We start from the raw sequence: 72,089 nt of genomic DNA, 5'->3' as shown, positions 1-72,089 counted from the left end.
TAAGAGGAGAAGCTAGTGATTTTAGTTTCTTTCCTTTTCCTGGCCTGTCCTCTAGGGGAAGCTTAGTAAGAAACAACATTCCATTATCAGGCAATGTGAGAGGCAAGGCCTGGATGACCACAAAATAGATAATCAGCCACAAAAACCAACAAAGAGAAATGAGGGGGAAAAAAAGAAAAATCAGCATTGAGGCATGATTTACAAAGGATTTTATTTCTAATTCTGTGATTTGGGGATGAGGCTCCAGTTGCTCAAATAACATTCATTTGATCAAACTGCTTACAAAATGTCAGTTAAAATGATGTCTAACTGAACATACTTTTTATTGCATATACTCCTATCAAAGGCCGGTAAAGCTAATCCTTGCCTTTAATTAAGAAAAACTAATCTAACCATTTAAATGACTCTAGTGAATATGAACTGATAGAATCTGATTTTAAGATTCTGCTTAAAACTAAATTTGTTCTGAAAAGCACTGACTTGCCAGAAAAATATCTATTTTTGTAGCTTTCTTTTCACTCTATGGATAATTTAATGAGTTGCCTATTTTAATTTTACAACTGCTACCTCAGAAGTATCTCAAATTATCTTTCTTTGGCTGGTGTCTTTCTCTGCTGATCTGCTCCTGCTCTGTGTGTGTGTGTGTGTGTGTGTGTGTGTGTGTATGTGTGTATAGGCATGTTTGTCTCTGTGTGTTCCTAGTGAATTTAACAAGCGGTGAGTCTCTTTAATTTACATGCCATAATCCATGTAAAGAACAGTGTGTGGCATTTAATAAATAAAATAAATATTAACATTTAGTGAGAGCTTACCATTATTGAATCCTACGGAAATGGGGAGGGAGGGTGTTGCCTTTAAGGGGAGAAAGATTAAATTCTTAAACAATAAAACAAAAAATTTCTCTCCTCTTTGGCCAGTGAGTGACTATAATTTCAAAAATATTAAAATCTTCTTTTACTTTGGAAGTTAAAGCTACTGCTTTAACCAGTGTATCTTGAGAAAGATACACATGGTCCCTAAAGACTAATACGCCGAAACACCAGGGTGCAGAGATCAAAATGTCAAATTTGTATCCCTGCCTCCATTGTCATTTGGCAACCTTTGGCGTGTTCGTTCTGAGTTTTTTTAAAGTTCAGATGGGCTTTTCCCCTTTTTCCTAACATTCTAAAGGAGTCCTATGAAGAATTCTGTATAATGCAGACTTTATTTGTATTTCCTAGTAATAATACTTTATATACACATAGTGCTCTGAAAGTTCTTCACAGATTTCCTTATCTGATCTCCTCAGCCAGGAGGGTAGGGTAGGAATTATCAACCACCTTTCGCAGATGAGGAAACTCAGGTTCAGAGTTTCCCAAGACCACATTGCTAGTAAGAGGTGAAGACTGACTCAGAATCTTTCTTCAAATTTCAAGGAGAATATTTTCAGCTCTCCAGATCATGCTGCCTCAAACCCTACTCAGGCATCTGAGGGGACTGTAGGCATTATTTCTTCCTGTTTTGATTTCTTTAATTTAAAAGAAAAAAAAGTTATCTACAAATAGTTCCCACAAGTCTGTAGTCCTAATGAAAAGTTTTTACCAGTCTATGACCTTCTCTTCCTAAGCCATTCTTTCACTCTCCCATAATCGGAGGCTCAAAGAAGGCAGGGATCTTCCTAGGGTTGACATACCATCTAAGGTATAGTCACTAATTCCCCAAAAAACCAACACAGAGAATAGGAAGAGCCAAAGGCAAGAAGAATTTTTACTTGCGAGCTGTAGAATCTGGGGCCTGGGAAATTTCTCAGGGGTCACTTAGCCCAGCCCCTATCTGATGCATGAATTCATGTTGGTTTGTTTTCTTCTAACCCTCTGGAATTTCATCCCAGTCTTTTTTTTTTTTTTCCAATATCTTTATTGGAGTGTATTTGCTTTACACTGCTGTGTCAGTTTCTGCTATACAACAAAGTGCATCAGCTATATTCATCCCAGTCTTAGATGCCTGGGATCTTGCTTATCTTGGTAGATATTCTGATACTTATGGGGATCATGAGCTTGACAGGCCATTTTCCATTTGCCCAAGAGGTATACTTTCTATAGAGACTCTAATATTCATAATTTTATTCTGTAAGCATTAATTGACAATCTACTATGTGCCAGGAACTGTGCTGAAGTCTGGAGATTCAGCAATGTTTAAGACTAGAAGGTACTTATCTTGGTGGAACTTACAGCTTAGAGACCTGACTTGTCCTTTAATTTGCTCTGTTCCCTAGAAGAAGATAGACTTCTGGATTCTTACCTTTTCCAAGAGAACTCAGTGAAACAGATTAAATGTCTGAGTTCAAGCTTTGCTGCCAACTAATTGTCAGTAGCTGGAAAAATCAATTAGTCCCCTTTGATCCATATTTCCTCACACATAAAACAAGGAGGATAGTCTTAGGATCAACTCTAAATTCCATTTTAGCTCCAAGTTTGAGTGATATGATAGATAACTTATTTCTTGGGCTTAAGTCACCCTAACCTTTGATGATTTACAATTTGGGGTGCCACCAATTTTTAACTTGTTTGTTAAGAAGTACATTATGAAAAATCAAAGCAACTTATTTGAACCCAGCACAGAAAGGATCCAGATATTGAACCAATCATTTTCTGAGAAAAGATGACTTGGAAAGTTTTAATTTGAACAATGATCTCAAACTTCTACAGATTACTTTTTAAAGGGATTGGATGATGAGAGACTCACTATCAAATTAAATGCTTATTTTCTTTGTACAAGCAGAAGTTCTCATTTTTCAGGTCATTTCCTTTTAAAATCAAAGATATTACACCCTGAAATTGTCTGGGCCTCATGACATGCATTATATACACATGATAATAGATAATTAGATGGACCAACCAGGAGAAACATGAAAGGGAGCTGGTAGCCCAAAGATTGCAGAAGGTGTGTGGGCATCTTGACATCCAGGAAATGCTATAGATTTGTCTTTAGCTAACTCAGCCTGGTGGAGATAATTAAGAAAAATGTGGATGTAGAAAGGCTACACTCCTTGGGATTGGCTAGACTGCTGCAGTAGTTCAAAAACAATTGGCACAGCTGCCCACACTGGACATGATTGCCCTTTGAGGAGGCAGCTATTGACTTTTATAAAGATGCCATATTTAAAATAACTTCAGATGCACTCGGGATGACATACATCATTCTTGAATTCTATTTTAGACAAATGGCAAAATATATTTCAAAGTATTAATTTAAAAATAAAAAACTTTAAAGTCGAGTTTCTAAAAATCAGCAGTTTAGCAGTGTGTGACCTCCGAATTTAACAGTTCAGTCTGAAGCTAGAAGAAACCTGTGGTCTGTGTGAGGCATTTTGACCATTTATGAACATTTTCTGGATCACCCCAGGAGGTAGAAAGTACTTTGCCAATGTTTTCAACCTCTGAGTGAATGTTAAATGCACTCAAAAACCTTCTCACACTGGGAAAGGGAAACCCAATCAATTGCCCGAAACAGCAGAAGGAAATGCTCTGAGATCTTTGTGCCCAGAGTGCGTGCTATGATGTAATGGAATCCAGGATTCCTTCAGAATACGCTAAATCCCATACCCATCAGCACCAGAAAGAGTTGGAACTGATTTGTCTTACCTCCATCTTCAAGGAAAATAGCAACGACCTACTATCTCTAGGTAATAAGGTGACTGTGGGGAAAAAATAGCTAAATTGGGTGATTGTAAAAAGGCTCCATAAATATCTAAAGCCTTTGGGATAGGACATTACAGGGCAAGTGAATAGAAAAAAGAGAGGGAATGTGAAAAAAATTGAGCAGAGAAATAAAAAGGGAAACCAAAATAGGGTTAGTATCATATGGGGGGTCTTGAATAGACGTGTCCACTCTGAGAGTATTCTTCAAGGCCGTTTGTCTACTGAGTCTGATCTCTACCATCCGTGCTCATTATTGTTCTGGTTATGTTGGTAGGAAACAATGATTTCTTCTGCTTTTACCTTCCTCCTCCAGTAAGGGCTTCTGTCTCCCCCAGCAACTTCCACAACCAATGTTTAAGAATGGCCTTGTTATTGTCTCTCCTTGACATACGTTGGATTAACATGGGCTTGGTAACCACTTCTGTGCTGTGGACTCCACTCTTTTGGCAGTCTGGTCAAGCCTATAAACCCTTCTCAGAATAATGTTTCTACATGAATAAGACTTAAAAGCATATGATTACAAAGGAAGCCAATTACCTTGAAATATAGTTTTAAAAATATTTAAAAAGTAGATTGTGTGATACAGTAATATATGTGCTTTCTTAAGGCACTAAATAAGATCTAACAGCAAGGCGAATACTATAATTTTGCAGTAGTGATAAGCATCAATGTATTTCAAGATATCTGTAGCAACGGACATGTGATATGAATGTGACTGTGATTTCTATCGGTGACCAAGTCTGCAAATACTACTGTGTAGCATTTCCCAAACATATTTGACAAAAGAACACTTGGAGAAGGGGACACTGATTAACATGGCATAGATTCAGAAATGTTAGTTTAGTCTCTCTCTGCCTTTCAGTATGAGCCATTGAGTTTTCCATCCTGGCATTTGGAGAAAACTTTTAAAATTCACTTTTGCCATTTGACAAGTTGCCAAGTGGATAAAGAACCAACTGATGAGATGGCTAAGGTGTAGTAGACATGTTTCTATTGGCTGAGCTTGCTACTAATCCGAAGTTTATCCTCAGTACCACACGGGCTACCCCACTACCCTAGAATCCATCGCTCCACTGAAAAGGAGAAAAAGTCCAGACTCTGTTCATTAACCCAGTGAGCATTACCTCAGATACCTGGTGTGACTTCATTAACCTCAACAAGTTATAAAGACTTCATTTCTGTCATTACTATACTATGGGAAAGTATATGCAAATTATGATGGGATGGGATAACATTCATTTTGCATTTATCCAGGGCTAAGTTGTTTGCTTTGCATTTGACATTTATTATTTCACCCTCAAAGCAATTCTCTGAGATAGATTATATTCTAATTGTATAAATAAGGAAACTGGAGCTCAGAGAGTTTATTTACCCCAAATTATACAGCGAATCTTAAATGGAAAAGCTAAAATTCAAACCTAATTTTCTCTGGTTCCAAAGTCCATTATAAAACCACACTTCCCTATCTAATAGCTACCACCCAGATTTGATTTGGGTTCCCCATTATCAGGTTTGCACATACAGTTTGTTAAGAGATCTTCAACACAACCCTTTGAGATGGCTGAGAATTTCAAAATCAGTGGCCACAAATGCTGATTTAGAATTATACTGAATCTTTTCTAACTAATGAAAAACTTTCAAACCACTAATTGTCACCTATCAATTTTGAAGCGCCATGTTCACAATCATAATGTGGAAAGAGTGATATTACTTAAAGTGTTTGGGGAAGACCAGATAAATTAATAATCAAATCAAACTTTACTGAGTTCACTGTGGTGAGCATTCTACATTTCCATAGTTAACTGAATCCCCACAACGATCTTTCTAGGCAGAGATTATTAGTATTCCTATTTTAAAGATAAGGAAACTGAGGCATCAGTTAATTCATTAACTATCCTAAATTAGCAGAACCAGTAAGTGGCAAAGCTTGACTAAACCCAGGTCCAAGCCCTTTCTTTTAATCAGTAAACTAATCTGTAAGTCCCTACGCAATCTTAGCTGTTCTTATTATAATTGTTGTCATGTTTAAAACACTAGCAAGAGAGAGAATTGTCCAGAAATAAGTATACAGTCACTGAAGAGAAAGATTACTATCTGGAACTCTTCACCTGCACATTCTTCCTTCCACTGACTTTAGTTTATTAACCCCATGGATGATGTCTGACTCCTTTCTTAACTTGTTTAGGGCAGTTCCAAGTTGGTTGACTTCTGAGAGTTATTGAGTAAGAAACGTTATAAATTGTTTAGATTAGGAGTTAGTGTGTTTAGAAGCCTTTTCATAAATTTGCCTTTTCAAACTGTTACTGGCTATAGCACTGCAGATGCTGTGATGAGGAACGCCCTCTCCAAAAACACAGTGGATGACAAACCTCCAAAGCTAACATGTTGTTTACAGAGATGGAAAAGAAGAGGATGGGCAAGCACAATCCTAAACGTAATTACAAGGCTTACAGTCCCTGCTGGGGACTAAAATGTTTATTGGCTTTCCTTGTGCAATTTAATGTTCTTCCTCCCAAAGCCCTACTCCAAACTTGGAACTTCTCTGGAAATAGCATCTCATTTGGGAGAATGCCAAGTATTTGTGTCTGGGTCCTTTGCATCTTTGCACCGACTCAGAACTCAGAATAGCAACTCTAGAAACTAAGGCGGGGGATAGTCTGGGTAAGGGAGTTATACATCTACTTGCGCATCTTCCTAATAAATTTCTTCCATCTTCCTCCTGGAAAACAACTCTTAGAAAGATGTGGTTTTAAATGAGAGATTGGCTGCATACTGGTAGTCCAAGATAGTACAAGTCAGTGGTCTCTGCAGAGCTGCTAAAGTCATATAAGGAATCAAGGATGTGGAGGTCAATGGGAAGATCTCATCCCGCCGCCATCCTGATCTATGCAAGGAAGGATGGCCTGAACTCACAATGCAGTTGATATGTCCCAGAGCTCAGAAACCAGCCCAGGGGGAAAGGATGATCTTAAAGGACATTTTGGTGTATGAAAAAGTCTACCTAAAACCTCATCAGAGATAACTATGTAATATATAGAAGAGTATGAATCCTTACCTTGGCTCAAGGCTCTTAACTTTAGGGGAAATAATTTCATGAGTTCCAAGTTTAGTTTACCAAATGATATACAGTTCCTGCAAGCAGTCCAAATTTAGATAGAAAAAAAGCTTTAAAGACGATCTAGTTCACAGGTTTCCCTAGGACACTGAAATCACCTGAATCATTCGTTCCTTTGAGCTAAGGTCTGAATGTGCTGCTAGGCTTGACAACCACAGCTTATAGCACACTGCCCTGGTTTCATTGATCAGGCAACTGAGGTGTACAGTAGTTAAGATTGCTCCACTTATTCAACAAATATTTCTGTGAAACTGATAGTATTGATGTGAACAATCTTGGGCTAGTGAAGTGATTTGCACAGGTCACATGGCCAGAGTGATAGTTTAAACTAGAACCCCAATTCTCTTGACTACTGAGGGCCTTACAATCATATCATGTGACAATGACATTTCTTCTATTTCCCAATAATCAAAACATAAGAAAACAATGGGGCTTCCCTGGTGGTGCAGTGGTTAAGAATCCGCCTGCCAGTGCAGGGGACATGGGTTCGAGCCCTGGTCTGGGAAGATCCCACATACCGCGGAGCAACTAAGCCCGTGCGCCACAACTACTGAGCCTGTGCTCTAGAGCCCAGGAGTCACAACTACTGAGCCCACGTGCTGCATCTACTGAAGCCCGTGCACTCTAGAACCCATGCTCCGCAACAAGAGAAGCCACCATAATGAGAAGCCTGCGCACTGCAAGGAAGAGTAGCCCCTGCTCGCTGCAACTAGAGAAAGCCCGCACGCAGAAACAAAGACCCAACACAGCCAAAAAAATAATAAATAAAAATTTTTAAAAAAGAAAACAATGAATAGTCTGTGCAAGATTTTAATTATCTTGATTTTCAAAGTAAAGCTTTTTTGTATATAACTCAGATTAATTTCTTAAATATAAACATACTAAACAAAATGTTAATAGCATTCCAATATGACATTATTAATTTCAAATTGGTAGCACAAAACTAATTATAGTATTTTAAATTTCTTCAACACTCCACAGTTAATTTACAATTATTGAGACGCTAAGACAAGATGAATTGAAACCTCAAGTTTTCATTCATTCCTATGTTATTCCCAGTGTTTCCAGTTGGTTCTAGATTTTTATCTGAGATTTCACAACAGCTTTATTTATTATTCTTGTAGCTTCCTCCCCTCTCACCCTAGGAAAACAAAAAATTGATTTATTTTTCTTAAAACAATCAAGAAATAAGGAAGAAATTCTAAAATTTCTTAAAATCCCTTGTCTTAAAACTGTCAGGAAATGTTTACTAATTTAAACTTTAGATTTTTTAACTCATGTCATTTTCCAAAGAAACTCTTTAAGACTGTTCCTTTGTTCTTCATATGACATCTATACATATAATTCTGCTTTTGAGATTAATTTCTATTATTAAATACTATTCTGAAGTTGTACTCTTATCAATTCATTGAAGGGTAAATTAGACATTTTATAAACTCTTCCTAGGAATGGAGGGCAAAATCATATCAATAAATAACAATCTGACTTATCAAAAACACAGTAACAAAAAGTAAAATTAGAAAAAATGTTAGTCAAGCAAATAGTCAAGAATATGTCAAACTTTGACATATTTTTTTGAGATAAATTGGCATCATTTAGGTTAGCATGATCCTTTTTTATGGAATTCAACTTATTTTTACTCACTTTAATTAGTTTTTGTGTACAGATAAAATGGAAGGAAATGGAAATTTGGCTTGCAAAGTAGTTCTAAGATGATCTACATCCACAATCTGGTTGTAATACCATAAAAATATGTTTATTATGTGAGAATGGTAATTCAAGTTAGCATTCAGTATAGACATAAAGCAATGAGCAATGCAAGTTAACTTCAGTTATTTATCCTGGGAATTTTTTTTTTTTTTTTTTTGCTAAAAAGACCAGAATATATGATAGCATTGGCTCATTCTTCCCAAATCCTCCTGGAAAACATGTCTATGAAATATAAGCTCCTCAATGCTAAACATTTTACTGCATTTGGGAGAAGCATAAAATTTGGTAAGAAAGGAAGTGTTGGGTCTTCATTTTTCTAAATTAGTATGGAGCCTGTCTTAAGGAAAGCTGACCATGGGCTGAATTTGCATCCCAGAAATATATTTAATTTGTATTACGGACTCAAAATCTGACTTCCAAAATTGGATATCTAGCCCTATTTTCCCCCACCTCACACACATCAGCCTCTCTCCCAGGTCATGACTACTGTCCAAGCAGAGAAAAATGAATTTCCCTGAGTACATATGTAACAATAACTAAAATGAAAATTAATTAATTAATGGGTCTTGGGATTTAAATGTGTGGCTCTGCTTTCCCCCATTCATTTCCCATTCTACCATATCTCTCTGCCCTCACGTTTTACGAACTATTATATTTGTCCTATCCATCTGTATCAACATCACCCTTCCTTAGGTTCAACTAGATTTTGCACTTCTTGTTACCCTTCTTGGTAGACTAGGGTTTCAGAAGTTCCTACTTAACAACAAACACTCTTAGTAATCTTTTGATCACAGAGTCCCTTGACAGTTTCTCAAAATGATATTATGAAGGGGAAGTAAATGTTCCCTTTTTCTACTCAGTTTCTTTTTAGAGTGTTGATTTCATTCCATGTCTGGTTTAATTTCTTCTTGGGATTGCTGGATTGATTTTGCAGTTACCATTGAATTCCTTCAACATGCCCTAAACAGAGAACTGTGAGTAGTAGGAATGATATTTCTGTTGATCCAATGCTCTTCAGCCGGGCTATCAAGAATTAGAAGGCCCAAAATATTTGGTCACATTGGATTGTGAAATCATAATTGAGATATTCCTGACAAGTGAAATCATCAGTTAAACTTGATTCTAGGAATCACGTAGGTTAACATGATTCTCTTTTATGGACTTCAGCATAGTTATACTGTATTCTAATTAGGTTTTGAATGCAGACAAAATGAAAAGAAATGGTTCAATTTAGGAGAAAGTTCAAACTTCAAAAGTCATGTAGTGTTGTGTAGACCTTACCTTCTGAGAGAAATTACTTGAGAAGATGAAAGCACTTCCTAATTTATCAGGTAAAGGTGCACAACCGGGACATTAAGTGGAGAACAGAAAAATTACTTGTTCTTAAACAATTTTGTTGAGAAGTAAAAACAAAATGTCTTATTAAAGATCTGTTTCTTTTGAAAAATGCTTCATCTGAAAACTAAGGATAGAATATATAGCTTTGACATAAGGGCTCATCTTTTATGAAACAATCACTTCTGTCTCCAAGTTGCAAGGGAAGGATTTGTCATTCTGATTGAATCTTCCCTTTAGTTTTTCCCAACAGCTGTGTTCAGATAATTCATGACTCCAGTGTTTCCTGAGCCCTGGATAATTTCACAGACATGTCTAATACAGGCCTCCATATTTTCAGAAGAATATGGAGATCTTGGAGGAGATCCAGGGTGGACCAAGGGACATGATTAATGGATTGGAAGTTGGAGTTTATGAAGAAAGTTTGTGAGATCTGATTTCTCGCTACGAGAAAAGGCTGAGGGGTGACTTAATAGCACAAGAAAGTTAGGAAGCAGCTGTTCTCCATCTTCACTAAGGTTGGATGAAATGAAATAAAATATAAATTGCAACAAGAACAAAAATGTGTTACAAGTGGGAACTTCCAAGCTCGAGAATGGCTGGATTCTTAGGTCCTCAGAAGAAGGATGTGTAGTCTATTTCCCTGGTCTGCGGTGATAGGCCTATGTGTAGTGAGGAAGATGAGATAATCTCATAAGATCCCTTCTGGATCCATCTTTTTATAAGTCTACCTAATCATATTTAGAAAAATTATTTTCCTGAACTATGTCTCATTTTCTCCCTACCGCTACCTCCACCCCTGATCCCTTATCCTTTGTCTGCCTTCTGTAAAACACTGCTAACCAAAGATGGCTAGGGCACTGATCAACCAATGGGGGCCCTCCCCAGCTGCTAGCTGCCCCTCCAGCTTTTTTTTTTTAATTAGTTAATTATTTATTTATTTTATTTTTGGCTGCGTTGGGTCTTAATTGAGGCACACGGGATCTTTCATTGTGGCGTGCCGGCTTCTCTCTAGTTGTGGCATGCAGGTTTTCTCTCTCTAGTTGTGACACGCGAGCTTCAGGGTGCATGGGCTCTGTAGTTGTGACGTGCGGGTTCCAGAGCTCATGGGCTCTGTAGTTTGCGGCACGTGGGCTCTCTAGCTGAGGTGCGCGAGCTCAGTAGTTGTGGCACGGGGCCTTAGTTGCCCCACGTCATGTGGGATCTTAGTTCCCTGACCAGGGATCGAACCCATGTCCCCTGCATTGGAAGGCAGATTCTTTACCACTGGACCACTAGGGAAGTCCCTGTCCCTCCAGCTTTGGGAACAAGTTTCTTGTCCATCACTGCTACCCCTTGGCCACTAGGGTCATGCTGATGGTCATCCTTCTATACACTAAACCCATGACAAGGGAAAACAAAACCAAACAAAGCATAATTTCCTACTTTTAACTAACTCACAAGTGGCCCAATGGATTAAAAGGCAAACATTATGTCTAGAATTTGAGCAGCTAAAGGGCTGAAATGTGTTTTACTCATCTGCCTGGATTCTGGTCCATAGAGCACTGGTTGGCAGTAGGTGCTCAGCAAGTTTTTATCAACCGAATGAACGGAACTAAGAAGTGAAGGTAGTTAACTGAAGTTGAGAAAGGTCAAGAGTGTTAGAGGTGTCCAAATGATTCCACATGTGAGACAAATCTAAAGCCTAATCCTTGCTGCCACATGTGTGCCATTGAGGACTTTATTCCCACCAGGCCTGGGCTATCCAGAGGACTCGGACAAGGCATCACAAGCTGCTTGGGTCCTTCCTCCAAAAAAAATTCACCATAAGCACTGTGTAGATTCAGAATCATGGAAAAATAGGCCAAATTCTTAGTGTGATTTTTAAAACATGACTTTAGGAAGTTCAGTAATTATTTTTTTCTAAATTATCTTTTTGCGTATGTTGCTAACTTTCTCCATGAAGAATACAAAATATAGCAGTAGGAAATCTCTCACCCCAATCATCACACAGCCTAAATAGTTGGTTCTCAAAAATATAATCTGCTCCTTACAATCTGATTCAATGTCCTGAAACCCTTTGGTTTAAACTTGCTAAATCTCCTGGCTCTTCTCCCAGCAAAACCAGCAAAGAGTCAGCTACCATTGTCAGTTCTAACTTTTGTCCTAAGCCCTCAATCACATCCCTTCTGACTATGCTTACAGAAACATTATAACAAGTAAACCAATTTATTCCTCACTATTATTTTTTAAATGTTCTCAGGGAAAATCTGGTAACTCGGAGGGCTACAAGTTGATGACTCTCATATGTCTGGGAGTTAGTTGTTTCATAATGGTTTTTATGCTGTTTTGTTTTTTTTTTTGATCCAACTAAATATTATTCCCAGATGGGATCAGTTTTTGACCTTCTTGTGCTACTCTCCTAATCTTGGCCCTTCTAACATTTTCTTACTATGGTTCCTTTCTTTGGTTTGCCACTAATGGCCATGCCTGGTTACATAATTCCTGTAACAGGTGTTAACCAATTTGGACACATTTGAGTATGGCACACAGCTATTCTTATGGTTTATGAAAAGCTTACAGACAAGAAGTACACCTCATATTAAGGTACCATCTAATGAATTGGGATTTTATTCCTCCCTTAAGATTTTTCTCAGGACGGGCCTTACTCAATAATTTGGAGGATTGTGAGTGACAGTTTGGCATTAGATTGGGGCTTTGAAATCATGAATTTGCCGTCTTTGCCACTCTGCTCAGCAGGAGAGTTTTCTGTTTACTTATTATTTTCCCTATGCTAATTACTCCAATTTTCAGCAGTTTTTGAGGTCCATTCATTTGATTCTGAACACCTTTTTTTTTTTTTTTGCAAGGAAGACTGAAGGCAGGAGTAACTAGGAAACTTAAGTAAACATAAACATAAAATGCTTATAGTGATAGTAGAATTGACCTCAGCCAATTAAAATTATTAATAGAAAAAATATGTCAATGTCAAATCTGAGCTTACTGCCTCTGTTCCCACTTGGGTAATGAGGATTAGTTCACATTTCCTGACAAGAATAGATGGGAATTTCTCCCTGACGTTTGTCCTTCTAGAACATTGTGTTAGGATAGTATTAGACCATAACCAAAAATAAATAGGGATTTTGACTAATTCAAAATTAATTTTGTAAGTGAAATAGGGAGCATTTTCTTTTTTCTTTTTTTTAATTTTATTTATGGCTGTTTTGGGTCTTCGTTTCTGTGCGAGGGCTTTCTCTAGTTGCGGCAAGCGGGGGCCACTCTTCATTGCGGTGCGCGTGCGTCTCAGTATCGCGGCCTCTCTCGTTGCGGAGCACAGGCTCCAGACGGGCAGGTTCAGTAATTGTGGCTCACGGGCCCAGTTGCTCCGCGGCATGTGGGATCTTCCCAGACCAGGGCTCGAACCCGTGTCCCCTGCATTGGCAGGCAGATTCTCAACCACTGCGCCACCAGTGAAGCCCCAGGGAGCATTTTCTTTTCAAGCAGTGAAGTTTTTCCTCCTTTTGGTGATTGAGGAAATATTCAGATCACAAACTTGGAATCTTTGCTCCTAACACAGCAATCATGTCAGAGACCAATCTTTAAGGAGAGTCAGGAATACGTGCTCTATATTTTCAGCATCACCTGTGATCACAATAGGAAAATGATTTTGTAAAAAGTTTGATCTTAGACCTCTAACACTATCTCTATATGCTACCTGAATTAAACAAATAAAAAAATTATTCAGAATTCCATTCAAGACACTGGTACAACTTTAGTTTACCTTGGTGTCATTTTTAAATGTAAGATGTATTTTTAAGGCAAATAGGCAAGGGTTTAAGTATGGGCTTTTATTGTTTTGGTAACACCATAATCACAAATCAGAAAGTTTGGAAATGCTCAGAAGTGTCCAGAGGTCTGATTCATTAGAGGGTTTATCTGAATTGGCATTTGATCTTTTATTTCTAAATATTCCTTACATTTCTGATTTGTCTGTCTTTTCCTCAGTAAAACTGCACCACACACTGGAAAGTAAAGATATATCCATCTGTATAACATCAAGGGAGAGTAGGAGTAAGAAGACTGGCCATAGATACAATCAGAGTCTCAGAAATAAGGACACTCCTTCCTTCAGCAGAAATGCTGACGTGGCGTCGTGAATTTAGCATATAGATTTGCTATAACTTCTCACTCAGCAGCACTGAGAATCCTAAGATTCTTGATACGCTAAGATTCTTGGTATTTTTCAGGAAGGAACTAAATACCTAAGATTCTTGGTATTTTTCAGGAAGGAACTAAATTACAAATGAGCTTAAAAACCTGGGGAAATAATTCATTTTCAAGCAAATTTAAAGTTGGAAAGTAAGCACTGGTTTGAAGTTAGCATAAAATTATTAAAAAAAAAAAATCTTAGGGTAGGGCTCCTCCAGTACTTTATAAATCAGTACAAGTTTTGTTTTTTTAAATTTATAATCTAGCCTCTCAAATTGTTTTGCCATATTAAAAGAAATTGTGTCTGCATTCAGCCTACACCCCTGGGAATCAATTCAGAGGTTCTTTGAGGTGGCCAGGCTGGCTTCTTGGCCTCTGTCCTTCATTGCTTCCAACTAGCCAGTCTATTTCATTTACATTAAATATTCCACAATATACTTCACCATCTGTGCTGTAGGGTAGTTTGTATTGGTCATGTATACCCTCAAGTTGATAGAGGTGCAAAGCTAAATGTGAGACACTCTAAGAATTTGCATGTATTTGAATAATTTGACTATTCAGTCCAACAGTTTGCAAAGAGGCTCTGAAAGATCACACATCCTGATAACACTTCTAAGAAACAGACAGCTTCCCTTTATTGGGGGTGGAGAGAGGCAGGGATATTTCTAGCTAGAGTTCCTGATTTATTAAAGTCTTATCTCTGGCATTTAACTGTGTGAACTTGGGCAAATTATTTTGTGGCACTGAGCCTCAGGTTTTCATTTATAAAATAGGAATAATAATTTCTGTGACTGGTCTTTAGGAGCTCTAAAACAGCTAATGTAAGTAAGTGCACTCATTTTTTAAACTGTAAACCCTTAGGTAAACTGAACTGAGTGTATAATGATATTATATACTCAGTTCAACAGCACATTCTTGATAACCACAGGAGGGTCCAGGAAAGGAAACTGTTTATAAATCTTTCCCTTTCCCCAAATTAATGTTGAACTGTTTAGAGAAATTTTTAAAGCAGTGAGTCTTAGCAATTATTAGGTCAAACCCTTTGAGATTACAGAAAAAAATGCACATACACATAAAACTGCCTACCAAATTTGGGGGGAATGGGAGATTGCTATGACACTCATTTATGCATCTCTTAAGAAAGAGTGTTTCTCAAAGTGTAACCTCAGATTTTCTGCTTCCCAGTCGCTAGAGGTGCTTGTTAAAATGCTAATTTCTGGACGCTGCCCCGCCCTTACTAAATCACAATTTCAGGAGGAGAAATCTGCATTTTAATAGGCAACCCAGGTGTTTTTTATGCTCGGAGGAGGTCCAAGGACTCCAAGTTAAATGCTGGGGTCTTGTTCCGTTCCTTATTCTAAATTTCAAGGTCTGTCCTAGTGCTTATGAATCGGTCGAACTAATGGGAAGAAAATTCAGCTTTAAAGCAGGAACCTAGGTAGACGGTTGAAAACGTTCGTCCAATGGCAAAATGAAAATGGTCCTCTGGACCCTAGCCACTTAAATTCTCTCCAGGGGTCTCGGCTACCTGCAACTAAGAATCCTAAAGACTGCTCTTCTGCTGCGGGGGGAGGGGCGCGAGGTGAGGATTAACTGAGCCAACTGCCCACCCCCTAGACACACACACACACACACACACACACACACACACAGACACACACACGCACACACACGTTAAAGCAGAGGCTTTTTATTTATCTTTGCTGCCCAGGTTCTTTATTTAAAGGGTTGTTTTATGTGTGTAAGTTTGCTAGGGAGGGAAGTGAAAACATCTGCAGAACCATGCAACGCCCTTTAACGGAACCCTTCTAATAAAAGATGTATCATTTTAAATGCGCTGAATTTTGATTCTGGTAATTCGTGCACTAGAGTGTCTATTTCGAGGCAGCGGAGGTATCATATGACAGCGCACGTCAAGGCACCGTGGAGCCCTCTCGTGGACTCCCACCCACTTTCCCATTCACCCGGAGAGTGCTGCTCGCGCAGCCGCTCCCCCAGGCGAGCTAGCATGAAATCTCCCTGCCTCTGCCGAGATCAAATGGAGCTCTTCGCTCAGGGGGTGCGAGTATTACCTCCGCCATGCAATTTCCACTATCAATAATTTAACTTCTTTGCTGCAGAACAGAAGGAGTACATACCGGGCACCAAAGACTCCCCCCTACCACTTCTTTTTAACCAAAGGGAACGTGAAAAAAGAATAGAGCCTGGGAGTTTCGGGGCCGAAGTCTTCCCCAGAGCAGCTGCCTTGATGTTTACTTTGACAAGTAGTGACTAATAAGGTGGGTTTCTTTTCTTCCTCTTGCCGTTTTTCTCTGGTCGGCTAGAAAGCGTGTGGCTTGAGTGAGGTCTGTCATTGCCTCGGCTTCCTGGCTGGAGCAAGTAACTTGGTGTAACGTTATCTGAGGGCGTTCATTAATAAAAAATGCCGTTATTATCTTGATTGAATTCCTATTAGGCAAACTCCGGAGAGGTCAGTGCACGAACTCTGTTTAAGCCGCGGCGTGTTTAAGGTAGCGGAGTAAACCAGTAGCCCCCATGCTCCATGCGATTTCATTGTGTGCTAGCGTTTTCAAGCTCCGTCGTGCGGGAAGGTGCGGGAAGGTGCGGGAAGGTGTGTCCATGGGCCGGGAAACGCACGCCCTCTCCCACAGAAGTTGGGTGCCGGGATGGGGCGGAGGGAGTTGCCGAGGAAGGGCGCAAGACCCTGGGGGCTCCGGATTCGCGCTCGCTAGCTCCCGCCCCGGCGCGCACAGCCTGGGTTTACGCGGAGGGCGCGGGACGCGGAGTTCCCCGGGGCGGGGGCTAGGTCGCCTCTTAGAGCCGCGGGCGTGGCGCGCGCGTCCTGTTGAGTCGCCCCAGGGACGGACGCGGGGCTTGCGGGGCCACGTCGCGGGCCCCCAGCGACTGGAGGAACGGGGCGCGCGGGCCCGGGGAGCTCCGGAAGCTCGGGGAGTCCCGGGGGCCGAGCGGGGGCGAGGGAAAGGCGCGGCGTCTCCTTTAAGCGGCCGCCCCGCACGGGTCTCGGTGGCGCGGGCGAGCTTGGAGGGGGGAGGGCGGGGGGCGGCGCCGTTTGACCAATCGAAGCTCAACCGAAGAGCTAAATAATGTCTGACCCGAGCTCGAGGCGCAGGCTGGAGCTCTGGGTCCCCGTCGCCGCCGCGCCGGGGCGCACCCGCCCGCTCGCCGTCCCGCGCACCCCGTTGCGCCGCGGGCTCCGGGGCGGGGCCGAGGAACCGGCCCGGCGCGCCCCCCACCTCCTCGTTGCGAAGCTTTGATGAGACGCTTGAACTGCAGCTGCCACCCGCTGCTGTGGGGCCGGCGGCGAGCGTCTCCGCGACGGGGACCGGGGCTGGGCGCAGGGGCCAGGAGCGGGCCAACGATGTGACTCCGCCGCCGGGGACCCGTGAGCTTTGTGTGAACCCCGAGGTAGGCGAGCATCGGGCGTGGGTCTTGGCGCGGGAGCCGCCGGTCCGCCGGCGAAAGTTGGCTTGGGGGCGGGGGGGGGGGCGAAGTTATTGGAAGAGGCCAGAACTCCTCCTTTCCTCCCTTGCACGAGTCCCGAGAAGGGGGGACTTTGAGTTGCTCCTGCGTAGCTTTCTCCTCCCACCCCACGATCCAGAGGGGCAGCCCGGCCCCCCGAGGGAGAGGGACGCCGGGAAGCCCTGAAGTGGGGAAGAGAAAGCCAAGAGGAGACGCAGAGCTGCGCCATTGGAGAAGACGGCGCACCGGGGTCCCCCGAAACCCTTCCCCAGCAGAGGAGAGGTCGTGAGAGCGATTTAGGGCGCCAGCTGTCGGGGGCCCCGACTGAGGTGACGGGCTTGGGGCTGAGATAGGAATCTTTCCCATGGGCTGGGCGGTCCCCGCGCAGATTTCGGGGGGCCCCTTGCTCCCTCAGCCCGCATCCCCGTCCGGGGCTCCAGCCGGGCTGCACATTGTCACCTGCTCCCCAGGAGTTGAGATCAAAGCGGACTTATCCAGGTCCAGTACCAGTTTATCTCGGGAAACTTGATACACTGCTGCAGCTCGGACGTGAAAGGGGCTGCGGGACTCCGGGGCTAGTTGTGCCCACACCTCTCTCCATCCCGTGCCCCTCCCTTGAGGCACCTTCCAGGAAAGTAAAAAGTTTTGACTTTCGGGGGCTGGGAGGGATGTGTGTGTGTATTGGGGGGGACAGGTTGTGACTCAGGTAGGTCTCTGGGGATGCAAAGCCGGGAAGAGGAAATGGGTGAGTGAGCTGTGCCTAGAAAGAAATAGCTGAGGGTTGGAGGCGTTTTGCTCGACGGGCAGAGAAGGGGAATTGCAGACCGGTGGCACCCCTAGGGAAGGGAAGCCTTGGGGCTGCTGGGGTGAGCTAGAGTCACTGTCGGAGGATGCTGTGTTTGTGTGTTGCGGGTGGAGCGGGGCGGAGGGACTCGGTTGGAGGGGCCCGAAGGAGGTGGGAGGGGTGGGGAGAAAGGCGCTAGGGAAGGTAGAGGGTGCCCTCTGCCGGCCAAGCTGCCCCGAGCAGCTGCTGGGGGTGGGGAAGTGGTAAGAGACGGCTTTGCGGAATCCCTTCAGTAGCTGGTAGGAGGGACTTGTTGAATGACGCTGCTGACTCCCGACTCGGATGAATTTCGACTCGTCGCGCCTCTTTGGCTCCAATGCAAAAAGTTTTCCTTGAGCTGGGGGAGCTTTGACAGGCTACGGTTAGTGGTGTGTTAGGGATTCCTGGATCTCATTTTAGTGTCCTTCAGGGATCTTAATGCTTACATCTCTACGTCAGCAGTAAACAGCGAACGTTTTCTGACAAGAATGCAGGAATGTTCTTGGCCAGAAGCAAAGAAAAGCATATTTCTGAGTGTTTATTAATTCTAGTACAGTTATCTTTTAAAACAAAGCCATATGTAATTGGGAACGTTGATTTTTCACTGCATATAAGACTGCATATTGATTTTTAATAGGATATAATGTTATTAAATGAGACCTTCAAATTGGCTTGACTTTTGGGAAAATACCCCTTCTCCTTTAATTTTATCCAAAAAAAAATCTATATTATATATGTTCGTTATAAAGTCAGAGGCTTAAAAGTATATTTAAAAGTATATTTGTATATACTTATATTTTTTGCATTTTAATTTATTGAGGTATAATTACAGATTTAATTCATCTAAACATGGGACCCCTCGATGTTTACATTATTTTTAGGTTGAAGGTTTCTGAGATTATGGCATGTAGCACTTAAAATTATTATTATTATAAGTAATAGATCACAAAGTTTAGACCCTGGGAACCACACCCCTTTAAAACAGTCTCTAACTCCTGTTCCTTGATTTTGCAACTACCTTGCTTAAGATTCTTCTTCTATAAGTTTACTGCTGGACTTACAGCGGAGGTAAGAGAAAGGAAAGAGACACTTGTTGAAATGTAACCATACCTTTACTGGAATTTAAAACACATTGGTCACCCTTACTGGAATTCCAGGGCCATAAAGTCGTTGTCTTTTTTATTTTTTCCACTTTATTTTGCAAAATGTGATAAATGTTGGTAAATATAGACCGGTACTAAGTATTATGACAGGAGAAGCACTATGTAGAGCTATTTTAAGTCATTACAGAACGTTTTCTATTTATGAATGATATAAGCAGAAAGAAATGATTTCCAGATAAACAAGACTTACGTACATGTTTTGAAGCATTAGAACATTGCAGACACACTTAGACATCACATTTTTTTAAAAGGAAAATAACAGAGTAATTTTTCACATACCTTTGGAGCCTTTCATTGCCTATTCAGAGCTGAATTAGTAACTGGAAATCTTGTTTATTTTAAGATGATATTTAAGGTCTTTTGAGATTTATAGCAGGTCAACATTTGAATATCCAGAAAATAAAGCATTGAGGAAGTCTGTTTTAGGATGTCTTTTCAATAAGTGTAACTTTTACTTGCAAACAGAAGGAACTAAGAAAGTGATCATTTGCCTAAAATGCAATGATCTCCTCAAATGATTCATTTATACTATGTAAGTTAATTGCCTAAATCTCAAAATGGCCACAGAGGGGTGGGAAGGTGCTGGAATATTGCTGGTTCATTTTGATTCACCAGGAGAGACGGAAGTCCTGTAAATAATGCAAATTTCTAAAATCCTGGCTCAAAATCCTTGAGTTTCCTGTTTAATAGGGGCACCATTAGAATGTAAGTTATTCTCTTCTTCCTGGAATGGTTACGAGTCCCAGCTTTTCAGTAGTCAAAAGGCAGATGATTGATAATCTCATTTCTTTTCAACATAAATAGCTCTGGTTTGTAACTTAAACACACACAGCAAGCTGAGCACACCCACCTGATAGTACAGCAAAGAGCTTGTTTATGTTTTTGTACATTTGTCTTTAGAACCTTCTGTAAATATCCAACACCTCCGCCACCCCCCAACCCGGGTCACACACATCCATCCACAGCCCCTACATGCCGGTAGTGAATTTGGGGAATGTAACAGCCAGTAGCTTTGGGTCTCAACCATAGACTTAATCTTCTACTGAGCTTAAAGAATATTGAAGATGTACACAATGGAAAGGTCATATACTAGTAGTTGATTAACATTTTAGGTTTTGGAGGTTAGTCTCAGAGTAGACAGAAGAACGGTTTTAGACTGCTTGAATGAAAACAGCGTGGAGAAGTATTGAATATATGAAAGCTCAACTCTGAGTACCTTTTAAAATGAGAAGCACTGCTGTTTCAGATGTCCATAATACTGAATTTATTTTAATGGTTGAAACATAATTTTCAACTTTCATCTCCCTGTGTAGAAGATTTGTGTGAGGCGGCTAACCTAGCCTAGCCCAAAGCATGTGACTATATCCCTTTAATAGGGTAATTGCTAACTTGTCTCAACTTGTTGTCAAACAATTGTTACGGAGCACTCAGTTTTCACTAATTGCAAAATTGCTGCTTAATTGAAGGACTCTCAACCGTCTAGTGCAGCCTTTCAGCCACTGGCAGCCTCTGTAATCTCAAGCTGTGAATTGCATTTTAATAGAGGAACGGAGGAGAGAATTCTGGGGAATTCTAGGTTTAAAACAGCTGGCTGTTGTTCAATGGAGGAGGAAGTCATTTGAACGTTAAGTTGCATTGTGATAAATTTTCTTTGTTAGGGTGAATAACGTGCCCAGATGGGCATTCAAAAAGTGAATGAGTGAACTTCGTGGTTACACTCTGCATCCGTTTACTCTGTTTAGGATGGAGTAATGTCAAACAATAATTGATGTTGGCAAATGAAATCCGTATGTCATTTGTATGTGGGGTTTAACCCTAGGAAACAGAGGAAGGCATTGGTATATATATATTTTTAATTTATTTATTTATTTATTGGCTGTGTTGGGTCTTCGTTTCTGTGCGAGGGCTTTCTCTAGTTGTGGCAAGCGGGGACCACTCTTCATCGCGGTGTGCGGGCCTCTCACTATCGCGGCCTCTCTTGTTGCAGAGCACAGGCTCCAGACGTGCAGGCTCAGTAGTTGTGGCTCACAGGCCTAGTTGCTCCGCGGCATGTGGGATCTTCCCAGACTACGGCTTGAACCCGTGTTCCCTGCATTGGCAGGCAGATTCTCAACCACTGCGCCACCAGGGAAGCCCGGCATTGGTATTTTTAAGCTTAGACAAGTGTCCTCAAAGTCTCCTTAAACTTCCACTTAAGGCATAGAATTACTTAATCCTAAATCATTTTATACTTTAAATGCATCTCTGACTTTCCAGAATACTTATACTAAAGCCTTAGAAAAGTCATGGACCCATTTATTAAATTTATGGAATCATTATTGATGATAGACACGAAACAATGAAGCTCACTAATATATGGACTTTGGAAAACTTTTTGTGGTGAGGGAGTGGTAAATGGGCATGTTTTCTAAGTGAACTGGAAGGTATTCTTATTTCTGTAAGAAAAACATGAATAAGAAATGTTTAAATGAAAGTACTCAAATTCATGTACAAACTCTGGGACACTTACACTCTTTTTTTTTTAAATTAATTAATTTATTTTTGGCTGTGTTGGGTCTTCTTTTCTGTGCGAGGGCTTTCTCTAGTTGCGGCAAGCGGGGGCCACTCTTCATTGCGGTGCGCGTGCGTCTCAGTATCGCGGCCTCTCTTGTTGCGGAGCACGGGCTCCAGACGCGCAGGCTCAGTAGTTGTGGCTCACGGGCCCAGTTGCTCCGCGGCATGTGGGATCTTCCCAGAGCAGGGCTCGAACCCGTGTCCCCTGCATTGGCAGGCAGATTCTCAACCACTGCGCCACCAGGGAAGCCCGACACTTATACTCTTGGTGAAACAAATCTGACCCAGTAATACTGGATGCTAAGAAGTGACTCATTGCCTTGATATCTCACCTATACGTTACCTAAAGTTTGAGCATGGTTCCATTAGATGAATTGGGGGCTGGGTGTAGGTCAGGAGAGTGACGGGGGGTAAGCAAAGTCAATTCACAAGCTTCAGTGACAGCCATAATAAAATAAAAGTTTATTTCCAAAGAGCCCAGAGAATAACGAATGTTATGCAGTTTTCCCCAGAGGTTCACTTGAAAGAACTTTTCATTGGTTGTCGCGGTAGTAATGTCTTGATTTTGAAAGCTCACAGAACCTAGTAGCTCTTAAATGTGCTTTCATCTTGGTTCCTTTGGTCTGACTGAAGCTTTATGACGACCCTCTGTGTTTTTGACATGCCCCTTTATTTTAAAGGGATGAGGCAGGCAAAAGAAGATTCTTTAAATCTGAGACAGCATAACTAGGAAATGTGTAAAAGCATATGGTAGAAAAATCACTTAACTTCAAGTGGCTTATTAAAATCAAACTAGACGGCAATCTTTCATTTAATTACAACTAGTATGTATAAAATTAAGATTTATGTGATGGAAATGGAAAAAATAAACGGACAGTTTCAAGGAATTTAAGCAACTCATCAAAAGTTGAAGTAATAGCGCCACCTAGAGAACAAAATCACCAGCTTTACCAGCCAAACAGCTTATTTGCCATATGAGCCATTTTCTAAGGCTACAAGTTACTAGGATTGCCTTGCCACCCTATTCGGATTTGGTGAGTGTATGTGCGGGGGGGCAGGGAGGGGATGGCTTAGGATGCACTTGGGATTGTAGATGAGATTTTAAAACAGGCAGATCCATACCCATACCTCAATACCTACACTAAGTCCTTTTAACATTTTAATATTAGCCAAATGTAGAATAACCTGCCGGGAATAAGGGCTGGCCTCCTTTTTAACATTTATTATTTTCAAGGATATATGCTGAAGCATTGAGTACAAAGGTTCTGATTTTATTTACTTGCTACAGGCAATCCATTGCCCTTTCTGAGATATAATAACACCAAATAAATAAAGTAGAGAGACCTTAAGAATGTCTTTGATCTGTGCTCTCATTTTAACTTTAATGATTTGAGAAGAATTAAGAGTAAAATAAAGGGTCATGTATGTGGCAAGACTTTAAACACCAAAAAAGTAAGGGGTGGGGAAAGGACAAGGAGAAGGCAATTTTAAGAGTTGCCTCAACCTTAGAATAAATAAAGATGTACATCTGAGCCAGCATCAAAACCGGTAATGGAGCCAGGAGCCAATAATTACAAATTAGCTTAAAATTCTTTGATGACAAAATCTGCATTTCATTCATTTTTGCATGCTTCCACAATAGTATCCAAAATGATTCTGGTAGCAGAAGAGACACTTAGGCAAATATTGTTGAATGAACAAATAGATTGATTAATAGTTGCCTCAGATTCTGACTAGCAATGTGGGCAATGAAGAAACTTTATAGAAAAATGTGTATTTGTTTTGCTGGCAGAGAGGCAGAAATTGGAAGAAATAAATGTAATAATATTTTTGTTTTTCTAGTATGTATTATAACTGTCCTTTGGTTGGCTTAATTCTAAAATTTCTTATGTACAGTTTGGCTCACTCGTAAAGTTGCCACGTTTGGAACATATGAAATGTTAAAGCTAATTTAGACAGTAGCAACTATAAAGCTACTGGTGGATTTTCGTTTAAATGTTTTCAGTTTTGGGGTACTGGTGGCCATGCCAGTCATTGTGCTTCAGGGAATGGAAAACGGTGTATGTTAAGTTTGTTCCAATTTCTGGTAAGCAGTCAACCAAAGAAAGTCATTATATTGTCTGTGTCATGCATAGAAGCAATCAGGTGCAGAAAACTTTACTTTTCAGGAAAAAAATTACTAAAAAAACAAGTTATATATCTATAGCTTATGCATATATAGAGAGAGATGGGGGTGGGGTGGGAGAGGGAGAGAGAGAGATAGAAGGAAACTCCTTGAATAAAAGTTTTGCCACATGGGAAAAAAAGAAGCTTCTTTGGAATATGATCAGTTTCCTGTTACAGATGTTTAAGCAGAGGCTGAAACCCATTCAGAAAGGACAGCTATTAACATGGGAGGTCAGAGTTAGGTATATTCTGAAGTACCTTTGTACTCCTAAGTTTTTCAAATACATTGATCATATCATAAGTGTATACTCCTTATTTTGAGTTCATATACAGTCCTAATGACGATCATGTATTTCTGTCTTTGGATCCTCTACCTGAGATAGGGGCCGTATCATGAATTGAGCATCAGAAATCCTTCCCATTTCTTTGCAAAGTGCTGGGCTTTTACTTTTTTCATGCTTACAAAAGTAATTATTTTTCCTTTGGATCAGACAGAATGGAATGTTTAAAAAAAGAGTTCTGATCAGATTCACATGCCCAAATTGCTTAAGAAATTAGCTTTGACATTAGATTTTTTAGAGAGTTCAGCAACTGAACTGAAAAAAACCCTCAACATTCACCTTCCCCTTTTGGGAACTGCAGAATCCTCAGCTTTCCAAAGAGTTTCTTTTTTTAAATGTAAACTGTCAAAGCAGTGGACCCCTCCCCTTCAGGCTTCAACATGGATGGAGTTAACTTTTTTTTTTATAACTTATTTTGCTCTTCTGTAGATCAGTTGGAGATTAACCAACATGGAGATGACATTAAAATGCAAGTTTAGACCCTAGGTTGCATGGCCCACTCCTAGTACTCATGAATATTTATTCTTCATGGTCTCTCATACTGCTTTCAAATATTCATATTGTCAGTCATCAACGCAAGCAGTTTACTGTTTACATCCCCTTTAGAGCATCACATATTTTATATATAGTTCATGTGGCTGCATGTATGTTTTCTCCTGTTTCAAAGCTTTTCTTTAAAAAAAAGTAAAAGTATTACACGCAGGGAATGATTCTTTTATTTATTAATTCATCAAGTGTTAATTGAGTGCCCAGTGGGTGCCAGGCACTGGGCTAGATGGATCCATCGATCTTCAGGTTCCCCTTGATAAGGAACTCCATTGATTCTGCCAGGTAAGTCTTCCATTACCTCTTCATATACTCACTTCAGAAGAGTATTTTAAAAATCTATTGAACAAATTCTCTGAGTCATTTCAGAACTTCCTGCCCATCCTGTATTTTCAGTTATGGATTGTAATATTTTGGAAGAATTTATGTCACTTTTAAGAGATTGATCTTTTTTATATATATATAACAATCAGGTATCATTTCATGTTCAAATTAAGGCAACAAAAATGCTTGTTAGTGTCTTAAACATTTTGCTATTATTTGAGGATATTTCAAGAGGAACTCTTTTTTAAAATTAATTAATTTAATTAATTAATTTAATTAATTAATTAATTTTTGGCTGCGTTGGGTCTTCGTTGCTGCGTGCGGGCTTTCTCTAGTTGTGGCGAGTGGGGGCTACTCTTTGTCGCGGTGCGCGGGCTTCTCATTGCGGTGGCTTCTCTTGTTGCAGAGCACGGGCTCTAGGCGCGTGGGCTTCAGTAGTTGTGGCTTGCGGGCTCTAGAGTGCAGGCTCAGTAGTTGTGGCACACGGGCTTAGTTGCTCCGTGGCATGTGGGATCTTCCCGGACCAGGGCTTGAACCCATGTCCCCTGCATTGGCAGGTGGATTCTTAACCACTGCGCCACCAGAGAAGCCCTCAAGAGGAACTCTTGTAATGATACTGGTAGAAGCCACAGTAGAAGGAGAACTTCTGGACTAAAGATGCTGTTCATTTCCACTGATGCTATGATGGGTTTTTTCCGTACTTACAAGGACATGTTTGGGCCTTTTAGTATTCAGGAATGTGTCTTTTCTTTGGCAGTGTTTATAAACCCTGTGTGTTTCCCCCCTAAAGAAACTAAAAATGTGAAAATGCTTCCATTTACTAGAAGCTGGTTTCATGATTATGCTGAGTAAGAAAAAGAAGGAAAAATCAGTGTAGTAAATACTATATTGCCTTTAAACGTTAGTCAATAACATGCTTAAATGGTAATTTTTTTAAGAGTTTCCTAAAACCACTTTTCAATCCATTGGGTGGTCTCCTTTCACTGTGAAGTCAGGAGGTGTTTTTGCTCAAATACATGGAATAAATAAGAATCTGTATGTAGTGTTTGTGGATCATGTAAATATGTCAATGGAACTAGAGCACAGTTTGGCACCATCAACTCAGAAATGTTTAGCTTCTTGATATACTGAACAAGGAAGCAAATTTTCACATATTCTCCTGTGAATCTCAAAAAAAAAAAAATCACAGGATCAGAAAGTGGTAATAGATCCCATTTTCCTTCTAATACCAAACCTATAGCCACGTTTCTAACCTTCTCCTTCACTCCTGAGCAGGGCAATCAGAATAAACCATAAATCCATAAATTAAAAAAGAATAAGCCATAAATAAATAGTGCCAGGACTATTCCATTCATTCTTTGTTCTTTGAGACAAAATCAGAGGGTTAGACACAGGTCCTCTAACCTCCAAATTAGTGGTATAAATGTAAATAAGTACATTGCAGGACTTTTTTTTTTTTTTTTCCTGTAATACAATCTTACTTAAAACCCCAATGTGTAAAACAAAAATAAGCAGGGCTGAGTTAGCTGAACTGCAGGTGGGAACATCAGCGTCCTGTCTCCTTGACCTCGATTTAGCCCCTTGCAAGAAGCCTCTTGACACTCTTGTCTGCAAAACCCAGTTGGAAAACTGTTGTTCTAGAGAAAAATCAATAAGTAGAAATCCCAAAGTCTTAAATCTTCCTTCCTTCTTCATGAAAATGATTGTCCTCCTGCCCATTCCTGTGGCCATTCTCTTGCATCTAGAGTTGTGTTCATCCCCTTGTTTAAATTATTCACGGATGGTAACTTGGTAACATAGATATGGGTATGTGAAATTTTCCCCACTGCATAATTTTTAGAAATACTCGTAGACATGTAATGGCTGAGAAGCAACGCAAGGTGACCTTACCGTCAAGATTTTATTAATCATTGAAATTTATCACCATTAATAAAATTTATTTTAAAATGTTCTTCCTAAAATACCAGTATATTTTTCTGGTTTTCACATCCCTGGCAATGATTTTCTTAAAACTTTGAAGTGTCTGTTATTCCAGAGCATCTGATTGTTCTTCAGAGTTAGTCTCATCTAAGAATTTAGGGGAACGCTCGCCATCACTGTTCCAAGCAGTATCGGAGATTTTATATATATAAATTTATATATTTGTTTTTATTTTTGGCTGTGTTGGGTCGTCATTGCTGTGCACGGGCTTTCTCTAGTTGCGGTGATCGGGAGCTACTCTTCATTGCGGTGCGTGGGCTTCTCATTGTGGTGGCTTCTCTTGTTGCGGAGCACGGGCTCTAGGCACGCAGGCTTCAGTAGTTGTGGCTTGCGGGCTCTTGAGTGCAGGCTCAGTAGTTGTGGCGCACGGGCTTAGTTGCTCCGCGGCATGTGGGATCTTCCCGGGCCAGGGCTTGAACCCGTGTCCCCTGCATTGGCAGGCGGATTCTTAACCACTGCGCCACCAGGGAAGCCCCAATATCAGAGGTTTTGACGACTTGCCCTAGTGCAGTGCCCCAGTAGACAATTGGTACTGGGACCAAAAATCAGTTGGTTTGTCATCACTAACATTCCTACATGATTTTATTGTCATATGTAGGTAAGATTGCATACCTCGGTAATAACCTTGTCCAAAGGTATAGTGCTCCGTACATTAAGAAAATGCATACACGTCTCATTCCACTTGATCCTATAAATAACCCTTTGAAAAAATTGGGCAGACATTATTCCTATATAACAGTTGAGGAAACTGAAGCTTAGAGTAGTTAAATAACTTGATCCAAGATGTACGGCTATAGAACCAGAGCAAGGATTACAGCTCCATGACTTCTCCTAATCCAGCCCTCTGACCATCATGCTGGCTGTCTACACCATGAACTGCAGAATTCAGGTTAGAAACCGTATTTCACCCTTGATGCATTAATGTGGGTGCCCGGCACAGATGGAGACCAGTGTCGTCACCCTGGCCTAGTGTCCACTCTCTAGAGAAGAGGTTGGCAACCTTCTGTGTGCCAAGGAAGAAGATGATGATGGGAAGATAAAAAATGTTTACTCTAAGGAGTTTTTAAATTTAGTTTCCTTTTTTTAAAGAAAAAAAAAAAACCTCTTAAAAAAAGAGAAAAAGGATATGTCTTGTTCCTTGAGCTTCTTAGTTATAATTTTGCTTAAAGCCGAGGGTCCTGTAAGCGAACTGTTGGAAAGCATACCATGGAGCAGCGGTTCTTAAAGATGGTGATCATCAGAATTACCTTCGAAACTTAAAAAAAAAAATACAGCTATCAGGTCCTAATCCCTGAGATTCGTGGGTTTGGGCCAGAGCCTGGCCATATGTTATGTTTAGAAACTTCCACAGGTGGTTCAGATGTACAGGAGGTTTAAGAGTTGCTGAACTAGAAACCAAATAAAATTTTTTTTTTTTTTACTTTATTTATTTATTTTTGGCTGTGTTGGGTCTTCATTTCTGTGCGAGGGCTTTCTCTATTTGCGGCGAGCGGGGGCCACTCTTCATCGTGGCGCATGGGCCTCTCTCCGTCGCGGCCTCTCTTGTTGCGGAGCACAGGCTCCAGACGCGCAGGCTCAGTAGTTGTGGCTCACGGGCCCAGTTGCTCCGCGGCATGTGGGATCTTCCCAGACCAGGGCTCGAACCCGTGTCCCCTGCATTGGCAGGCAGATTGTCAACCACTGCGCCACCAGGGAAGCCCAAGAAACCAAATAAATTTAAAAAGACATCATTTATTTCATCATCCAAATACTTGGAGTTGAGCATGGTTAGAAGGGGTTTGCAGCCTTGTAAATAATCAGAAATTCAGAAGCTTTGAGGTGGGAGGCCTGTTGAAGATATTCTTCTGACTTGAAGGATATTTCCTAACTGCAGGCTTCCGTGTGACAGCAGAAGGCCTGGGACAGCATTCCCGGGCCCACGCATCGAATTGGACTCCAAGGCCTCCACTTACTTACAGGGTCTAGGCCCTTGTACAAACTGCTTCCAGTCTCTGTGCCTCAACCTCCTAACAGCGTCGTGGTAGGCATTAAGTGTGTTAATACATGTAAAGTCCTCAGAACAGTGCTTGGCATAGTAAATGCTTAATGAGTTTCAGCCACTGTTGTTATTACTGGCGCTTTCCAGACCTAAAAGAGTACCTTTTATGACTTATTGTCAAGACAATTAAAAACTATCAGCATGCTCCACGCCTAAATCTGCTTCACTTTGTACCAACGGTGACAAGACCAGAACTCTTTTGTTGTAATCTTTGGAGGCTAATTTGTTTACTCATTGACTTTCTCTTCCTTTCATCCATCTAAGTCCTACTCATTCTTTAAGACCCAGCTCGAATTCGACTTCCTCTAGAAAGACTCCTGCCCAAGAGAAACCTGCCCTATCTGGATTTCTGGGTCATCCATGGTCTCTATCTAACAATTTAATAGTTAATTATATAAGCAATAATTGCACAACTATTAAAACATTATTGGGTGTCTTCTCTGTATCAGGTTCTCTGCTAGGAGCTGTGGATGTGATGTCTTAGTCTAGAAAAACATTCTAGAGTATCCTGCTTAGGATGCTTACAGCGTGTTCTACATTGAACTGTAATTGTTTGCTCACGTGTCTAAACTGTTCTACATCCCCCGCCCCCTTTAACAGTGAAGTTCCAAAGGCAGGGATTCTGTCATTCATTTTGGTGTCCCCAGTATCTGTGCTCAGAGTATGTCTATTAAGTGAACAAAAAGTTAAAAAGTCAATTTTAGGAGAACACTAAGTCATAGTCATTCTAAGCAATAAGTTTGACAAGTTGATATCCAAACAAGGCCTTCACAGATAACCCAGCCACAGAAAGATGGGCAACCTTTGCAGCTCTGGTGGGAGAAGAGGCCAAAACGTAGCTTTAAAAACATTTGTGCGGTTTTTTTTCCTCGTGGAATAAACATGGGCTATAACTTACTTTTCTTCACATGAGGAAATGACAGAAACATAGCCGGTTATGACCTTCAACTTCAATCCAGTGACCAGAGCTCTGCTGATGAAACATGAGCTTGTATCCTTGACACTGACATACACCTTGGAGGTGTTAACTCATTGTCCCTGTGTTCCTGTAAACATTTTTTTAAGAATTGTTTTTGATCTGTGAATCTCCAACTAAATGATTAACCATGTGATATTGACCATTTGGAGCCACATTGAAACACTTCCCTTGAAAGCTATTGACAGCTGGGAGTGTGCCCACCTCCATAATTGATTTTCTTGTTGTATTTGAAAATCAGTGAGGATTTAAACTCAGGATTCAGCCACTTGAAGAATCTATTAAGATTTACCAGGTTAATTATTCCTGCTTTACATGAAGCTTCCTTGAAAATGATTTTCCTAAAGCAAAGCACATCTAAACTTGGTAAGTTCTTAATAACCTGTGCTGAATGAATAAATGAATCCTTAACTAAAATAGAGCACATTCTGATTCTTAATCAGAGTTAGTTTAAGCCTCTTGTGCAAGAGGAGACTCTGACTAGAAATAATATAGGATAGTAAGCCTCCTAGGGAAATTTCTGTAAGGAAGCATGGTCAACTGAAACATGAAGCTGAAAGTGAGAGGACATTGCATTTGACCCAAAGTGGCCTGGGAAATTCTTAGCAAGGTCCATCAAAGTCATTAAGTGGTGGTCTCAGAATGCATTGTACGGTTTAGACCACTTAGACCCAATTGGAACCAGGCACCTTTCACAAGGACCTTCCTTAACCAAAGTAGAAAGGAGTTCTTCGCTTTCTTCTGAGTTCCAAAGAGACTTCTGGTTTCCAGACCAGGTGCCTAGATAGCAGTACCAAGTTAGGGCACCAACAGTGAACTTCCTCCTGTGGTTATTTCCTACCTCTTGGAATGTTTCACTTCAAGAAGGTGAGAGAAGCAACCTTTGGGTTTTCATGATGAGTTTAACATTGTGGTCCAGCTTTGACCATCCGTTTAAAGGGAGATCTGCTTTCCAGATGATCATACATATGGAGAAGAGAAGGTTTTCTTCTTTCTTTTTTTTGCTTTTTGAGAAGGTTTTTTTCTTTTTTTTTTTGCCATTTTAGAGAGTGTTTTTCATACCATTTCTAAATTTGGGGTAAAAGGTGGTCCCCTAGGGAGCATTTTCAAAAGTGTTTGAAGTTTGCATTTTATTTTGGTGGAAGGTTGGAAGCCTACCTATATATGACAGGCACACGGCTCCAACAACTGCACTGATCGCAAGGATAAGGGCCATCCTTTTGGATCATTCATTTGACATTGATCTTGCATCTGTATTCAGGTCTGTACCCTTTAAGTTTGCTCCACATATGTTTCCCTAATTTCCCTGTTAAGCCTTCTAGAATTTGCAGTATATTCAATTGCAGATGACCACATATGGAGTCATTTAACCACATGTCTTAATCTTCAGAGTCTTTCTTTGTCATCCTGCTCTTGTGTTCTGTTTACATTTAGATGCCATCTTTTGGAAGTTTTCTTTCCTCCCCACCATCTAAGTGTCTCAGAGACTTTTGGGAATGGGTCTCGTTCTCCTTCTGTGTTTGGTCATGGTCACCCCTCAGCTTGGTGTTGTGCTTTACAAAGGTTGTTTATAGGGTTGCCCTTGAGAGTTTATAGAGCCCTTTTCTGTGTGTTGGTGACCCTTGGCATGACGCGTGACAGGCAGGGTGAGAACTCTAATCCTCCTTCTGTCACAGAGCCGAGGCAGCGGAGTCCTTGAATTGGCTCACCCATGAAGGTTCACCCAGGGATTTGCCCAATTTGTTGGTAAAAAATGGCCAGTTATCAGCCATTTTATAGGGTCAACTAAATAGCAGGTGGGAAAGGAGGACCGGAACTCAGGTCTTCAGTCCCCAGCCCCAGAGACAGTCCTTTATATCCAACTGTCCCACATTAGATTGGTTTCCAGAGAAATGTCCCAGAAATTGAGATGGTTCTCCCCAAGACTTCTGGTTTTAGTCACCACCAGGACCTAGAACTGGTTAAATCTCTTGAGTGTCTGTTGCATCAGAGCAGTGTGGGAGATTCTTTGGTGCCAAAAGCAAAGCCACTAGGTTAAACATTTTTTTGATTGGTTATTTTTAATTTAAGTTTTTGATAATTTATTTATATGATTCAAAAATCAAAATAGTATTAGAAAGTCTCCATTGAGCTCAACACCACTAATCATTAGAGAAATGCAAATCAAAACTACAATGAGATATCATCTCACACCGGTCAGAATGGCCATCATCAAAAAATCTACAAACAATAAATGCTGGAGAGGGTGTGGAGAAAAGGGAACCCTCTTGCACTGTTGGTGGGAATGTAATTTGATACAGCCACTATGGAGAGCAGTATGGAGGTTCCTTAAAAAACTAAAAATAGAACTACCATATGACCCAGCAATCCCACTACTGGGCATATACCCTGAGAAAACCATAATTCAAAAAGAGTCATGTACCAAAATGTTCGTTGCAGCTCTATTTACAATAGCCAGGACATGGAAGCAACCTAAGTGTCCATCATCGGATGAATGGATAAAGAAGATGTGGCACATATATACAATGGAATATTACTCAGCCATAAAAAGGAACAAAATTGAGTTATTTGTAATGAGGTGGATGGACCTAAGGTCTGTCATACAGAGTGAAGTAAGTCAGAAAGAGAATAATACCATATGCTAATGCATATATATGGAATCTAAAAAAAACGGTACTGATGAACCTAGTGGTAGGGCAGGAATAAAGATGCAGACATAGAGAACAGACTTGAGGACACAGAGGGGGAAGGGAAAGCTGGGACGAAGTGAGAGAGTAGCATTGACATATATACACTAGCAAATGTAAAATAGCTAGCTAGTGGGAAGCAGCGGCATAGCACAGGGAGATCAGCTCTGTGCTTTGTGACCACCTAGAGGGGTGGGATAGGGAGGGTGGGAGGGAGGCTTAAGAGGGAGGAGATATAGTGATACATGTATACATATAGCCGATTCACTTTGTTGTACAGCAGAAACTAACACACCATTGTAAAGCAATTATACTCCAATAAAGATGTATATTAAAAAAAAATCTACATTGAGAATTCCTGCCCCACTTGTGCCATGCCCACCTGTACCCCCACCCGACACATACCATCTGTGGGTGGTCGTTTGTATTCGTCTTATGTGAATACAGTGTGTTTTATGGAAATACAGGTAAATATGAATATTATTATATTCCCCCAGTTTTAAAACAAAAGATAGTGTGTATATGTATACATCTGCTGATTTGTATCTTGCTTTTATCACTTACCAGTATATTTCAGGGAGCTTTCCATTTCAGTATATGGGAGCTAACTTGTTTACAGTTGCACGAATTCATTGTAAATATGCACTATCGTTTATATACTTTCCTTTAGCTAGAAATGGGACTCCTTCTAGTATTTTTGCTATTCTATGCCTTGTTGCAATTAATAACCTTGTGTATGCATCATTTTGTATGTATGCACCTACCTATTACTGTACATTTATTCTCAGAAGCAGAATTGCTGGATTAGCAGGAAAATTCATTTAAAATTTTGATAGGTATTGCCTTATTGTCCTGCAAAAAGGTCTTGAACTGTTTGTACACCCACCATCAGTAAATGAGAATGCCTGTTTCACTACAGCCTCACCAACAGAGTGCATGTCAGTCTGAAAGATGAGAAACGGGAGGCGACCTTCTAAGTGAGGTCTCAGTCTCTTCCGTGTCCCCTGGTTTGCAGTGGGAATACTGCCCAGTTCCGAGAGCTGGTGCAGGCATCAGTTCCAATGGAAATAATGCCTCACCATGGCCGTGGGCTTACGCCAGCTCTAGTGACACACATGGAATGGACCCACATTGCCACTTGCAGAATTTCCTGCAGTGGAAAGTTGAGCACGCATTCATTATTCACCCAACTAGCAATACTGGGTCTAAAGTACACAACAGTGTTTACTGGAATAGAAAAGGAAATTGTTCCACTGCAGCGCCCTGCGTACCAGGCTTTCAATGCTTGTTTCCCAGCTGCTAACCTTATTTCTAGGGACTGAATTCAAGAGAGAGATCCCAAATCACAGAGGAAGTCTTGCTGCATTTGGAGCTTTCATACCCAAGGGGATGCTCTTTTGAGAAATAATTTTGCACTTCCCCCAAGATTTGTAATTAAATAATTAGTGCTTTATAAGGTAAAGTAAAACTATGGGATACAATGTTGCAATATTGCTAGACTTCTCCATTAAAGTTGTCAGGTAGTTTCCTGCGTGTTACAAATAGGGCATTCTGTGAATACATAAGATTTATAGCCTAGATAACATCTCCACATGTTGAAGGCCATATATTCCACACCATCCTCACACGACTCTGCCATTCCCACTGGTAAGATGGATTCTCCATCGTATTTTCCTCTGAGGACAGTGTGCCCCGTTCAGAAAGAACTCACTTGAATCCCATTGCCCAGAGAAGTGTGCTGAATGAGCCTGGCAGAATGGTCCTTCAATCCAAACGAACATGCTTCTCTTTCACAGAATTTTTGACGGGGCCGCTTTAAAGGAGAAAGCCACTCCTCTCTCCTATGTGGAGTAGTTGCACTTGGGGAGTTAATTGAGGTCTGTATCTGCCCTACACGAGAAACACAAAATAATTCCTGGGCATAAGGGTGGACTGCCAGAAGCTAGCTGACACACCACTGACAAATGCAGATACACATTTTCTTTTGTTAATACCTGTCAAGGCTTCACAACAGGCATTTCCAGTTTTGTTCTCAGGCTCCTTGCAGCTGCTTCTTGAAGGCTGCTCTCTGCTGAGGGCTGACTATGGCCAGAAGCGTGGTGTTCTTTTATGCTATCATCTAACCCACCACACACATTCAGGATGTCATCCCAGGGTTATGTCCTGCATCAACTCCGTGTAGCTGTGGGGTCCATTTTGCCTTAGTCGTTCACGCGGAAGGCCTCTGGGTATCAGTTTGGCGGCAGAGAACATGCATGAGATCTGCGCTCCATCACCCTTGTTCCTTTGGCTTTTTTGACTCGATGGCTTCTATTTGCACAGTCTGAGTCTGCTGCTCTGTCCGTGCTGGGCCATCTGTTCTCCTGTCTTTGTGGTCCGAACTAGGTGTCTGAACTGCTCTCCAAGAATATATCTGACACTGTCTTGCCATACTTTTCTTTGCACTCCCGTCTCAGCCCCTCAGCTCTATTCTTGAGTAACAGGACAAACCTCATGGGTCAGAAGTGGAGTAACCTAGGCTACCAGGCTCCAGACTTGGAGGGGATTAGGTTGAGATACTGAAAAGAAAGGTTTTTATGTCAGAAGTTTTTTTTTTTTTTTTTAAGACACATGGGCACTTGGGTCTTGATTGAAATTACAGTAAGTCCCCTACATACTCAAGAGTTCTGTTCTGAGAGTGCGTTCATATGTCCAATTTGTTCGTAAGTCTAACACAGTTAGCCTAGGTACCCAACTAACACAATCAGCTATATAGTACTGTACTGTAATAGGTTTTAATACTTTTTACACAAATAATACATAGAAAACAAACACAAAAAATAAAACATTTTTAATCTTACAGTACTGTACCTTGAAAAGTACAGTAGTACAGTACAACAGCTGGCATACAGGGGCTGGCATCGAGCGAACAGGCAAGAAGAATTACTGACTGGAGGACGGAGAAGAGGTGGGAGATGGTAGAGCTGAGGGATCGTCAGCAATAGGAGACGGAGGGCAAGCTGCAGTTTCACTCACGCCTGACGTTGATGGCACAGGTTCTGGTTCCTTGCTGGATTCAATTCTATCTACCCTCTTGAAAAAACAATCCAGTGATGTCTGGGTAGTAGCTCTTTTTTCCTCATCATAGACGACACGGTAGCACTGGATTGCATTCTGAACAGCTGCTGCAACCTTCGTGTACTGTTCTACGTTCGGGCCCTGTGCCTCAAAAACTAACAGTGCCTCCTCAGATAAAGAAAATCCCCTTGCCATTTCCTGCATTGTGAATCTCTTCGGTTCTTCAGTTACTTCTTCCTCTTGTCTTTCTTCGTCCTTTCTCTGGGCCTCCAGTTCCATCAGGTCTTCATTAGTAAGCTCCTCGTGTTGCACAGCAACAGTGCTGTAAAGTGCACAAAAGGACAACCACTTGTAGAGGATGCATGCACGTGACAATGTACGCCAGACACATCAACTAACTTACGTGATTGGACATGCGAATGGACGTTTGCATCTTTGAAAGTTTGCAACTTGAAGGTTCATATGTAGGGGACTTACTCTATTCTTACTCAAGTGGAGTTGACACGTATATTTGGCAGTTGTAGTTCCTGGTCTGAAAAGCATGTGGTTCTGTTCCAGTACCCGAAGAAATCTTCTCAGGGGAAAATGTCCTGCCATTTCAAACAAATAACCTTCCTGCGAAGTTTTGACACTCTGCCCTATTAAGTATGCATGTATGGTTGGTACCTTGAGGGAATAATTCAGTATTGGGAAGAGGGTAGTGGAGAAAAAACATTAAGATTATGTTCAACCTCTGTGGAATTAGCCTGTAAACAAACTACTTATCAGGAATGATCACATGGGGCTTTGCTTAAATAAATAAGAAGTGGGTGCAATAGACCTCCCTCAAAATATGACACCACATTCACATCTGACCCCATATGGAAAGAAGCATGCAAGCTAGCCCAGGTTCAAATTCCATTTCCACCACATGCCAGGCATATGGTCTTAGGCGGTTTACAAAATCTCTCTGAGCCTCAGTTTTCCCAGCTGTAAACTGTCAATAATTAGATTGTTTACCTCATAGCTAATAAATGTTAGCTGTTATTTTAAATCACTTTTTAATGTGAAGAGAAGTTTGATATTACTTATTTAACCAGCTCCCTAGAGCATCTTCCAAAACTCCCCCCCCACCACCATATACACCACTACCAATACTGTATTTGCTTATGGTACTACGTAGAAACACAGCCCGCATCCCCTTGCTTAGATTAAATGTATTGATGTTCGAGTTTGCATGTCTTCTGTAGGAATCAATGTTGAGTGAAAAGGGTTGGAGACAGACATTCTCACAGTCCTGATACTCACGCAACCACAGAATTGAATGTTTCCATATAGGTACATTCTATGATGCAGATATTTTCTGACCAGCCATATGGATCTTTTGTCATCTGAGATGTTAATATTTTCCTTGTATTTTATAGTAGCTCTGGAGCACAGCCAGTTTCTGGAATAGGGTCCACCTGGCTCATTATGTACAGGGCCCAGAAACCGGCTTCCTTGTGCTGTTCAGATGAACGGTGACACCCAGAAGAGTTGGGGGCTGGGGTAGGGCAGTGGGCGGGGGAACGCAATTATTTTTGCTCCTGCATTAAGCTACAAATAATGAGCACTTTCCTGTGTTTTACAATAAGCAATTAAAAGAAATTATAGAGTTGGATGCAAAAATAACCTGAAGGACAACTCGATGTGTGGAACCACCAGTTTTCTCCATGTGTGGAGAAGGTTAATCCTAGAGAACGCGCAGAACACTGTGTTGCTACAGAAAGGGTTGCGTGTCCACACATGTTTGGCCTCTACCCACACGCTTCTGTATGGTATGACTGTGCATCCCAGAAGAAGGGCTGTGGCGTGTGCATTTGTGCTTCAGTGGAATTTAACAAACCGATTCCTGAAAATGGTCTCATAAAGGTGAGCAACAGAGCTGCTAGGCTTCTCTTGCTAATTTTATCTTTCCCCTAGGATTTCTTGGTAGTAGCTTTTAAAGGAATGTTATTCTTTTGATTCTAGAGGCAACTTATCCTCCGTTCAGGTTCTTCCCCCACTGTTTTCACCTCTCTTGCTTTTTTAAAGATTAAAGTTCTGTGTTAACTTCCGAGGATAGGGTCTAATCTAGAGAGAGGTCTCTTCATCAGGTGAGAATTATCCATCCCATTCTCTTTTTCCCCCTTCTGACTTAATGACATTGAAGGCTTCCAGTTTGGACCTAAGATGGGTGTAATTATGTACAGATATTCTTTCTTTATGGAAATTGCTCAGATAACTAATTAACCACAGGCATACATTGGCTATGGAAATTTTCAGGAGCACCATCTGTGGAAACACTGAGAAAGGTATGCCTCTACCGCAGCTCTGGGGTCCATTAAGAGTGTGTTTGTATGGGGACGGTGTCTGGTGGGTGTTGGCTCAACAGCTGTCAGAATCCCCACGGCACCTCCTGGCAGGAACTCAAGAGTGTCCAGCAACACTCTGAAAGCAACCTGTCGATTTGACATTGCCGGTTCTGAAAAAAGAGACTGAAATAGGACAGACGGGTCTTAACTTTCTTCCTTTGCCTTTTTTTTTTTTTCCGATTGTAATTGTTCTGGCATATTCCCAGTCTCCACATTGTGGCAGACTTCTTAAAGGTGGATTTTCTTTATCCTCTGGTTTGAATTAGTGCATGTTCTCCCCTTAGGGACAAAGAATGCAGTTGTGTCACCCTTGCATTTTTTTTTTAGACAGAGCATGCTCCTTCCTGGATCCAGGAACTTGGAAGACCGTGTGCTTTCACAACAGCCCCTGTTAGTAGGTGCACCTTGTTTGTGATGTGGAGAGGCAGTCCCTTAGCTTTGTTGACATCTGTACTGTGTGGGGCTCAAGGTGGATACTGCCTGGGAAAATAGGGTTTTGTGGCATCTCAGCCCCATCTCACCCACCCATTTGCCAATGATGTAACAGCCACGATATCAGGGTTCCCAGTGTGAGTCACTTGCATTTGTATTGGTGAACTTGGTGACTTCTTGGGGTTTGGAAACTAGCCATCTTTTTAAGTCCTTCGTAAAAAGCCTAAAGAGTGGACCGGTCTCTAGCAGTTCTGTTTATGTAATTACCCTACCCCATTGACTCCCTGATAATGTTGTTCAACTCAAAGTTTTTACTTTTCTTTGGAAATCTAACATTTTTTAAAAACCATTTTGGGTGCTTCAGTCTTGAAGCAAATGATCCCAGGTGTTGGAACTCAACTGAGAAATCGGGTTGCTGCTGGGTACCTTATTGAAATAGAGACAGATTTGGGTTGGAGAGGGGATTTTGATGCTTGATACGTACGCTAATATACTTTAGGGTTTGGTTGTTTGCTGCTGTTGTTGTTTTTTGTTTGTTTTGTTTTTTGTTTTTGTTTTCTTTGGCCGTGCCGTGGGGCTTGCAGGATCTTAGTTCCCCGACCAGGGATTGAACCCAGGTCCTCAGCAGTGAAAGCGTGGAGTCCTAACCGCTGGACCACCAGGGAATTCCCCGTTGTTGTTTTATTTTGTGAGTTTTTTGTTTTCTGTTTTAATTTCATAGTACTTGGTAGGAGGTAGCTGGATCTGTTAGTTTTAGGACAAGCGTAGAAATAAGAAATCTCCATTGAGTGGATGAGTCAGTTCTTTCTGCCTCTGTCTGTTTCACCATTTCACAACAGAAAGAACTCAGGAGGATCAGAGACATCCGGCTGAAAGTAATATTAATGTGCCTGGAAATCTACTAGCTGCTCTAACTGATCACATCATTTCCAGTATCATTCTGATCAAGTGAGTGATGTTAGGGTTCTAATGATCAGGGAGGCCAGTTATGCTTGCACTTGCCTTGTAGCATTGAGATAAAATTGAGTGATTGAGTGGAAGTCCAGATTTAGATCAGTAGTACTCTATAAATTCTCATTCAGCCTGTCACGTTCATAGGTATCCTGCACTTTATGGTATGAACACAACAGTGGAAAAGCCAGTTGACATAAAGGGAACCCAGATTTCACTTAACATTACAAAAGCAGAACTATTTTGCCACGTAATAAATGTCCCAATAAAACAAGTTGAACCAAGGAGGTTACTTAAGTTAATGTTAACCCTGCCGTTTCCGTGTCTTACGTAGACACCGCTTTTTAATTGAATGTTAATCGCCATTTGGTTTTATCACTTAGTCCAGTGCTTCTCAGCTTTAATAAGTACATGAATCACCTTGAAGTTTATGAGTCTTGTTGAAATGCAGATTCTGATTGAGTGGATGCTGTGATGGTTTGGAGGAGGGGAAGCTGAGATGCTGCTTTTCTTATTAGCTCCCAGGTTTTGCCAATGCTACTGGTCCATGGATCCCACCTTGAGAAGCAAGGCTTCATTTAATTTCCGCCCATGGACATTTATCCCATACCTACATTTCCTAAAACTTATTTCAGGCCCCACAAGTTTCTCCTTCTGTTGTAGTATTCTTAGTAACAAATTGGAATTGCATTAGTACACTTAATTTATAGATGTAACACTCAAAAAATTATCTGAAGTTGGAGGTTTAGGTTGCATGAAATGAATTTTGTACTTAAATTTTTTCTATAAATTCAAAGTCCATATGTTTAAATGTAACTTAAATGCCTGTGTTACAATGATGTTTATATCTCCTTATTTACTATTTCCAGAGTCATTTTCCCTTTACAGGAAAATTTTCCCCATGATTTCACAGGACTTGTAGAGATCAACACCTAGCATTAAATGTGATGGATACTTGGTAATTTTTTCAGGCCCTTCCTTACACAGTGGGTCACTGAAACATCACAGAACCAGGTAGACAGTGACTTCTTAATTAATGTTACTGTCTACCCTGTGTGGAAATTTAATAAATAATACCTTGCTTTTTGGCAATTTAATAGTCAGAACATTGTTAAATATGAACTTTAGCTCATTATGACAAATTCCACCTGAAATTCTAAAGAAAACAGAATCCTAATTAAAGAGGTTAGGCTTTTTAATTGAATGTTAACTGCCATTTCGTTCTTGTAATCTAACAACTGGCAGTTGAAAACAATAATTTAAAAAGCATTTTTAGACAGTCTCCTTATCTGATGGGCAAGTGACCTGTGTATGCTTGAGACTTCTTTAGGAGGGACTAGAGATGTACATTGTTGGGGCAGTATTTCTCTGTGTAGAGGAGGCGGAGGAAGGGGGCAGAGCATGGATAAGACTGCGAGTTCTGGGTGCCTCTGGCTTTCTGGGATGCTGCCTTGGTTCCGGTAGAACAGCAGGTTTCCTAGAGCAGTAATGATGGAAGCACTTGTAGACCTTTGCAGGGTGGCAGCCGTGCTTGGGGTTGGAATGCCAGGTGAAGTGTGTTCTTTGCCCAGGCCTGGTCCTTGTGCCAGGCATTTCCTATCGCTTATTCCAAAATTCATTCCATCATTATAGCTCACTTTAAGACTTACTGCTCTTACTTTAATTGCACCTCCCTAAATACTAGGCAAATATTACCAGTACAGAGGGGAACTGAGTCATTTAATGTGTGTGGGAACCTAGTTTGTGCAAGGTACTGTACAAATTGTGATAATTCAGAGAATGCCCAATCCCTCTCCTAATGGAGATTACGGTCTGGTTTTACTCCTGGATAAGGTAGGTCTCCAACCAATAGAAAAAATCCTTTTTCAGAAATGCGGTGGGGAATAGAAGGAGTGAATAGAGGGCCAGAGCTATAGGGCTTTCTATCAAAGATGTATGTAAATTTGTCTATCAAATTTATGATTCAGGGAAATACACCTTTTTTTCGTGGTACTTACATGTATGTGTCACTCCAGGTTTGAACTAAGAACCAGCAATTTCTCTGGCGTTCTTAGTGAGGCTAAGTAATGTCTCCAAGTGTCACGCAACACCGTGAGCGTACTCAGGGACCAGAGAGTAGTATGAAGGGCTGTGTTTTATAAGTGTAATCAGATACTCTTGGACATAAACTATGTTATGGTTAAAAACTACATTTTTAAAGGAACTTCCTTCAAAGCTCTGGAACATAGGCATTATCAGATATCATTTACTAAAATATTTATTAGTTTCAGTTGATTGGTCATTCAGGTAAGTAGGTGAGCATCTGTAATGATCATGAGCTTTTTTTCCCTCCGTTGTATTTGTGGATTCCAACTACCCATTATTTTCTTTGAGGGATGTGAGGTGTTTCTCTTTTAAGTCTTCTTGGCTAAACAATGTATACCTAATGGGAAAACAATACAAAAATAATGCAGAGGGATGGAAGAAACTAGTCCCTGTAGGTGAAGGCCTAGTTTTCCTTTGGAATCTGAGGTTCTGACCTTGTTCTTTCAGGGGAACCAGGGGAAGTGGATGAGTTGATTAAAAACTTTGGTCCTCTTTCCTCCTGTATGAAATGGGGATAATTATAGTTACCTGCACCTCTAGGGTCCTTTGAGTCTTAATTACTTAATATTTGCAAAGCGTTTGGAGATCTTTGAATTAAAAGTGCTGAGCAGTAGAATCCAAGTTCAGTGTAATCATAATTGGAATGAGAGTTTATATGCCCGCCTTCCCTCTACCTCCCTCCATTCTGTTCCTTTGGCCCAGACAGACATGGCTCATGGTTACCACCCAGCTCTGCACCCTTCTCTCTAAACCCTTTGCTTTTGGCAACCTAATTAAGCCTAAAAATACATACATACGCACCTACATACATACATAGAATAAGTTAAAAATTATGTCCAGGCCCCTTAACCCCAACTCCACACTTACGTAACTCCTTAATATTTACTTTCAAAGCTCAACAGCCGCTAAGAATAAAATCAGTTAATTGACTTGTCTCTTCCAATGTATCATTCTTTCAGGTTCTCCTACACATTGTGATAAACTGGGCTTCTTGAAGCATTCCTCCCACTCAGAAACTCTCCTTGATTCTTCCGTGCCTGTACAGCAGGGTCCAGATTCTTTAGCATCACCCTCAGAGCCTTTCAAAACCTAACAATCATTCACTCTTATTCCTCACTACTCTAGAACTCTTCTCTCCAGAAATGTACTCCGTGCCTTTAACCAAGCTGCCCTCCATCCACTGGGGTCTTTTCTGGATACATTAAAATCCTTTCTATCCTTTGCTATCTTCTTCACAAAGCATTCTTCTTTCTCTAAGTGGAAGTAGCCTCTTTCTCTTTATAGAATTGTACCTATACTTTTCTGGGTCATTTCTACCTTTATATTTTAGTTACTTTATGTATATGTCCTACCTCCCTCCTAGACTGTAAGGCTTGAAAACAGATCCATGTCTGATGAATGAACGAACAAAACTAAGCCTAGACTTGCAAGATTTCATTAAATTGGGCTCTTAATAGAGTTGCATCATGTATGTTAGGAATTAAATATTAATTGATAATTTTGCCAACATTACCATTATCCTTGTTGCTTATAGGACCGTCTAACATGAGCAACTATATCTTTAAACTGTGTTTCCTTTGACTACATGCTCATAGACAGAACCCAAAGGGACTGGGAACAAACAAAGCTTTGTATTTTTCCCCCTGTATGCCCAAATTATCCATATTATTGTTTGGTTCCCCTTCTGAGCTCTGGCCATGGAAACTTGGCTCTAACATGCCTAAATTTTTGCAAAGCTTTCTTTTAGAGGAGGACTGAATTGTCTGAAATTCCATCTGCTGGAGCAATCAAGCCATAAAGTTGAAGGGTCTTGAAGGTCGGAATATCATCTTAATGGTGCTGCCTTTAGAAAGTTGGGCTATAAGATACACGCAACTGCAGAAAACTGTGTCCATACTTTATAAACTGCTTCTTTGACCACCGTTCATAGCATCACTTCTCTCCTCCTTCTGGTTAAATATTTTAAATTAAAAAAATATATATTTAGAACATGTCCTGATGGTAAAAATGTGGACAGTGAGACAGGGAACCTTTTAGCTTTATGATGTCTGAACAGTAATTGTCTCATCTGTATAATGTGGATAATAATACCTGTCCTGTCTCCTTGTGGCAATCAAATTAGACGATGCTTGTGAATGTTCTGTAGTCTTTTAGACAAATGTAAGTTATTACTACAGCCTGCTGTCATGGATATTCATTTGGTTGAATGTTTAAGACTTGTGAGTCATGCTTAAAAGTAAACCTTATTTCTACTTCGTTGATTTTCTTTTTAGCTCTGTGCACTATATTTAATTTTTTGAGAATGGGGCTAAAAACAACCTTCCTAGCATTTTATACATGTGGTTGAGTTGATTGTTGCAAGGCTTGGAACAGAATTAACAGCAGTGAATTTTGTAATGTATAAATAGATATATAGACTAACAAGCTACTTAGCAATTTTGCATAGCCTCTTTATCTCTTGTGTGATACTCACCTGAAGAAATTGTCATATAAGAAAATTGTCATGGAAGTTCTTAACCTTTTATGATTTCCTAATACAGTATATAAAATTACTCATTGACGAGGTAAATAGGACAAAGAACATTAAAAGACTGAAAGTTCCAAATTTTGCTATAATTATTATTACTGCCCCCTTTCCAAGTCTTCTATTAGAAACAGAGCAACAAATGAAGTAGTAGGGGCAGTTAGTGTGTTGTAGTGTTACGTGCTTTTAAAAAATTATTACTCAAGGTAAGTTTTACCCTATTAGAGAAACTCAAGAGATTCCTCATGGCTGATAATTACCATCTATCAAATACTTTAGAGCTTATAATTTGGGTTTAGTACAGCCTGTACTTGACCTAATTTCAGTGAGTTCACTGGTGCCTGCCATATGGAAAGGCTTCCTGTGACAACGATATCAGCACTGTTTTCTCATGGTTTAATAAACCCATCAGTAAGTTTTTTGTTTTTTTTAAAATTATTATTTATTTATTTATTTTTGGCTGTGTTGGGTCTTCGTTTCTGTGCGAGGGCTTTCTCTCGTTGCGGCAAGCGGGGGCCACTCTTCATCGCGGTGCGCGGGCCTCTCACTGCCGCGGCCTCTCTTGTTGCAGAGCACAGGCTCCAGACGCGCAGGCTCAGTAGTTGTGGCTCACGGGCCCAGTTGCTCCGCGGCATGTGGGATCTTCCCAGACCAGGGCTCGAACCTGTGTCCCCTGCATTAGCAGGCAGACTCTCAACCACTGCACCACCAGGGAAGTTTTGAGTGAGTTTACCACTTCATTTTTCTGTGTTAAGCATTATGGGGGAATCACCCATGATCCAGAGAGCTTATCATCCAATTGAAGACTGACCATAATTAGCAAACACTGTTACCAATTAACCAGTGAGTAGGGAATGAAGTACTAAATGAGATGTCATGTGGAATTTTAGAGGCGAAGGAGGGCAGTGTGCGCTGGAGTAGTTTAGAGAAGGTGGCATGTGTGATTTGATGGTTGAACTGGGTCATGAAGGATAAGCAAGATTTAGTCAGATAGAGAAAAAAGAATTTTCCAGAAGAAAGGAACAAGTCACTTCCCGGCACTAATATATATGGGGCTCCAAGGACTCTGGCCTGATCAGAGGAGAGGTGATGGAGCACTGAGTTAACATGAGAAAGTTAGCTAAGTAAGGTGACGCCAGATTTTGAAGGGTGTTGAATACCGGGTAAAAGAGGTTAGATTTGATCTGGTGGAATAAAAAAGCATTGCAAGTCTTTGTATAGAAGCATAAGATGAGAGGTTAGTCAGGTCATCAGAGTTAAATGGAGCAGAAAGGATGTCATGTACATTGTGGGGGGGGGGGCGGGAGGTGGGCGGCGCTGGGGGCATTATAGTCAAAATGAGATGGCAAGGGCTGAGCCGAGACAGTGGCAGTAGAAGGGAGAAACAGGATGGACAGGAGAAGTATTTTAAAGGAGAAATGAGCAGGACTTCTTCACTGACTGGATTTAAAAGCTCTACAAGAAATATATTGGCAGAACTGATTCCAAGATTTCTATCCTGCAGCCTGGGTGGTCCAAAGTATCAAGAAACCATTGTCAGAAAAGTTAGGAAGTAACATTGTTCCAACAAAAAGTATTGGCCTTATAAGCCAGTAGGCAGTTAGCGCTGTAGAAAGTCACTCAGCTGGGTGGGGCCGCGGCTGGGGGTTGGGCTGTATCACCAGGTAGTTTAATTACTGAATGTCTGCAGATGTTCTGCTTTGAGGGATGCCCATGTTTGGGCTTCAGGATGAAAGCCAAGTAATATTTACTCAGATGCCATTTGTTCCTTTGAAAAATTGCTTGTGGAACTGGTGAGAAAATGATACTTAAAGTGCTAACTACTTTTATAACCAAAAAGTTATGAATAAAAAGATAAATGTGACAAGTGAAAAGCAGTAACTTTACAGGGTCAACTTCTTTAAGCCAAGTATAGAAAAAAGGATCATTAAAAGACTCATTACTATGATAGTGATAATAAAATAATTTTCCAACTCTGTAGTTTAAGATGCCTCAGTACCTTGGGCCATTTTAAGCAGTGAGTGTGGGCACTTAGTAAATACTTACTAAACTTTTTCATTAATTCTAAGATGCACATTTTCTTATTCATTTTTTTAACATCTCTGAAATTGGGTTGTGTCTTACAGTTGATGTCATTTTATTGTCGTTGGCTATGTAGCAGTTGCAACATAGTTGTCATTGCCTTAACCAATTTATTTTGCTTAATTTTCTTTTTTACATATGCACAGAAGTTATCTATGACAAAATATGTCCAAATAAGTCTAAAAGAACTCTTTTCCGTTCTAAGTGATAAAGAAAGCAATAGTTTAACGGGCTGCGTTTTTTATATCCTAGTGGTATCTAAAATGGTGTACTTTAGAAGGATAGTATCTTAGATTTCATGAAATATGGTATTAAAAGATAGCTAATCACAGCAAATGTCTACCAGTGTGATAGAGGGAAGGAGTAAAATATGCTAAATTTGCCTTTTTCATCAGCCTGCATTTGAGGTGCCCCTTGGGTTGTCTTAATTTGGTCTGGGAACACTAGGAGAAAGGATTTTCATTCAGTGGTGTAAATACAGCTGCCAGGAATAGAAATCTCCTTGGAGGATCCATTTCTTTGATGGTGTGGAATCCAGAACCTTCACAGAAGTTCAGGTATTAGCAGACTGGATATCTGTGTTTTATTCAAACCAGTGTTTCCTCCTAATCTGAGACTGTGTACTCCAGGCAGTTCTGAGCACGCTTGCTCCTCATGCAGAAGCAAGAGTGAATCTGCAAGGAAGTTGGTTGGTGTTTGGGGACGGTAATGAAGTCTTGTAGTAGTAGAAAATGTGATCTCTGATAAAAGTGGAGGACGGAAACATTGGGTTCTCGCTCCCAGAGTTTCAGCTCTTTCTGCAGTATGACCTACCGACTGGAGGTAGGTTACCCTCCTGGCAAGTGACACTTCATGGCACTTGGAAAAGCAGTCCCCTTTCCTACCGATTGGCACAGCGTAACAGCTGTGGCACGTGCGTGTCTTTTTGTAAGTCCTTGCTCCAGAACTCAGAAGTAGGAATAGAGTTAGAGTGTTGGGCTCGGGCGGGGGAATGAATGCTTCTCATTGCTACTCAGGGACGCGATGCCTCAGGTAAGTGATCCTGAAGTCCTTCACCATCCGACGGGAACCTTGTGTCTGTAGGTATGTTTTCACCTCGCTCTTCACTCATTCTAATTGGCTTCCCAGAGTATGCTTGTAGATGGAGAGCCAAATTTAGAGTATAGCTACTCTCTGGCAAACAGGAGAAGATTAATTTTGTAGTGTGCTGTTAAGGGACTTCCCAGAAAACTTCAAAAGCCCAGAAAGAAGCGCCAGCTCAGCTGCCTGTACCAAAATGTGCACAATGCCACCCGGCTTTTTAAAGGTACGATCGACTCAGAGCTCGCGCACACACATGCACATAGGTCACATTCCAATGAAAAGAGAGGCTGAGCTCTCTTAGATGGGTCTCCACAAGAGCCAGAAAAGCCAAGGGGTGAGGGGCTTAGGGAGTTAGTGGAGATACACGTGGATGCGCATGTGGCAGGCACTTGAAATTGCCTTCGAGCTTTTTGATGTCACCTTCTTCGGTTCTCTCTTAAGCAGACACGTTGCTTTCATGATATCAGCCCCAGGCAGAGACACGTCATTAAAATCAACGTGTAGAAAATGATTTCTGTTTGGGAACGAGCAAAACTTATTTTCGTTGCGACCACCCAAGGTGTAGTAGAAAAACATTGAAGCTGGACTTGGGAGCCCTGAGTTCTAATAGAAACTTTCTTCATGACGGGAGGCAAGTCCTCCACGACCACTGGTTTTCTTATCGGTAGAACTGGATGATCTGATGAAATGATCTTTCTCCTTTGTTTTTCTTTGTGAGTTTGTTTGTTTTTGGCCGCACTGCATGGCTTGCCGGATCTCAGTTCCCCGACCAGGGATCAAACCCAGGCCAGAGCAGTGAAAGTGCTGAATCCTAACCGCTAGACCACCAAGGAATTCCCTCCTTTCTTCTAATGGATTATCTCCATGGGAGGAAAGAGAGTCAATGGGGAGGCTCCTTGTAGCTCCCTGACTTGTTTTGTTGTTCATGCCTGGATAGCCCCTAGCTAGAAAGGCCCCCCTCAGACCCCACAAGCCACTACTGGTCCTGTCACACGTTCCTGCCATAGGGCCACGTTGCTGACTTGAGGGAAAAAAAGATTACTATTACCCTCGCAGTTGTTGCTTGGTAACATTTCTGCTGTTGTGTTTCCTGTGACAGCCTGAGCAGAGATCATTAAAAATTAAACTTACAAAGCTGCTCAAGTGGGAGGAAAGAGGCAAACTCGAAGCCACAGTTTTTTTTCACTTGCTCAGGAGCCATCTAATCTCGGGTTTACATGCTAAACCTTGGGGCCAAGGCTGCACGGCTCTGGTTTATATTAAAGCCCATCGAGCACACTACTGACATTAACCTGTGTCTGGTACAGCTGGAGTTTATCACCAATACAGCAGAAACCTTGACCCTGCAGAATGGCCTGGAATTACAATCAGACGGCTGCTTTGTATCCCAGCAAAAGAAAGCCCTAAACAGTCTTGTGTCCTGTTTCTGCTTTCTCCCTACAGTTCCACCAGGTGAGAAGAGTGATGACCATCCTTTTCCTTACTATGGTTATTTCATACTTCAGTTGCATGAAGGCTGCCCCCATGAAAGAAGCCAACGTCCGAGGACAAGGCAGCTTGGCCTACCCAGGTATGCGGACCCATGGGACTCTGGAGAGCGTGAATGGGCCCAAGGCGGGTTCAAGAGGCCTGACGTCGTCGTTGGCTGACACTGTTGAACACGTGATCGAAGAGCTCTTGGACGAGGACCAGAAAGTTCGACCCAGTGAGGAAAACAGTAAGGATGCGGACATGTACACGTCCCGGGTGATGCTCAGCAGTCAAGTGCCTTTGGAACCGCCTCTCCTCTTCCTGCTCGAGGAATACAAAAATTACCTGGATGCTGCAAACATGTCCATGAGGGTCCGGCGCCACTCGGACCCCGCCCGCCGCGGGGAGCTGAGCGTGTGCGACAGCATCAGCGAGTGGGTGACGGCGGCGGATAAAAAGACTGCAGTGGACATGTCAGGCGGGACAGTCACGGTCCTCGAAAAAGTCCCCGTCTCGAAAGGCCAACTGAAGCAGTACTTCTACGAGACCAAGTGCAATCCCATGGGTTACACAAAGGAGGGCTGCAGGGGCATAGACAAGAGGCATTGGAACTCCCAGTGCCGAACTACCCAGTCGTACGTTCGGGCCCTCACCATGGATAGCAAAAAGCGCATTGGCTGGCGGTTCATACGGATAGACACTTCCTGTGTATGTACATTGACCATTAAGAGGGGAAGATAGTGGCTTTATGTTGTATAGATTATATTGAGACAAAAATGATCTATTTGTATATATACATAACAGGGTAAATTATTCAGTTAAGAAAAAAATAATTTTATGAACTGCATGTATAAATGAAGTTTATACAGTACAGTGGTTCTACGATCTATTTATTGGACATTTCCATGACCAGAAGGGAAACAGTCATTTTTTGCGCACAACTTTAAAAAGTCTGCATTACATTCCTCGATAATGTTGTGGTTTGTTGCCGTTGCCAAGAATTGAAAAACGTTAAAAAAAAAAAAGTTTAAAAAATACTACTAATAAATTGCATGCTGCTTTAATTGTGAATTGATAACAAACTGTCCTCTTTCAGAAAACAAACAAAAAAAAGAAAGAAAGAAAAAAAAAAAAGCCTAACAAAAATTTGAACCAAAACATTCCGTTTACATTTTAGACAGTAAGTATCTTCGTTCTTGTTAGTACTCTGTTTTACTGCTTTTAACTTCTGATAGCATTGGAATTAAAACAATGTCAAGGTGCTCTTGTCATCGCTTTACTGGCTTAGGGGATGGGGGATGGGAGGGGTATATTTTTGTTTGTTTTGTGTTTTTGTTTTGTTTTGTTTTGTTTTGTTTTTTTAGTTCCCACAGGGTGTAGGAATGGGGAAAGAATTCCTTCCATCTAGAGTCTGGTTGATAAAAGATTCGTTTGTATGTTGCAGAGATGTCGGCAGTATCAATCAGATGACTGGAAAGTGAATAAAAATTAAGGCAAACGAATGATGTGCTCACTCCACTTCCCATGACGCACCTCTTAGGCGCTTGCTCACCCTCTGGGCCTTGGTCGGGGGAAGATTCTTTGGTCGGAAAGATCTCCATTTACTCTGAGCACATTCTTTCCCCCCCACCCCCTCTGGTCCCCTCCTTGTTTTGTTTTCTCTAAGGGAGAAAAATCAGTTGCGCGCTCTGAAATATTTTACAACTGCTGCAAATGAGTAGACATGTTTTGTCACATTGTGGCACTCATATAAGCATGGAGAACAGTGATTTCTTTCTTTCTTTCTTTTTTTTTTTTTGATGAGAGAAAAACAAAAAATAATTCAAAAAATTAAAATTCTTTTAGATGAGGGGTAAACATTTGGGTCAATCATTGTAAGGCTTAAAAAAAAAATCATGGTAAGGCATATAACTGTCTTGCAAGCAAAAGGTAGAGTTCTGTACAGACCCAGAAACACCTAGATCAGAGCAGGAGTCCACACTGCCAGTGAAATGAGACTGAACAGCCATCTGGAGGCCGTGTGGAGCTGACCTATCATTTCCAGGTGGTGCAGGAGGAATTTCTGAGTGGCCATGCTGAGGTCTAGGTGGGGTGGGAAGGGTACTTGAGACATTCCAGAAGGGAGGCGTCTGAAGGACCCTTCAGGGGTGGCTCTGGAATGACACGTGTCAAGTTGCTTGGACCTCGCGCTTTAAGTGCCTACATTATCTAACCGTGCTAAGAGGTTCTCGCTGGAGGACCGCGCTCAAGCCGATTTACACCCTCCACCTCTGAGCAATTTTGCATAAAGCTGGATTAGCGTGGAACATTTTTGGAACTACACGGTGGCATTGTGATCATGAAATGGATTCGATGAGATGGGAGATGTTTGCTACATGAGCACTTATTGCTTTGAAATTACACTTGAGGAAACCAGGGTTTTGTCTTTTGAGAACTTTTGGTAAAGGGGAAGGGAACAGGAAAAGGCTCCAAAACTCAGGTTGGATGACCATGGCTACCAATAAGAAATCTTGTCCAGAGACAAGACTTTGGGATGGTGTCTGCCCATCCAGGACACCAAAGGCTTGAAGGCGCCTTGCTCGGTGGAAGAAGCCAGGACAGAGCTGACAAAGTTTTGCTCCCCGGTAAAGGCTGCAGCCACCTCCTGACCATCCTGTCTGTTCATGGAGAGGGTCCCTGCCTTACCTCTGCCATCTTGGGTTAGGAGAAGTCGAGTTGGGAGCCTGAAATAGTGGTCCTGGGTAAAATGGATCCCAGTGGAAATTAGTGCTAAGGCCCATGTAGCCCATCGTGTAAACCTGAAAATGTCCTGGACCGGGTCCTTGAGTATCAGAAAGCCTCAAGAAATGTGCTGCATCTTAGTAGGGTGAGGGATAAGCAAAAGAGGCTGTCCGCCATGACCCAGGGAATGAAGATACCATCAGCAAATAATGTCTACTTGTTCAGTCTTTCATTTAGAACGAGGCTATCTTTTACGGTACCATCCTGAATACCTGTCTTTAAAAGAAGGAATAACTTATGTAGTATAGGTTTGTTTTGTGCTGTTTGAAACTACTATCTTTGTAATTATCTTTCACATGTAATGAATACTCGGAATATCTGCTGTCTGATAAGTTTTCACAGCCTCCTTTCGAGGGACAAAATTCTAAAAAAAACAAAAACGTCCCCATCACAGTCTCAGAGTGTACTGCAAAGGCCGGATCTCTTAAGTGGCCGAGTAGGAGGCGTTCAGCAATGTGTGGTCAGTGGCAGTCTCTTCTTCAGTAAGCTACATCACAGTCACATGCTTGGTGGTTTACGTTGACTTCAGGTTGATTTTGTTAAAATCTTTCTCTGTTGCTGTTCATTTTTGTTCCGTTTTGTTTGGTTTTGTTTTTTTAAAGTCTTGCTGTGGTCTCTTTGTGGCAGAAGTGTTTCATGCATGGCAGCAGGTCTGTTGCTTTTTTATGGTGATTCCCATTGACAATGTAAATGTCTGTGGCCTTGTTCTCTCTACGGTAAAGATATTATTCACCATGTAAAACAAACAAACAAAAAATATTTATTGTATTTTAGTATATTTATATAATTATGTTCTTGAAAAAATTGGCATTAAAACTTAATCGCATCAGAAGCCTATTGTAAATACAAGTTCTATTTAAGTGTACTAATTAACATATAATATATGTTTTAAATATAGAATTTTTAATGTTTTTAAATATATTTTCAAAGTACATAAAATCTGGGGGTTCTGGGTTTTTTTCTTTTCACTGTAAAACAAACATGACAACGTGTTTTATTATAAATACGTGTGTTCCTTGCTTTAAGACCAACCTGACTGGTTTTAGCAATTGCACAGCCCTCCAGAGAGGATGCTTATTTCAGAGCATGGGAGACCAATCCTGCAGTCTGAGCTTTCAAGAAGCTCTAGGATTGGGCCTGTCTTCCACAGTGGAAAACGGGAGTGTCATTTTCTAGGACACTTGCAAGTTTTCCCCTTTGAAGTGATATACTTTCATCAAATACCAAGCCATGTATCCTAGCAACATCAGGATCCATGAATTAGGGTTGGCTGGCTCTATTTGATTATAAAATAACTGTTAAAAAAAAAATCAAAGTAGGTTTACTTAGGGATAATGAGGATAAATTGGCCCCAATTTAGAAAGTCAATGACTGAAAAAAACATAGAAATTCAATATTTAGAGGCAGGTCATGTACCCTCCGTTTGGAAATGGTGCCATTTGCATTATGTGCTCGTATCCGTTGCACTGATTTAATTTTTGTACGTGGAACACACAGATTTTATAGCACAGTACCCACGATCTAACAGATTGCTAGGATTTCTAAAAAGATTTGCCTCTTTCATGGCTGCCAAGCTGCTGGGTAATTTAGTTAAAGTGTTTGAAGTTATCGCTAAATCTTAGGGAAATAAATGGAAGGATTTTAAATGAGAGAAAGGGCCATTAAGGAAAAAAAGCATCTGTTCCTACTCATTAGACTCCCCATTTGAACACTGACAACCCATCCCAGAACGTGGTGAACTATATCTGTGCAATGTATCATTTCTATTTCAAACATACACACACATGGTTTCCTCTTGTATTGTCTTATAAATAAGGATCAAGAAAGTCATAACAAACATAGATTTGTGGGTATGGAAGGGAGGGCAGATCGAATGAGAGGAATTCCTCCATCCTAATCTGTCCAGTGAGTTTGCAAAGTACTCTAAACCCTAGGAGAAGTCCCGACGGCCAGCGAAGACAATGAGCCCAGCAATGAATTAGAACTTTAGGAAACTTCAGGCTTAACCAATCTTCACAGTCGAGGAAGACGAAAAGGTTTTTGAATCTTGAGTAAAAAGAAGTGAGAATTCAATGTGACATTCAAACTCCTTAAAGTTAAAGGAGTTTGGTAAACATGACGGGAAGTTTTCATCAGAAGAGGTCTGAGAAACAAGCAAACAAAAGATGGAGACATCTAAATTAACCAACTTGAACTTAACAGGAGTAGTCAATTTGTACTCTAGTCATTGGGTAAGCAGTTAAACCTCTTTCATTATGAAGATGCCTGGAAATAACCCAGATCATTGCTATTGTTTTTCACCTTATTGATAAGCCTCTGTGGTCATTAGCAGTGGCTACGAAGTCTTTTTATTAGCTATACTAATTCTGTGACTACTGTCACAGTTCTGAGTGAGAATCTGAACTAATTCGTAGAATGGATCGGTGTTAAATAGTCCCTGATTCATTTAAGAGGTTACTAGACTCTGGATAAAATGTCAGACACCTTATGAACTGCAACAGAAGCCTTCATGCCTGGCCTCCGCTCAGCCAGCATCCCAGCAGCGTTAGGGCTTCGGCCTAATTAAAACATACATGTCTCCTCCATGTTCTCACATTAAGCCTGTTCTATAAGACAGTTAAAGTGGAAGTGGCTGCATGTTTTGGTAAGCCATTGTTAAGTAAAGGATGTTGATAATTGGGATAAGAAACAATTTATCTACATAATGTAGGTAGATAAATTATTTAGCTTGGAAAGAGTGACCCACAGATTTGATCCAACCTTAAAATGTCGAACAGCAAAATTAGTGATGGAATCTGGGCTTTTTTTTTTCTTTTTTTAGCTGCGGGTTGTTTTAACTTGTTGTAAAGGTTGGGTGGTTGGTTTGGGGGGAGAAATTAATTGGGAATCTGCCTGTTGTTGGTTACAATAAGCTGACTGGTGGTTGGTGCTGTGAACTCCCCACCTAAGAGCCAAACTCAGTGGCTAGAGCAGGTGCAGCCACTCCAAACCAGCCAGGCTTTATGTCCATTCCAGCTAATAAATACCCGGCCCACACCTCTATCCCCTATTCCTTTAATTCTAGCCACCCTTTACTTCTTTGTAGGAAAAAAAAAGGCAACCTCCTTGCATTTTGATATGTGAGTAGATGCAGTAAATTGCCTGAAGAATATATTTATATAGTAGAAAAATATTGTGGCCTTACCCATGATATTCCTCATTAAGAAAAAGAGCCATTTATGTCACACTCTACAGGATTTCCATAGGCCTTTACCTCAATCCCTTGAATTAGTTGCTAGGCACAAAATACTAGATCAGGAGCTCCCCGACCTGACATTTGCTTTTCTGAAAAACAACAACCCTGTATGCTTGGTGATGTCAGTAGCATGGACTCGTAAAAGCTAGTCTTCTAATTCATTAAATCTTATCCCAGCCCTAACACACATGCAAAATAAACAAATAGGACCTGTGCATTCATCGTATATTTAAGTGCGAGCTGCTGATTTTTTATATGTGGCAAAACAAAAGTACTTTTCCTTTGCAAAAATAAGCCCTTCTGCCCTAAAATACCCAACACAGAACACTGTAGTTAATGACAGGGTATTAATAATCATAAGCCTGTAAGTGACAAGAAAAAGTGTTGGTTGAAAGACTGAGCTTGGGGTGTATGTTCTGCATTTAGAAATCATCACAAGGATGCTTCTGCAGCACTACACTTTGGTACTGTATGCTGTTCAAATGGTTTCTTAGAAACCAGGAGCTGGTCTGCGTAGAATGGCTGAACCCAGGGGAAATATTTTCGTCTAGCTTAAGTGCTCACATTTTGGAAAAATCCATATCAAGTACTGAGGTACACATTCAAATTAATTTAGTCTACATTCTCCATTGAGCCTTAACATTAAAAAATAATCATAATAGTTTCCAAACTCGAATTTGGTGCATATCAAGGGGGGAAGAGGAAAAAGACACAAAACAAAATAGAAACGCTCCAAACATCAGAGACCTTCTCCAAAAGGTACCAATAGCGTTTACTTGGAGATTGTACTACCTGTACACACCTCTGATTGGACTAAGCAGCGGTCCTCAAGGTGTGCTCTCCAGTCAGCAGCAACAGCGTCTCCAGGAACTTGTTAGAAATGTACATTCTCAGGCCCCACCCTAGACCTACCGAATCAGATGCTCTGGGGGAGGGGCCCGCAATCAGTGTTTTTAACAAGCCCTCCAGGTGATCCTCATGAATCCCTGGACTAAGGGGAGTAGACAGCCTGCCACATATTCTTCTAGACAATAGGAAAACAGCACAGCCCAAGAAATTGGATCTGTGAGTTCCAATCCCAGCCATGCCACCACCTCTTTCCAGGACCCTGAAAACATCATTCAAACCATCCAGATTTTCATTTCCTAAAAAAACACAAGAGCAATGGGTGCTCCCAGGTGGAGCAATGCTCAGTGATGGGAGACTGCAATGATTTAAAAAGCAAGCACGAAAATGTGTGCTGGGAAAGCTCGCTGCAGTTGATAGTCAATATGTTTTTTCTTTTTTTTTTTTTCAAAGCTATAGCAGTAGTGGATTCAGGACCCAGAGCATGTAGTTGTTTGTAACACATTTGGAATGACTGCGAGAGATGAGAAGCAACATGCAGCAAGTTAATAAGAAAAAGATTATTCCATCTGGGGAGCTGGTTTCTGCATCTGCCAACATGGCCCCCTCTTTGTGAAACAGAGCTATATTAGTCACAAATTAAATAAGCTTCCTGAATTAATCAGCTATTAACGTCCAGCTGAGGAGTCCTGGGTTCACCCCTCCAGAAAGACCAGATTACAAATGCAAAGGGCTTCTCCAGCCTTGGTGGCAAACCTTTTCCTGATCACAGGAACTGTTTCTGGAAAGGAGGACGGGAGAATAATCTATTTGCACCTCCACCCCATCTGTGTGAGTGTGTGTGTATCTGTGTGTGCATATTCCTGCACATTTTAGACACTGCAAACTGCATTTGAAGATTCTCTGTTTAGGAGCTGGGGTGGGGGGTGTCCAAATATGTTACCCATCTATTGGACAACATGGAAACCTGAATTCTGACAAGCCTACCTTAGGAACCAGGAGTCCTGGTAGTTCAGTCTTTAACTAGGATGGCCAAAGCCATTTCTGGTCTCTGGACCTCCAAGCCCTCATCTATTGTAGGAAAAGACTGAACTGGATGGTCTTGGAGGTATATTCCAGCCCTAAGAGTCTATCATCCCATTCTTCCTACTTCATCATTTGTGGTAAAAGAGGTTAAAGAGGTTTCTGAAGCTCTTAAAGGTTGGGGAACATTGTGAGAGTTCACTGTCCCTCTCCTGGGTCCCTCCACCCTTACTGCTTGGCACTTATCACAAGATTGAAATCAGGAGGTACTTGTGTCAGAATGGGAGTTGAGGAAGGGGGGAAATGCCCCAAGGAAGCTTTTCACTTCATATATAAAATGAAAATGTTACCAAGTGTTTGACAATCAGGCAGAAAATGCCTTGGAAGAGGAGCGCAAATATTCTTCAAGGTGCAAACATTTTCTGCCTGGCTCTATACTTGCTTTCAAAGCCAGACAATGATATTTGCCTATGTTTTATGTCACTTCATGACAGAAATGGTGCCCGACAAAGAGAGATCTGGTATGTTTTGCTGAGGTGAGGTCAGGAAACCCTGGATCAAACTGCAGGATTTGCGTCCTGTAAAGTCACTGTTTATAGAACCCTCCAAAACAGAAGGGACTTGCCTCTCAGTTCCTTTCGGTTTATAGCTTCACCAGGGTCATGCAGCTCTCAACCTGCTTCTCTGCTACCCCCAGCACTCTAGGTATAGACTCTTTTTGGAGACAATGGCCTTGAAGACAATGGTGTCACATGATGAATCATGGCAACACCACACCCAATAGACTTCTTCACAGCAAACCTTCAGGGAAGGTCATTCTGAGTAGAACTTTGGCTAGCTTAGGAGACAAACCTCGCTGGTTAGGCAGAGTCTAGAATTCCTCGTTCCAGCTACCAAACTTTGGCTTATTCCTGGACCAGAATCCTTTGGGCCTGAATCTCTGAAAACCTATATTTTCCTTCTAGTGCCATCTATGTCTGCTCCCCGTTCATGCTGATCTTCCCTTCCTGGTGACCTCAGGACTCTATTTATTCTGGGATCCAACTTCTCACCCCTCAGAGCACAGGACCATAGATTTTGGAGCCTGAGGGTTGGGGGTCTGAATTTCAGCTCTGACACTAGAGCTGTGTGTCTGTGGGCAAGTTACTTAACTTCTCTGTGCTCCAATTTCCTCACTTGTAAAGGACAGGTAAAAATACTACCACTTACCTCCTAGGATTTTGTGAAAAGCAAATGGGTCAATACACATAAAGCACTTAGAAAAATGATGGTCCCATGGAAAAGTGTCAAACTCTTACTCTGTTGACTGCGGATGAGCTGGGCTCACCTAGAGCAGATATCAGAGACTGTTCTCTAATATTCTCTGACTCCTAGAGAGGATCCTATTTCATCTGTGTTTCATTAAGCATCCAAGACCACTTGTCTTTTCTGGAAGACTCAGGGAGTCAACTCTTGTGTATCCCCTAGCAATATACTCCTTGGCACTTAAACTCTGGCCAATACACACACTTAGGCAAATGGAGAAGGAGATACACTACAATCAAAGGCATCTTTCTAGATTGTACAATCCAAATGAAGCCCATTATCCTTTAAGTGTCCATCCCAGCTGAATGGAAAAGACTGAAGCCAGGGTGAAATGGATGAACTCACAGAGTCAGAAAGAAAAACAAGGCGCCACAGGCATACTTCTAAAAATAGCTGTGGCCCGTCAGGAAGATCCCACCTCACCTGATGGCTGAGCTCCATGCCATGCCGCCCTTCACACAGTAAGAACGACTAGTGCCTACTGTGAGCAGGCGGTGCTCGAGGCACACCGTGCAGACGTGCTCACTTAATTCTCACAAGAGTCCATCGACTAGGTAGTAGGATTAGGACTCCCATTTTAGAGATGAGGACACTAGGGCACAGAGAGTTCAATTAAGTTGCCAAAGATCACTAGTGAGTAGCAGAGCGGGACCTGGAGTCCAGGCAGCCTGGATCTGGGGCCCCTCTGTTAACCCCTGCAAAATAGAAACAGTGTAAGGGCCTTGGGAAAATATGGAAACAAAAAAATGGAGAGAGCTACGTATCTACGAAGAGTTGGGCCTCCATCAAGAAGGTAGAGCGCTAGTGGTGCTTATAGTTTTTAGCTTTCGAGAGAACACTGGCTTGCTCTTTTAAGGGTTAACGTGCCAAGAGGCTCATATTGTGTGCGGGCCCTTCCAAAAGTGGACGCAACTCTGCTCTGTGCTGGGCAATCTGAGGGCAGGGGTTCTAGAGCTTTGTGTCAGCTGTCTCCAATACCTGGAAATGAGGCAGCTGTCACCCAGTCTACCTCGTAGCAGCTCAGAAGGGCTCCCTGTGAGCAGCCAGGATTGGGTAGACAGGCAGAGTGTTCTGGAACCACTTGCTAAACTCAGGAATGCCCAATCCTCCCTAGGTCAAAAACGTACAAAGTTGTTTTGTGTTTGGGCTTCGTGGAGGAGAGAAAGTGCAGTGGTCCTGGCCCTGCTGGGTTGGCATCAGGAGCAGAGCAGCACGTGTGCCATCTCTCCCCTACTCTTCCATGTAGGGCAGACATTGCTAACAAGTCCTAGCTGAGCTTAGTTGCAGTCTCAGAATCGTCTTTAAGGCTGTGCTCTGTGTAGTAACTGCCAGTGGAATAGAACTGACCCAGGAGATGAACTCAGTTTGCTGTCCTGATTCCCCCAGTTTCTCAAGAACAGATCCTATAGGTGATGGGATCGATCTGGCAGCAAAGTCAAGGTGCTGAAGACTGGATGTGCCCATCAGGTTGGAGCAGAATTTGGGTGAGAAAGGGCAAAGCACGTTCTACAGACATGTGAACATGAGAGTGAATTCCATGGGCTTCAGACAAATGATCCACTGTGAGAAGCCCAGTAAGGAATGATTACCCTAGGAACTGATTGAACATGGGGAAGAGTTTGACATAGGCAATAATATTACATCCCTATTTTGTACCAGATGCCATGCTAGATCCTTTGCATGCTATTTAAAATACACGTCAACTGTGTGCTACATATAACTTTAGAGACAAGGAAACTGACAACAGACAGCCTAAATAACTTGCCCCAAGGTCACACAGTTAATAAATGATAAAGTCAGATTTGAAGCCACATCTATAAAATCTCAAGACCCCCAATTGTTTTCAAATCAGCATTGTTTCATTTCCTTTCATTGTTCGTATGTTACCTACAATTCTTCATAAGTTTGCTGTTGCCTCTGTTAATAATCTCTTGGCATGCTCGCTATAACCCTGGCATTTTTCTCCCCCCACCCCAGCTTCATTAAGATATAATTGACATATAACGTTGTGTAAGTTTAAGTACAATGTGTTGCTTTGATACACATATATTGCAAAATGATTACCACCATAATGTTAACTAACACCTGCATCACATCACATAATTACTGTTCTTTTTTGTGGTGAGACCATTAAAGATCTATTCTCTTAGTAACTTTCAAGTGTACAATACAGTATTGTTAACTATAAGCACCATGCTGTACATTAGAGCGCCCAGAACATATTCGTCTTATAGCTGAAGTTTGTATCCTTTGACCAAAGTCTCCCCATTTGCCCCACCCCCAGCCCCTGATAGCCATCATTCTAGTCTCTATTTCTGTAAGTTCACTTTTTTTATTTTTATTTTTTTATTGAAGTATAGTTGATTTACAATGTTGTGCTAATTTCTGCTATACAGCAAAGTGATTCAGTTATATATAGAGAGAGATATATATATATATATATTCTTTTTAATATTCTTTTCTATTATGGTTTATCATAGGATATTGAATATAGTTCCCTGTGCTAGACAGTAGGACCCTGTTGTTTATCCATTCTATATATAATAGTTTACATCTGCTAACCCCAACCTCCCACTCCATCCCTCCCCCAACCCCCTCCCCCTTGGCAACCAGAAGTCTGTTCTCCATGTCCAAAACAGAGTCGGTTTCTGTTTCCTAGATAGGTTCATTTGTGTCATATTTTGGATTCCACATATAAGAGATATCATATGGTATTTGTCTTTCTCTTTCTGACTTACTTCACTTAGTATGATAATCTCTACTTGCCTCCATGTTGCTGCAAATGGCATTATTTCATTCTCTTTTATGGCTAAGTAGTATTCCATTGTATATATGTACCACATCTTCTTTATCCATTCATCTGTCGATGGACATTTAGGTTGCTTCCATGTCCTGGCTATTGTAAACAGTGCTGCTGTGAACATAGGGGTACATGTATCTTTTTGAATTATAATTTCATCTGGATATATGCCCAGGAGTGGGATTGCTGGATCATATGGTAATTCTATTTTTAGTTTTCTGAGGAACCTCCATACTGTTTCCATAGTGGCTGCATGAACTTACATTCCCACCAATGGTGTGGGAGGGTTCTCTTTTCTCCACACCCTCTCCAGCATTTGTTATTTGTAGACCGTTTAATGAAGGCCATTCTGACTGCTGTGAGGTGGTACCTCATTGTAGTTTTAATTTGCATTTCTCTAATAATTAGAGCTGTTGAGCAACTTTTCATGTGCCTGTTGGCCATCCGTATGTCTTCTTTGGAGAAATGTCTCTTTAGGTCTTCTGCCCATTTTTCGATTGGGTTGTTTGTTTGTTTTTTTGTTGTTGAGTTGTACGAGCTGTTTGTATATTTTGGAAATTAAGCCCTTGTTGGTTGCCTCATTTGCAAATATTTTCTCCCATTCTATAGGTTGTCTTTTTGTTTTGTTTATGGTTTCTTTTGCTGTGCAAAAGCTTGTAAGTTTGATTAGGTCCCATTTGTTTATTTTTGTTTTTGTTTCTATTGCCTTGGGAAACTGACCTAAGAAAACATTGGTACGACTTAAGGTTCAGCTGTTTTAGATTCTACATATAAATGAGCTCATACAGTATTTGTCTTTCTCTGTCTGACTTATTTCACTTAGCATAATACCCTCATGGTCCATCCACATTGTTGCAAATGCCAAGGCCCCCAATCTTAATCACCAGACCAGTGGCTCTTGATCATGATCTATACATCTGAATCACTTAGGGAATGTTTTAAAAATACATATGCCCAGGCCCCACCCCAGATGAGTTAAATCAGAATCTCTGCGAGCGGGACCCAGGCATCTGTATTAAAATTCCCCAGTGGTTCTGTTGACCAGCCAGGGTAGAACCACTACCCTAGACTCCTCTTCCTCTGGGTAAGCATGAGTCAGAAATATCAGAGAATTCTGGTCCTAACCCAGTGGCTAGGACTTGGGCATTGTAGTTTAATGTCTGGGGATTAACCAACTAGACCCTAGACCTAGGGGAAATCAAATAGAGTAGAAGACTTACCATTGGAAAAAAGAACAATTCTAGATATGAAAATCAACATTCAGAGTCAAGATGGGATGCCCAGATAGCTCAGTTAAACACTGAATCCTGTACTAGGGTCCTCAAACTCCTTCAGATTCACTGTGATCAAGAACAGAAGAGGCACAAACTCTACAGGAGGGCTGAGCCTGTAGGTGAGGGTCAAGTGGCAGCAGTGCAGAGAACAAAGCTCCACCGGCCAGAAGGCAGGCAGGTCATCACCTGTCCCACCTCTGAGCAGGTGCTCTGAGCCAGAGACAAACCTGCACGTGTCATTTCACTAAAGCTTGTCTTATTCTGCTGGACTCCAAAGGACTTTATAAAGTTCAAGCAAAAAGAAGATTTGATTGTTTGGAATGTCTTCTCTGTTTTCAGAGTGACCATTAGGTTAACATTTGGCTTTGTCTTTTGCCCCTTCTAATTTTTCTGTCTCCCCCCACCCCTACCTCAAACTGCCAAGCAGTCAGTTTGATTGACACTTAGTAGGAAAACCATCTCTATGCCTCTTGGCCCCTTCCTGGAGAGCTTCTTTGAGCAGCAGTGCAGGAGATGCCCAGCTTAGCCAGGCCACGGGGCTCATTGGAACTGGCGAATGCTCTGTGTCAGCAGGCAGCAGGGTCAGCTGGTGAGAGGGTAAAAGTGGGCAAGTGCCTGGCTTCTTCCCCGTGTTTTTCAGAGCAGGAATCTGAGTCCCTGGAATCACTAGCCTGTGGGACCAGAGGCTATTTTGAGCCTTCTCTCATCCAGTGGAAAGTTAGGGGTGGTGTCATCGGAAACTGCCAAAGAATATCCGATTTCACCCTTATCGGGGACATGCCCCTAGAGGAAATGGAAGCAGTGTTAGAGAGACCAAATACCTGTGTCAGAACGTCCCTTTGTTTTTATTTGTGTGCCATTTTTTCTCATCCGTTCCTTCCATTTTCAGCTCACCCTTTCCACTACTCTAGTTCAGGTCTTCGTTACTTCTTGCCTGGACTCTCGTGATAGTCTTCTGGTGGGTTCTCTACCTCCAATCTGTTACCCCCACCACAATCTATCCTCTCATGATAGCAGAAGGATCTCCCTGAAGATTCGATGGAAATCATGTGAAAATGCTTTGTAACACATTATACAAATGGCAACGCCCATCAATTGACTTGGCAGGAGACAGGGATGCTGTCCTTACTCACTGGTAAGGACACAGGGATAAAGTCCAGTGCTTTTGCAAAAGGATGAAACAGACAGACTGAGTGGAATGTTTTAGGGTAACAAGGGTATCACTTGGTACACACAGTATTGGAACCTTTAAAAAAGTTCTCAAGAAGTCATTCAAGATGGCCTTGTCCGCTCAGCAATTGTATGACAGTGTGATAATCCTGATGAGAAGTGCAGGATGAAGACCTAATTATGCCCATTTCTCAAGGAACGGAGGCTGAGAGAGACTGGGTGATTTGCCAAACATCTCTCAGTGAGCACATAGCAGAACCTTATATAAATTCAGAGGACATGTGCTTTCCAACGTGCTATTGATACAGATACATTGATGTAGAATGATGGATGGATGGATGGATTGATGGATGAACAGACAATATGATTTTCCTTCCTTTGACATATTAAAGGGATTTCCATTGTTGACAGAACATAAATCAATCAGACTGGCATTCATAGCCTTCTAGGATGTGGTTGTAGATTATTTTCCTACTGTGTTTCTCAGACCACTCCCAACCTACCCCTCCCTATTCTCCAAGTACACTTTGCACTCTTTCTCCACCATGCCTTTGTTCACTTCCTGATTCCCTGATTGTAAAAACCCCACCCAGGCATAACCCACTGCCAGATAAAATACAGGATTCCCAGTTAAATTTGAATTTCAAATGAACAATGAATTATGTTTAATATAAGTATGTAGAAATACTGCATGGGACACACTTAAAATATTATTTGTGTTTATTTAAATTCAAATTGAACTCGGTGTGTCTTGGAATTTCGTTTGCTAAATCCAGCAGCCCTACCCATAAGATGTTGCTCTACCCATATGCATCCTCTGATTTTACTCAGCCCATCTCAGAGTCGGATTCAGCACTTCTTTGTATTTTCCATACAGAATTCATTCTTACCAAATCATTGGTGAACAATGGGTATTTTACTGAATGTTTCTTAGTAAATATGAAAGGTGGGGTTTACGTTCCGTAATACCTATCATTTCATCTTAAAAAAAATCTTATTAAAAATGGCCTCCTGAGCCTCCGTTTTTGGTGAAAAAGTTGCCAAGTGTTCCTTTGACCTCTTCCCTACACGACATTCAGCCCTGCTCCCCAGCTCCCACTCTCTGTTACACAGGGAAGCTTCCATCTTCCAAACCCAGGCACTGACCCAAGGCACTTTTGAACATGATGGTGGACTTATCAAAGCAACCTTTCCATTAATCAGGCCTCTTCCTACAAAGGAATCATCTACTAAGAAAATAAAAATTGTTTCCACATGTTATAGAACCTTCAAGGTTCAATTTTATGAGGCCTTCAGGATTTTCCCAGGAAAAAGTAATTGCTACCTCCCCAGGCAGTAGTTATGTGTCTAGGTGACTGAGCCCCTTGTTTTACCCTATGCTCTTCTAGGGCCATGGGCATTTTCATTCATCTATGCACCCACTGCAGTCCATATAGCCATCAAGCACTCAACAAGTGTCTATGAAATTGAATGACGCAGTATAACACCACATTTTAAGTGCATTTAGCCCCAAGTGACTACAAAAAATTAGCAGCAGAACAAGGAGTGGGTCCCAGCAGTCAGGGAAAGCTATTGGATAGTTCAACTGAGTGATTCTCCATCCTGGTTGCAGGTTAGACATCTGGGGAGTTTTGTAAAAAACCATGAAGTCTAGACACCATCCCAGATCAAGTGAATCAGAATCTTTGGGGGTGGAGCTCAGGCATCTATATTGTTTTCAAAGCTCCCAGGTGATTTTACTGGGCAGGCAAGGTTGAAAACGATGGGTGGTTGCTAGAGATTTGGACTGACATTCTTCTTTGGGTCTAATCCATAACAAAGGAGTGAGAATGGGGTATGAGGGAGCGTTATGGATTTCTTTTCATTTTTTCATACAATGTGTTTTATAGTTTACACAGTGCTTTCCCACACGTGTGGACACATATGTGCATACCATACCCACAACTCAGTCTAGCCATTGAGCCTTCGCCACGTGTTCCCTTCATGAGTGTGAGGACCAGGTGGAGGCAGATGTGCTGTGCAAATATGAAATCTTGGCTTTGACTGGGTTGGGCATTAATTCACCAGTTCCCAATTCCACTTTCTCTTGTTTGGGTTCTGGTTTCACGAAGACGTCCATAACTGTGATACATTTTCGGGTAGGAAAGGATGAAGAACTTGCTAAAGCAGAATTGGCCAGCTTTCCACACCTCCATCCCCACCACACACCAACCTGAACTGACCATCAGAGGAAAACCAAAGGAACAGCTTCCTCCTGGTTTGGATACATTCCACTTGAAGCTCTTCCAGGCCTTGTGCCGCAGAATTCCTTCCAGTGTATGTGAGTGTAAAGAGGTGGATTCTTGAAGTGGAGACTCTGAAAAAGAAGGGTGAGCATGTACAGAGAGAAAACATGGGCCTGAGAGTCAGCAGATTGGAATCCCTGACCTTGCTCTGCCCCTCTCCAGCTGCATGATCTGGGCGAGTCCCCCTTCACTTCTCTCAACCTTGGTCATCTCCTCTGCAAAAGGAGGACGCTGGATTTGATGATCTTAAAATTCCCTCCAGCTCTAAATACTCCATGGCTTCTAAGTCTTGAAAAGGTGCATGAGAAGTCTGTTGAAACTCTGTGAAATAACCACTTCTAGGAAACTAAATTCTCCCCCGAGCCCTGCTTACACATGTGCTCACGTGATGCACTGAAATAAGCGCTGGATGGGAAACAGAGGACAAGCTCAGGGCCCAGCTCCACCTTGAACTGGCACCATGTTCTTGAGAAAGACATGCTCTGTCTCTGGGCCTTAGTCTTCTCATCTGTAATCTGATGTTAGGCTACATCCTCTTGACTGTCTCTTTCAGCTTGGTCATGCCAGGGATGTTGGGTGTGCTAGTGGCTGAGACTTCATGTCACAATGAATGTGAAATTTAAACATAAGACAACATTCAAAATATGAAGGAGAGATCAAAATTAAAGATGGAGAAGATACCAGTTGTCTAGGGCAAAGGAGTGAGCCAATCTCCAGTGCAAGCAGAAGGAAGGGAGGGAGAAAAGGAGGAAAGGAGGAAGGGAAAGAATTCACAAATAAAATTTAAGTTCTAGGTATATTTTATCCAGTCAAGGGAAAATACCCACGATAGCATCTTCATTTAAATATGGAAATTGTACCACGTTTCAGAAAGAAATCTCTTCACGTGAACAAGTGTTTGTTTGCAAAATCAGCTCCCTTTGTAGTTAAAAAAAGCTTTTTTTTTCTGTAAACTGATGTGATTTTTTCAGAAGAGAGCTAACTAGATAAATAAGCCCATATTTTGCCAATTCTTACTGATAAATAATAACTGTGTCTCAAAGTCTTGGGCCTTATTTTTTTGTTTTTGTTCTTTTTTTCATTTGGTCCTTTTAAGAGCCATTTTAGGGACCTTCAATTTTAGAAGCACACATTTTAGCTTCACACTTGAGGCCCCTGGTGATCTGGCCTCACCTGGGGTTTCAGGTCCCATGCCTCCCTGCTCTCCTGCATAGCCCTCAGGATCCACTTTTCCTGAAACACCCACTGCCTGTTTCCCATCAATACATTGCCCTTCCCACCCCTGACCCTTTGCTTGTCCTTTCTCACTCCTGTCTCTGGATAAATAAATCCTTCAAGACTCAACTCCAATGCCACGTCCTCCTTGACGCTGCTCCTGATTTCCCAAGCTAGAAACCGTCTCCCACAGGCCCTGTCCTGAAATCTCCTTCCCACTTTAATTCTAGCCCTCAATGGACCCTTAGCGTTTTCAGTCATGCCATTATACTCCTAGAACCCAGCTTGCTTTCTTCTTTAAAAAATTTATTTTATTGAAATATAATTGATTTATAATGTTATGTTAATTCCTACTGTACAGCAAAGTCATACAGTCATATATACATATACATCCTTTTTCATATTCTTTTCCATTATGGTTTATTACAGTATATTGAATAAAGTTCCCTGTGCTATACAGTAAGACCTTGTTGTTTATCCATTCTATATATAATAGATTGCGTCTGCTAATCCCAAACTCCCACTCCATCCCGTCCCCACCTCTCCTCCCCCTTGGAAACCACAGGTCTGTTCACTATGACTGTGAGTCTGTTTCTGTTTTGTAGATAAGTTCATTTGTGTCATATTTTAAATTCCACATATAAGTGATATCATATGGTATTTGTCTTTGTCTGACTTACTTCACTTAGTATGATAATCTCTAGTTGCATCCATGTTGCTACAAATGGCATTATTTCCATATTTTTTATGGCCGAGTAATATTCCATCTTCTTTATCCATTCATCTGTTGATGAACATTTAGGTTGCTTCCACGTCTTGGCTATTGTAAATGGTACTGCTATGAACATAGGGGTGCATGTATCTTTTTGAATTAGAGTTTTGTCTGGATATATGCCCAGGAGAGGGATTGCTGGATCATATGGCAACTCTATTTTTAGTTTTTTGAGGAGCCTCCATACTGTTTTCCATAGTGGCTGCATCAATTTACATTTCCACCAACAGTGTAGGAGGGTTCCCTTTTCTCCACACCCTCTTCAGCATCTGTTATTTGTAGACTTTTTGATGATGGTACCTGCTGTGAGGTAGTACCTCATTGTAGTTTTGATTTGCATTTCTCTAATAATTAGCAATGTTGAACATTTTCTCATGTGCCTGTTGGCCATCTGTATGTCTTCTTTGGAGAAATATCTATTTAGACCTTCTGTGCATTTTTCAATTGGGTTGTTTGCTTTTTTGTTGTTGTTGAGTTGTATGAGCTGAACACAGCTTTCTTGAGAGCAAGATTTGCTTCTCAGGGCAGCACACAGCACAGTGGGTATGAGATAAGGCCCAGCTGTTAGACAGACTTGGGTTTGAATCCTGGCTCTGCCCCCAGTTTCTGGGTTACTTGACCTTGGAGGGGTTACTTGACCTCTAAGCTTCAGTTTACTACTCTATAAAAGGTGGATGGTACCTACTTCATAGAGTTGCTAGGAGACTCAATGAGATAGTATATGTGAAATAACACTTAATATAGCACTTACTGTATGTCAGGCACTGTAAGCACTTACTATGTATTAAACTCAGGAACCTCATAGCAGCTAAGCCCCACTTTACACATGAGGAACCTGAGACGCAAAGAGCTTAAGGATCCCGCTCCGGGTCACATAGCTAGTAAGTAGCTCATTCAGCTCCATGGCCCATGCTCTCAGCCATTGTGCTGTATTGCCTCTGTTCTAGAAATGTTCCCAATTTTTGTCTGTGAGTAAAATTTATTTCCTTAAAGAGCCTAGCACACTGTTGGCATGAAGTAGATACTCAAGAAATCATTACTTGAATGAAGTGACTCAATATTTAATAGGAAGAAAGTTACCTGGTTAGATGCCTGTTGGCTAGAATGTGATTGGCTATTTGAATGGTGTATTTGTGGTGAACTGAGAAACAAGTGGTGAGCCTACAGGCTTTTCTGGGTTCCCTCCACTGCCTCATTTCTACCATTTCCATTGGTGAATCTAAGATACGTGGCATTGGCCCTTGGAAGAAAAGATTTCACTTCAAAAATTGTTTTCTTTCCAAGGAAATGTCAATATACTGAAGACATCCAAAGGATGTCTTCCAAGGACATCCAAGGAAGAGTAATGACATACCAAGGTTACCTTTCACTGTGTGACCTTAGGTAAGTCATTTCATGTCTCTTAGATGTAGTCTTCTCATCTGTAAATTGTTGGGGCTGAACATAATGATTTTAAGCTCTAAAATTTAATGATTCTGTGTTGTTATACATTTCTGTCTTCTTTTGATATCTCACTATGTGCTTTAAGGCACACGGGATATGGAAATGTATAAATTTGACCTATATAGGATGTTTTTGCCAAATGCAAAGAACAAAACAGAAATAAAAGCATTTTTGCTTGTAGAGTTATTATGTCCATTACTATTCATAAATTTGCATGGTATTAGTAATAATAGCACCTCCTGCATATTTAATACCTTTGCGTTTGCACAGGGCTTTTTGAGATTTTTCAAAGGCTTTCATCCTCATTGTTAAGTCTCCAGGCTATTGAAAAACACGGCAACAAAAACATGCAAGACAGATGCATAGAAAGCCTGAATTCCATCTGTATAGCTAGCACTTATTAGGCATCCATCATTTCTAAGTTCTGTAAAGAAACTTGAAAGACACACCCTAAACTCAAGCCTTGTGCTACCTAAGAGGTAAGACGTGCAAACACATCCAGCTACAAATTAAGAGCATGAAAGTATTGGGCAAACAATGGCCTGCCTAAAACATCCTGGCAACCGGGCAACAGGCCAAAAGGTCATTCTAGGATTTTTCTGCCTTAATAATCATCTCTTCCAAGCATGTGGTGCTTAGAGTTTCCAGAACATTTCACATGCATTTCTTCATTTAATTCTTAGAACAGACACACAAACCATCACTGCCACCACTTCCATATCTGTGTAGAATTCTATTCTCCTAATTTAACAGATGGGGAAACTGTGATTCAGCACTGTAAAAAGACCTGCCTTAAGTCAAGAAATTAGTATAATACTGACACAAGATTCAAATCCATATCTTCTGACTCCAAATACTGCTTTCTTGTCACTTTCTTTTTTTTACTTTTATTGAAGTATAGTTGATTTACAGTGTTGTGTTAATTTCTTCTGTACAGCAAAGTGACTCAGTTATATATGTATATATATTCTTTTTTTCATATTTTTTTCCATTATGGTTTGTCACAGGATATTGAATATAGTTCCCTGTGCTATACAGTAGGACTTTATTGTTTATCCATCCTATATATAGTAGTTTGTCTCTGCTAATCCCATACTCCCAGTCCTTACCTCCCCTACCTCCCCTCCTCCTTGGCAACCACAAGTCTGTTTCCTATATCTGTGAGTCTGTTTTTGTTTTGTAGATATGTTGATTTGTGTCGTATTTTTGACTCCACATATAAGTGATATCACATGGTATTTGTCTTTCTCTTTCTGACTTACTTCGCTTAGTATGATAATCTCTAGGTCCATCCATGTTGCTTGAAAATGACATTATCTCATTCTTTTTGATGGCTGAGTAATATTCCATTGTATATATATACACATATATTATATATATATAATATATGTATGTATACCACATCTTCTTTATCCATTCATCTGTCAATGGACATTTACATTGTTTCCATGTCTTGGCTATTGTAAATAGTCTTGTCACTGTTTTTTATCTGAGGTTTCATGGAGAACGGGGAGGTGGCTGTAAAGCTCTGGAGGTTTTGGTTACCATCAGGTTGAATAAGAGAGAACAGGTGTGCTTGGATGAGGCAGGGAAGCCCAGGTACATGGAGGAAAAGAATGATGGTCTTTAGTTGCTGAAATATTTTAAATTGGAAAGGTATTTTTATGTCCATTTACAGATGAGGAAACTGAGACTCAGAGAAATTAGTCCAAAATCACATAGCTAGTGGCAACGTCAAGATCTGAACCCAGGTGTGCCTGGCAGTAAATAAAATGACTAGAAGCATAAGGTTTGGTATGAGCCCTGCTCTCCACAGAGATCTTGGTCCCGCTCGCTCCCTAAGCCTGGTATCTTCATCACAAAATAAGGCTGATAGTAACCACCAGTAAGATCTTGTTTTATGTATTAGGTGAGATAATTCCTGTGACACACTCAATATGGTATCTGGTGTATAGGAAATGTTCTGTAACTACTAGCTACCAAGATTATTTGCTAGACCTCACTGCTTCTCTTAAGTACCATCCCTCCCCTCCTTAATGCCATTCCAGGAAGATACAAGTGAATGTAAGAGATGGAAAAAATATGATCAAGTAGAATGGATGTGTTTATAGCTGTCCGGCTCACACTGACCTTCTCGGTGGACTGCCTTTGATACATCGACACAAACACGTGGGTTGGACAGAGCTGGTTAGATCAGAGGTGAACACGGATCTAAGTGGAAAGAGTCAGGTCCTCCTCTCTGGAAATTTGAAAGTGGGATTGGGAAAGACATGACAAGTTTTGCTTATTTCTAGAGCTATTACATGTAAACGTGAGAGCTCTGGGATGGCCGTACGCCTTCCTGTGAGCTGAGAATGATGACCGTCTGTGGATAGAGAGAGGGCGAAACCAGTCCGCAGAGGAAGGCAGTAGTGAGAGGGTATCCTGCCCCAGTCCCCTCCTAAGGCCCAGCTCTGACCCTGTCCTTGGGTTCCATGTCCACGTCCTCCGTGTCACCTCAGCTCGATCAAGGAGTCCCACCTACTACAGCAACAACTGGGGCCCTGTAGCCCTGTTACTCAGCCCACACGGTGCGGGAGTCCAAACCCCAAATCTCCTTTGAGTCATGAGGATTTCTTCTTTAGGAAAGAGAACAGTGAAACTGCGTACCCAAGCACCCAGAGGAACACTTAAGCCAACCTCTGTCTGGACTGAGGCTGTGTGATAAGTCTATTTCAGATGATTTGGGCTTTAAGGACATGAGATAATATAAAATACCGCCACCTAAGATTTCAGGGGT

The 72,089-nt window shown here is 41.3% G+C and overlaps 1 protein-coding gene across 3 annotated transcripts; it reads left to right on the top strand.

The window, feature by feature from the left end:
* The first annotated feature begins 16,116 nt into the window (after positions 1-16,116).
* Positions 16,117-50,229, top strand: BDNF (brain derived neurotrophic factor). Of its 3 annotated transcripts, none has more exons than XM_059929620.1 (2): positions 16,117-16,307; positions 49,135-50,229. In XM_059929620.1, exon 2 carries the CDS (start codon positions 49,156-49,158, stop codon positions 49,900-49,902), a length of 747 nt encoding a protein of 248 aa, XP_059785603.1. In that variant the 5' UTR covers positions 16,117-16,307; positions 49,135-49,155; the 3' UTR covers positions 49,903-50,229. The 3 variants fall into 3 exon arrangements, with proteins under 3 accessions (XP_059785603.1, XP_059785605.1, XP_059785604.1); XM_059929622.1 differs by lacking the exon at positions 16,117-16,307 and adding an exon at positions 17,213-17,454; XM_059929621.1 differs by lacking the exon at positions 16,117-16,307 and adding an exon at positions 25,348-25,385.
* Positions 50,230-72,089: the final 21,860 nt, after the last annotated feature.

This window comes from Balaenoptera ricei, chromosome 8 (assembly GCF_028023285.1).
Source record: "Balaenoptera ricei isolate mBalRic1 chromosome 8, mBalRic1.hap2, whole genome shotgun sequence".
Taxonomy (NCBI): Eukaryota; Metazoa; Chordata; class Mammalia; order Artiodactyla; family Balaenopteridae; genus Balaenoptera; species Balaenoptera ricei.
The sequence above is the reverse complement of the archived record's forward strand: the minus strand, read 5'-3'. Positions and strand labels throughout refer to the sequence as shown.

Excerpts from the sequence above, each read along its gene's own strand:
- BDNF (XM_059929620.1), top strand. The coding sequence starts at position 49,156 with ATGACCATCCTTTTCCTTACTATGGTTATTTCATACTTCAGTTGCATG.